This window comes from Psittacula echo, assembly GCF_963264785.1.
Source record: "Psittacula echo genome assembly, chromosome: 23".
Lineage (NCBI taxonomy): Eukaryota > Metazoa > Chordata > Aves > Psittaciformes > Psittacidae > Psittacula > Psittacula echo.
Window position 1 is genome coordinate 3571155 of NC_137748.1, and position 68144 is coordinate 3639298.

A 68144-nucleotide genomic window follows, 5' to 3' on the forward strand; every position below is an offset into this window, starting at 1 on the left:
ATATCCTACAGAGGCACTTAATGAGAGGAAAACAAATAGGTTGCGCTTTGGAGAAACAAGATATCTGAGTTGGCTGGGAGCAAAGCACCCAGAATACATATAATAAAGACATGGGGATAAATGATTCCATTTTATTGATTAGCAACTGTGCTAGGAGTGTAAATTGGTTCCTATAATATAACTATTATAGTGCATCATTTATTACAGCAGGCACGACGCTCCTGCATGGGGGAAAAGCTTGTGGAGACCCTGGCATGTTCTTGTGCTGCTAGCTAAGGGACTAAGCCACATGGTAAACAGTTCCTGTGAAAGTAGTAATTACTCCCTAATAGCCCCAAACTCCTAATCGACACTAATAATGTCCTTCTGAGCCTTCACCTTAATGCAATATAGATGCAACACTGTTTGCTGGTTGTATAACCACAGGGCAGCAAGAGCTCGCCACTGCCCACGCTGGACTGAGCCGGATGAGGCTCATTCTGCGCTCTGCAGACTCACGGTGCAGGAACCCAGGTTGAAAGCAGCCCGTGTCTGACACCGTGTCCCTGCAGAACTACTCAGAAGAGCAGAAAACCCCCACCGCTTGCAGGAAGGAAGTGCCAAATGGAGCCTTTACGTGGAGACGAGGACCTCATCGCGCTGGATTCCTGCACGTGTTCAGGACAAGATCCACCAGGGCACTGCGCCAGCACAGCGAAACCCTCTCCCACGCCGAAACCACCGACACTTCAGTTTTGCCCTGATTACTGCAATTCCATGAAGGGCTGCTTCTTGCTCAGCGCTGTCATCCCGAAATCCTGCTCTTACCCACACAAATCCCCGGGGTAGCTGAGCCAGCACAAACTGGGGAGGATGCACACACACGCATCCCTCCTACAGCCAGGTGTGGGGGGGTTCCTGCTCTGAGGAGCTCTGCTGAACTCCACAGGAGGGAAGAATATCAGGCTGGTGGACCCGACGGGAGGGTTGTAACTTGGATAACCTCCTGCAGAGTTCAGAGCGCTCCAGGGAAGTGAGCAAGGATGGGAGCGAGCTCTGCCCTCACAGCCATGGGCACTGCTGAGCTCCAGCAGTGGTGAGAGCACGGCTCAGCTTGGGGGTTAGGCAGGCACCAACATCATCCTGCTCTGCTCCTTCAGGTTGGGGCTGGGTATGATGGGAATCCTAGACCCAGTCCCTGAGCAGGATTTCCATGTTAAAATGTAATGGAACCAGTTCTGCCAGAGAGACCCCGGGGAAGCAGGGCAGGTCAGGCACCGAGGAGGTATCTTACCATGCACATAGTCACAGCGGAGCTGATGGAAGGGGATTTACCCCTTGTACTTTGATGGCACAGTTAACATCTGCAGAACATCTGCTTTCCTGGATCCAGCTGTGCAAGGGTAGGGTGAGGTGGTGGCCTCACTGACCCACGTCCCCAGCAGCTGCAGAGCTGTAGGGAAACACTCCATCACTCACTCAGGACAGGAGAAGCCCCAGTGGGTGCTCAGGTCCAGCTGCTGCCCTTCACCCCACACAGGCTGCTGCTGTGCCACCACCCTCCTGCCTCCCTGTTTCCTACTGGTTTCCTGTCTGCCACTCTCCATTCCCAGTTTTCCCCTCTCGGAGCACATGTTTTGGGGGACAGATGCTGTTTTCAGTGTTTGGGGGGTTGTATGAGGGGCTGCTCAGGATGCTCAGACTCGATGGTGACAAATATAACCATGATGGGAGCTATCGAGTTTAGCAAAGTTATTCCTCCTCTAAGGGAAAGGAGGAGCAGGTTGGAACTCTCTAACAGAGCACTTACACTGGCAAAGGAAAAAGTAGAACTTAAGGAGGTTTTTGCCATGGAAAGGGGATGCTATATGGAATTAAGGTTCAGACTAATGCCACATGTATTACACCCAATCCATATTTGCTCTCGATTTTGTGATATAGTAATGTTTAATTGCCATTAATGTCAACATATTTTAAAAGGTTATTTTCCTGCTCTGTAGGTCAATAGACTTAATGAAGCAGCTCTAAATGGGCTTGAATTACATTGATTAGGTGCTTGATTTCCTGTTTACCTCATGCAAGTGGGTTTGGTCCTGCACAGCGAACGTATATAAAAGCTCTGAAGGGTCTCCTCAGCACCAGAACCAGCTGAGATCCTCCGGGCAGCTTCAGAGACGGAGCAAGGTAAGAAGCTCGGTGTCGGTCTCTCTTCTGAATGTGTTTTCTTTCCTAAGGTAGCTGTGGGAGTGAACAGTGTTTGAGCGTGTCAGGCAGCAGCAGGGCAGGAGCAGCTTGTACCTTTGGTTCTGCAGCAATGGATGTGTTGGGTTGCAAAGGGAAATGCTGTTATTTCAGAGGAATAGTCAGTCCATGGCAAGCAGCAGGCTGGGATCTGCACCTACACAGGGAAATAAGGAGAAATTGGTTCTTAGTTGCTGTTTGGGACCTCCCAGCTATGGATAAATAGGGACAACGCTTCCTTCAATGCAGACAGGATTGCATAGGGGATAGGAAGACCTTTGTGTTGTAAAGATCCCACCAGTTGTGAAGAAGGCAAATTATAGGATCAAAGCAGCATAAGTATCGCAGCAAACTCCATGCTCCAGATCAGTGCCACCCAGGCAAAGGGGTCCTCTATTAATCCCAAAACGGTTTGTCAATACTCTTTGCAAATGCATTCTGCTTTTCCTCCCTTTTGGGGTCAATTCTGCTGTCCCAGCATCACCAATAATCACCTTCCAGCACCACAGTATTTTTGCACAACTTCCCTATTTTCAGATGCATCTTTATACCCACGGTTCCACCACCAAGAGAAGAAATAAAAAGCAAGTAAGAAGGGAAAACCTCAGTTATTGAATCATCCCTTTTTTCCCCTTCTCATTTAAAATACTCCTCAGCTTTTTGTCTAATGGGATTTACTCTGCTGTTAACACACTCTGCAATGATTTGTCTTTTATGGCTTTAAGAGACTTTGCCAGTGTTCAGTCTTACACCTTTGCTTTTAAGAGCACTCCTCAGAACTTGCTGTAGCTGAGAGAATGGAGCACAGTGAGAGGTTTTCTCTCTTTATAGGAAGGGCTGAAAACATGAGTAAAAGATGTCACAGTTTCCCAGAAGGAAAAGAATGCCACAATTCCAAACAACATCCAAACTTGCACATTCTGTCCAAAACAAGAATTGCGCTGGTTTAAGAGCATAAATAACAGCTTAGAGGAATAAAGTTCTATCAACGTATGAATACATTTCTGAAGGATGGATACCTGAGTCCTGATACAGACCTTCTCTTTTTGTTGCTGAACTATTCCTGTTAACGGCAGCTCTCCCTTGCAATGCTGTTTCCAGAAAGAGCTATCACAAAGAGTGAGGTGAGGAACAACAAAACGTATCTGTGAGCCAAGATCAAAACCATTTCTGTACGGAGTTTGCAGGGCTGGAATAGTAATTAAAAGAGCTCAAATGTCCAAGGGCTACGGAGCTGAACTGTGGATGTGAGGATCAGGAACAGCTTGAAACTAATAAATCTTGGAATCCAATCCTGATGCTGTCCATGGGATATTTTTCTTATCTGATACTCACCGACTCTGGCTCCAGCCCCTACCTAAAGCTTTATCCATCCCAGCAGAAACCCTCCTAGGCATTAGATCAGGCTCCTAAATCCGGCAGAACCGCAGTGTGGGATAAGCAGGATGCCATGGCTGCTGAATTGCCTGATCCAATATACGTTCCCGTTCACATACTCAAGCTTGAATCGACCCTTAAAGCACAATGAGGTACCCACAGGGTCAGCTTGTAAACACGGAGGAAGACAAAGCCCTTGACTCCAGGAATGTGCAACCCACAATGAATTTGATGGTTACAATAAAAGTATAGGGGACCAACATTAAAAGACACCACGGTGGGAAAGAGCATTGGCATTGAAAAAGTAATTTTACGGGGGACGACAGAAGAGGGCTTTGTAGGATGGAGAAGGCTGCTTGAAGCACAGGGACTGAGGAGACACATTTACAAGCAGAGGCACGTGCCCAGCACCACCCGTCCCTCCGGGTTCAGCATCCTGTCACTTATCCCCTGTGTCCCCTCTGCTTTTGAACAGAGAAACCAGCAGAGAAAATGATGTCTTTCAAGGTTCTCTCCCTGCTCCTCGCTTCGCTGGGCTTTGTTTTGATGGAAGAGACCGTCTCGGGGTAAGTGTTTTGGAAAGCTCACGGTGTCTTTGAGCCTTTTCCAGCTCCTCACTGGAGGCAAATGGACTCTTTCCATTGGCATCCTGATAAGTAGGTGAGAACATGAGTCCTGAGGTAGATGTCAGATAATAGAGACAGCCAAGCATACAGAGATAAGCAAATGATAAGAGAGATATCAAAATAAAGGCCTGAACCTTTGAGCCAGAGCCAGGAACTCCAAAGTTTTCCCTATAAATTTCATGGCTCTAGGTTAGGAGGAACAAGCTGGAAGTAAACCAGGAAGAGAAGAAGGTTGGCTGAGAACTAGAAACAAGATGTAATCATCTTACATGAGTGAGGCTTGGGGCAGCCAGTATTTGGAAGCTTCTGAAAATATGACCAGTTTCATACAGCAGGGATATAAGAGAGACTTTCCCTGATTCCTGCTATGGAATTTCCAACTACCACCCCAGGCGATCCAAAAGAATCCTTGTTAGAGCAGCAGGAGTTGCAGCAATCCCACATAGTAGTCCTATGTCAACCCTTGCCAGGTCTGTGCTGGTCTCAAGGTCAGCTCTTGTCTCCTGCCATCCACACCTGAACCTCTTGAGGACACAGGAACAGGCTTCCTTGGTCCTCAGTGTGCAGGTCCCTGAAGGAAGGAGCCTGAGCCCACTTGGTGCCTTAGCACAGAGCCAAATTCCCTGTGAATCATACAGCAGGGCAAACCACGCTGACTCCAGGCGATCAGCAAATACCTAGAGCTCATCTCCTCCCAAGCTGCCAAACCTGAGCTGCCACTGCAGGAGCAGCCAGCAGAATGGATGAGGAGGATGCTAGCCCCTTCCCAGGGCAGGAATAGGCACTGTGCCAAGAGAGATGAACAGGGATCACCAACCCTTGCTGATGTAGGGACCGCGTGGCCACCGCACGTAGCCCGAGCAGAGCTCCCGTAGTGGGTGCTCCCTGTCGGTGCCTAACTCACTGCCTCTGTGCTCTCACCCCAGCGTAAGTATAGGGACTCCCAACACCAGACCACTGCAGAGACGCTACTCCGAGGCCACCCTGGCAAGTGACTACAGCCGCACGATGGATAACATGCTGAAGAAGAACTTTGTGGAGTGGTTGCTAGCCAGACGGGAGAAGAAAAGCGAGTAAGTGCAGACTTCCAATGCTCCTACGATCTAAACTCGCAGCCGCCGTCAGCCAACTGACGGCTCCAGAAGAGTGCAGAGCCGAGGCTATATTTCGTAGGCTGCAGCAATGATTCTATAGGGACTTGGGTTTCTTCTTGCTTTCATTTTTCCAAGCCCTAAAGATGGTTCTGGTCTGTGGGCACACAGCACAACCACCCCTCTCCCTGTCCGAGACCGCCGCTGGTAGATGGAGTGGGAGGGAGCTGGGAGTTGTGGAAAAGCAGTATTTGGGCCCCCTCTTGTGGCATCTCCGGTTGATCTCCTCCCGTTTCGCCTTTCCAGCAACATGATCGAGTCGTACAAGAGGGCAGCTGAGCCCCAAGGAGACGCTGCGAGTGGCCAAAGGTTGGAGCTGGGCACGCAGGAAGCCAAAGATTTCTTCTCCTGGCTCCTGAAAGGCAATAAAAGCCCGAGGTGAGGCGGGAGGCTGGGAAGAGAACGCCTGTGCTCGGGGGGGGGGTGAGGGGTCCCAGTGAGTAACTTCTGAAGGGATGCTCTGGGGCAGGTATCAATGGTAATGGTGTTGCCGGGGCACACAAAAGGACTTTGATGTCAAAAGGAAATGTCAGGGGTTTGTAATTCCTCCTCCCAAAAAGCACAAAGACCAAACCCTCCACATTTGTCCCAAATCACAGATTTAAGATCGGGGACTTTTTGTGGCTGTTGTTTTGCAAATGTCAGCAACAGCCTCACCAAAGCCCAGCACTTTGGTAAGGTCAAAGCCTGGCTTTTTGGCAGGGCTGAAGTGCACCAGCTCCTCGAACAGCACCAGAACAGAGAAGCCAGAACCAAGCTCTTTGGTGTAACCCAAACCAAGCTCTTTGGTGTAACCCTAATCGAGCTCTTTGGTATAACCCAAACCAAGCTCTTTGGTGTAACCCTAACCGAGCTCTTTGGTATAACCCAAACTAAGCTCTTTCCAAGGATGTTCTCCATGAAAATGAGACTTGAGTGATACATTTCTGCAGAACATTTTGATTTAGATCAATCAACCCAAGAGAGAGGGGGGGAACAACTAAGGCCAGGTTGGATGGGGCTTGGAGCAAGCTGCTCTAGTGGAAGGTGTCCCTGTCCAGGGGTTGGAACTGGATGAGCTTTCAGGTCCCTTCAACCCAAACCAGGCTGGGCTCCTATGGAAACTCATTCACACACTCAGTGTGTTGAGCAGTTTGTCTCTTCAAAAGGAAACAAACCAGTTCTTCCCCCAGATCACCACTACAAGGTTACTGTCACAATAACGATGGCGATAGGAGCTTGCTCAGAATAGGTTCTTCTGCGCAAGGGAACCCAGTCCATACGGAGCTCTGTGCTGCTGCAGCTCGTGCCTTCATCTCCTAAGCCATCTGGCTGAGAGCACGCTTGTGCATCTCGGCTTTGTGCTGTGTCAGCACATCCGCAGCCTGTCAAGAGCCGCTTTCACCTCCCCCAGCCTCAGCTCATGGCACAAATGTTCAAACAGCAAATTAGACACGAGCCCAAAGGCAAAGCTGCTCTCAGGCACTTGGTGTGCTTAAAGAGAGCCCCCAGCAAGGGAAGGAGGGACACATTTCTCCTTGCACGTGGAGGGTGCTCTGCAAAACCTAACAGGTTGCTGTTGCTTAAGCCTAAAATGGTGGCAAGAAGGGAAATGCAAAGCCCTCACCGCACGCAGTCTGCATCCTTGAGGCACAATCCTGGCGTCCTCTGGCAAAACCCATGGAATCTGTAACTGCAGGGAGTCACGGGGCAGGCCCCCAGGACAGGAATCCGGGGAGGATTTGTTGCCTTTAACAGCTTGTTGCATGGAAAATGCTTTAGGGAGCAGGGTGCGGGGGATGACCCAGGGCAGGGAAACGCGCACCCATCTGGTTCACAGAGGTGGCCCAAGCCAGGCCCTGAGGAGATCAGCCCGCGAGCATTGCTCCTCATCCTGCAAGCACACAAAGAAACGAGGGCTCTGAGGGATCTCGGGAGGTCACCGAGCCTGACCCCTGCTCCAAAGCAGGATCCGCGCGCCCCAAACTGCTCCTGACAGATGTTTGTCTAACCTGTTCTGGGCGGGGGAAGGGAACGCTTTGATGCTCGGGATTAATCAGCTTGATTAGCTTCATTAAACCAAAAACGGCTTCCTAGTGTCTCCCTTAATCTGCTTAATTGCAAATAAACCCCACGACTTGGAGAGGAAAGTGCTGCTTGGAAACAAAGCCTTCCCTTTGTGAGTTTGGAGCAGAGACGCTGCTTCCCCCACGCTCTGCCTTTGTTTTGCTGCCTGCTGGCTCCAGGAGGAGGTGGGGTGCAGGGGGGGCACTGGGCTGCTCCTCCTCGCCTCCCTTGGCAGCCCAAACGTGCCAAGAGCAAGGAAGGCAGTGTCAAGTGCAAGGAGCTCACCGGGGCAAAAGGAGGTTAAAGCCCTGTGAGGGTTTATCTGAGGCAAAGACATTGGAAGACAAGGAAAACATCCCTGTGAGAGGCTCTTACACGGTGTCTGAATCCCTGCCTCTCCTCTGTCTGGCCTGGCTCATTTCTTGCAGTTCTCTGGAAGGTTCAGAAGGTTTGAAGGATGCTCTGAATCAGGACTTCCTGACATGGCTGATGTCCACTGATCTCTGCAGGGCAATGTGAGTGGCTGCTCTACCTACTCCTATTGTTACAAGCATCCCTACGGGTCCTGTTCCAGCCCTTGTCCCCAGAGGTGCTGGTTGCACTGCTCAGTCAGTGGGTTAAGGATTGCCTTAGATGGCCACTGGGTGCTCACAAGAACAAACAGGGATGAACCAGTCATGAATACAAGAAATAAGAGGCAGCTCTTACTTGTCTTACTATTAGAGACTGACTTTGATACACACCTTGCTGTCCAAATGGCTTTTCAAGGGAGCAGAGGGAGGCGGCTGGTAGAGAAAGCAGTAACTTGTGCCTTGTTTCCTATAGGAACCAAATGGGTTCAGTGCAATCCCATAGGAACTCATGTGGTTCCCTCTCCCTTCTGCTTTGTTAGGACCGGGTAATCCCGAGGAGCGCTCTCCATCCCCTCATGGCACGTGAGGAGGAAGAACCCTTACATTCACTCTCTTCTGTTGCATCTTGTCTGTTGTGCTCATGCAAGCAATAAAGAGTCTCCTTTGAAGCTGAAATAACACTTGCGTGAGCCCTGGTTTGGGGATGGGTACAAAACACTGTTAAATGGCTACAGAAATAAGCGTCCTTCCAAGCCAGGCTCCCAAGAGCCACAACGCACCTTGTGGGGTGGTGAACAGGCCTACGGCTGCCTCACCTGGAGCACCGGGACAGCCTGCCCATGGGATTGCAGGCGCTTGGAACACGCGGCTGGGCCATGGATCAAACACTGACGTTGGCATCGCTGGGCTGTGGAATTCAGCCTGGCCTGTGCGGAACCAAGCCCTGGCCTCCCAGGGCCTGCAGCCCCCTCCCACCTCCTCACCCGTACAGAGGGGACCCTCCCAGAGGGGTCCCAGCCCCACAGACAGGGACCTGGGTCCCTTTGGGGGTGACCCTTATGCAAGATGGGGCTCCTCAACGCCGGGGGGGTCTGAAACCCCCTCAGTGAGGGCCATACCCCTGTGGGGCGGCTGAATCCCCTCCAGTGAGGGCTGTGCCGCTCGGGGCACCCTCACCACAAAGGGACCCCCCCAAACAAGCCCTCTCCCCCCACTCCCCACGGCCCCTTCACCCTAACCCCACCACCCCCCTCCGCCCGAGCCCCTCAGTGCCCCCGGGGCAGGGATACCGGGTGGGGGGGGTCCCCGTTACACGATGGGAGCACCCATGGGTGCCCAGGACGAGGAAGGCGGGGGGGAGGGGGGGCGCTGCCGTTCGTCGGCACCGCCCGTCGCGAGGAGATGACGTCAGACGCGGCGCGACGGGCAGCGGGAGCGGGATGCACCGGCGGGGGGTGGGCGCGGGCGCCATCGCCAAGAAGAAGCTCGCGGAGGTGAGGGGCGGCGGGGCCGTGGGTAACGGGTCCGGATCAGGCCTGTTTGGGGGGCCGGGGCCCACCGGACACCCCCGGTCTGGGGTCGGGGGGAGATGCCGAGCTCCGCAGGTACCGTGTGAGGGGACCAGGCCCCTCCGGCCCTGTGGCGGGGCGCTCCCCGCTCCATATCCGCTCTCCCGGCCGCTGGCAGCGCCCAGCCGGGCCGTCCAAGTCCCTGTGTCCAACCCGGCCTTGAGCGCTGCCAGGGATGGGGCACTTACAGCTTCCTTGGGTTACCTGCTGCGGGCTTGGGCCCTGGGTCCTTCAGCACCGGCTCCATCCTCCCGTTTTCCTCCTGCAGGCGAAGTACAAGGAGCGAGGGACGGTCCTGGCCGAAGACCAACTGGCCCAGGTGAGGATCCCCTTGCCCTGGCAGCGAGAGCTTCATTCCCCCCCTGCTTTGGCACCCGGAGCGTTATCCATGAGCAGCATGGGCAACGATGGGACTTGTAGGGCTGTTTCTCGCCCTCTTCTGAGTCAAGCTCCTGCTTCAGCAGAGCCCTTTGTCTTGTCTCCACTGTGCTCTGGCGTTGGTTTGTGTTCAGTGTTAAAAGCGTGCATGTGGAGAGCTCTGGTTCCATCAAGTGACTTTTATCTTGGTTCCTTCCTCTGAGGCCATCAGCACCGGGTAGGGAGCACATCAGGGACCTGTTTCTTGAGGCCTCCCTTAGTGCCTGGTGGGGGCTGATGGAAGAACTGCGTTAAATGAGCGTTAAGACAGAAACACTTCCCTGCGGTTCCCTTTCAGATGTCGAAGCAGCTGGACATGTTCAAGACCAACCTCGAGGAGTTTGCCAGCAAACACAAGCAAGAGATCCGGAAAAACCCCGAGTTCCGGGTGCAGTTCCAGGATATGTGTGCAACCATTGGAGTGGATCCTTTGGCATGTGAGGAGCAGGCACCGGGGTTAACACTCGCAGATGTGCCTCGTTGTTCTCATGCTGTAAAGAGCTCACAGTGAAGCTGGGGGAAGGTGGCCCTGAGGAAGGTGTTTTGATTCCTGGGGCTTGTGATTTGATGGGATGCACCTTTGGGAGCTGTTTACTTAAAGGGGTGGGGGAAAACACATGGAGATAACCAAAACAGAGGCTCTTCACTAATAGGCCTGAGTCCTCGCAGTAGGGTTTGTGAGCAGCCTGCTTCACACCACTAAGGAAGGATGGTTTTCCCCCTTTTCTTGCCTCACAGCTGGTAAAGGATTCTGGTCCGAGATGCTGGGAGTTGGAGACTTTTACTATGAGCTGGGCGTGCAGATCATTGAAGTTTGCTTGGCTCTGAAGCACAGGAATGGAGGTGAGGACCTCGCTCTTGGAGATCCTGAGATGGCAATTTTGCCTTTGTTGGCCCCAGAAAGCCTTGTTACAGCTACAGCCATCAGCCAGCTTTATTGGTTCCTACAGCAATCAAGCAGCTCTGCCCTGTTTAGGTACCAAACCATAACTCACAGTATTTTGGGTAAGAAGCAGGAGTCAGTGACAGGCTTGAAGGAGTACGAAGCTGGTGAGTTACTGCTTTGAGCCTGGCATTAAGATTCCCTCTTAAGGATCACAGCAGTGTCCAGAAGAGTTGGAATACCAGGCATAAGTGCCTAAATAAAAGATAGTAGATGTTCTTCACTCCAAAAGGGCAGTTGGAGACCAGGAATGGGCTACAGCAAAGGCAGCTGAAACTTGAGTCTGATACATCTGTGAGAGAAGGCAACAGCAACTGCTGCATGTTAGTTCTGGGAACAGAAGTGACTCAAGGCTTATCTCACCCAGCACTTGATGCTGGGGACAATGAACAGCCCCATGGAGAATGGAAAGCAGGGGTGAGCCGGTGGCAAGCACACAAAGGACCCTTGACTGCTCTTGCTGGAGGGGTTGTGTTGCTGTGCACTAACCCTTTCCTGTCCCTTTCTGTTGACTCCTAGGTCTGATAACACTGGAAGAACTTCATCAGCAAGTGCTGAAGGGAAGGGGGAAGTTTGCTCAGGATGTCAGCCAGTGAGTGTGTATTGCAGGGAAGGGGAATCGGGTGGCATTTGGGATGAAAAGGGGGTGACTGATTCCAGCAGCACTCAAAGGTGCTGCTGTTAATTGGAGTCTAAACCTGACTTCGAGCAATGGAGCCACTTTGAATAACTTAACCATTGCAGAAAGCAGCAGCGGGTTTCCTCTGGGAGCCCTAAGGCGCAGAGGACTCTTGTCTTGAGCTGGGGACAGTTGGTTCACTGCAAACCCAGCTCTTGCTGCCAGTCTGTAAGGAAGGGACTGACACCCATCATTACAGGAGCAGACAGGACACAGCTCGCCGTGATCACTGAGGCTGAAGTTTAGCACTTGCAGCTTGGGTGCTACGAGTGTGTCTCTGAAGGGAGGCGCTGATACACAAACTTCATTGTAAATGGCTTTATGGAAATTACCTGAAACTGCAGCAAGTTCCAGGGAGCTCAGAGCTTCTGCACGTCAGGTCTTCCTCATTCACAGAACAGTGTGTGTATTTGAGAGAGGCTCTTGCTTTAAAGCCTTGCACTGACCTCTGCTTCTCAGGGATGATCTCCTCCGTGCAATCAAGAAACTGAAGGTCTTGGGGAATGGCTTTGGGGTTATCCCTGTTGGTGGAACGTATCTGGTCCAGTCGGTGCCAGCTGAATTGAACATGGATCACACAGTCGTCCTGCAGCTGGCAGAGGTACTGAACCAGGAGGCTTTAAAATACAACCTCCTTGAAAAAACGTTATTGCTTCCATGCCAGCCCTGTAGAGCAGGCTTGTAGGCAAAAGAGCCCCCACTCTTCTGAACCACAGACTTGTCTTGACTATAAACACACGGTGTTTTCCCCTCTCATTTCAGAAAAAGGGCTACGTAACAGTCAGTGAGATCAGGTCCAGCCTGAAGTGGGAGATGGAACGTGCAAAGCAAGTGCTGGTAGGTATGGGCTTGTGCACTGTGGAGCTCAGTGTCAGGGTGGAGGGACTGCTCCCACAGCAGACACAGCCTGGGGCTGTCTTACCATGGAATGCACAGGGGGTCCAAAGCTGGGTGGTGGAGCCAAGGCAGACTACACCCAGCATAAACATACACTGAGGAGAGCAGAGCCTCAGAAGCTGCAGAGATTCCTGTGGCTTCACTCATCTCCATTAAACCGTGGCCCATTAGCTCAGGTCCTGCACAGTGGACATGGCTGGATGTCTGAACTGCCTACTGGAGCCCAAATCCTACACCCTCCTTTACCCTAGAAGTAAACGTGGGGTCAGGCCTCCATTGTGAATAGCTTTTCAGCCATTTGGTTGAGTTTCACTCACGGTTTCTGCTCTCTCTGTTTAGGAACACTTGCTGAAGGAAGGAATGGCCTGGCTGGACACGCAGGCAGCAGGAGAACCTCAGTACTGGCTGCCTGCTCTCTTTACAGAGCTGTACTCTCAGGAAATCACTCCAGAGGAAGCCAAGGAGGCAATACCTTGACTGCTCTGTGTTCCATGCCTGGCTATAGTTCTTGTGAGGTTATTTGCATATCACCTGCAACACAGGGACAGTGGACTTGAAATAAAGGTGTCTGACTTGAAAAGCTTAATAGGATGCATTCACACTTGCTTACCTCTGCGTTTCCTCCTCATTGTGGGTGGAAAGGCACTTACCATCACAGACAACCGACTGCCACAGCAAGAGGGAGGTTTTCTAAGCTGCTACTGGCAACTGCAGTCTGGGAGAATACAAATGGGACCCTGGGTAAAGACTCCTGAGAGCCAGCAGTGATGCTGAGAAGCTGCTCTGTAGTCCTCTCTCTCAAGGAGCTGTTCCACTAAGGAATACCACAGTCTAGATTCTGCCAAAACAAACTTTATTGCACCAAAAAAAAAAAGATCTTATGTACAATAGTATATAAACAGGTCTCTTAGAGTGACTCTTGTGCATATATTTTCAACTCAATTAGGTCTAAAAATCTGTTGCTAAAACATCTCTGCCTAAAGCAGTCAGTTGAGGATTGTCACTTTGAAATGGAAACATTCAGAAATGGGAGGACAGACAACATTAGAGCTATAAAACTAATACTTCTCTTTTACAGCCACATGCTAGGTATGTGAATAGTGTCCACGATAAGGCATTTTCTTGTCTTGTTGTATCGGTGGATGGTAACGCCACATGCATCACAAACAGATTTCAGGACCAGCTCTGCCTTGGGAAGGCAGCAGAGCCGCAGCTCTACCCACAATGCTACTGAATGGTGAAAAACAACGTGGCATTTACAATGGCATTAGAGAGGCAGTGAAGTAGCACACGGCTCTCAGGAGACCCCGCTGCCTCCCTGGGCCCTCGTTTCGAGGTGCACGCCGCTTTATGGACTCTCATCTGGTGGATGGGTTGAGTGAGTCCTGTGGAAGTTCAGCTTTCCCTCAGCGGAAGACAGGGTTTCAGTCTAAATCAAGCCAATGACCCAGGGGAGTTCACTTGCGAAAGGGAAATAAAGATTCCCAAGTTGTTAAGCGGCACCTGAGGGATCCGGGAATGTTGTCACCTCTCAGAGCTGCGGAAGCAGCAGTGTGCAGGCTTCCGAGTTCTGCAAGGGTTATAGAAACCAGAGACCGAGAAGTCAGTGGCACACGGGGCATTGCCTCTCTGTACAGAACACAACAGGGGTCTTTGGGACCCTCTTTCTGCGCTGCTTTTAGACCAAAGATGACCACTGGAGGTTCTCCCACCACCATCAGGAGTCTGGAACAGGGCCCAGCTGGTGGGAAGGTGTTTTAAGGAGAGCGGGAGAGGGCCATGTGCAACCTTGTGCTTAGCTTTCTATCAAAGCTCCCATCAAATGAACCATTAACAACCAAATGAGAAGTAGATGGAGCTCCAATCCATGGTCACCAGGCTCCTTTACCTGGAGCAGTGGATATTTCACCTCCATGCAGGGAATACATCTTTGATGTAATGGCACTTGCAGCCAGCAGACCCCCTCCAAGAGGGTGGCCTTCACTCACGGTAAAAAGCTGCTCTTTAAAATGGTCAAATACACTGAAGTGCTCAACTTCACACACTCGGCTGGCTTGTGCTCGGCCAGGTTTGGCAAAGGGATTTGTCAGTAACAAGGCGCAGGCCTCTGACAAAGCAGCTTCTTCGGCTGGAATTGCCCCTTACCCTAGCATGGATCAAAGTAGCAGCAGGGCAGTGGTGGCAGGAGGAAGAAGGGAGGAAGAAAAACCATGACACTGACTAGAGGTGGGAGGCAGAGTACTCCAGTGAAGGACACAGCATCTCTAGAGAGCTAAATGCAAATCAACACCTTAGAAAGCAACAGACAAACTGGACTTCTTCTTAAGTGCTCCTCCCATCTCTGAGCAATGATTTCCTCACCCTCCCTTCCCCAAAACACCAGGATGAACACACATGCACTCAACAGATGGATCCTTGCAGTTTCCACTTTCCATCGGCCCCTCTGCACCTGAAGTCTCAGTGGATGAAGTCACCCGGGGCTTGAGTAAAGCTTTCAGAAAGGTGCCCAGATTCCACCACTGCTCTTTATCTTTGGTCTGTCTACAACAGTGTCTAGAAGAAAGACATCAGGTGGCTGGGGCTCCACGGAGCAGAGAGGCTCCCAACCTGCACAACAGGGTTTTGCCTGCGCACAAGGCGCACAGGCCCTGGCATACTCTGGACTCATCAAAGCACTCCCACAGCTCCCGCTCCACGGTCAGCACGGCCCCAGGGCAGGGCTCACTGTCTAGGAACAGAAAAGCTGTGAAGAGGATTTGCAGTCTGGATCTCATTCTTTAATCAAATGGAGAGCAAAAAAAACTAAGAAGAAGAAGAAGAATTAAACAACCAGTGGAGGTGTTTCCAAAAAAGAACCTGATGCCACATGCTCTGGCTTCCTAGCATAGTAAGTACCTTTACAAGTAGCCTGTCACAAGCTTGGCTTTGTCTAGCGTGAAGTCTTCTCATTCAGCGTTCTCCACCAGAGCAGTAAAAGGAGACTGAAGATACCCCACAGTTTTCTCCGCTCTGGCCTTGGTTTGGTTGTCAAGTCTGTCAGGGGTACTCTCGAGTGTGAAGACAGAACATCCCCATGGCTTGGCCTCTCCACCGTTACCGCAGCTCTAAGCTTTAGGGCAGCCCTGAGTGTCCGTCTCTGTCTCGGAGGAGCTGCTCTCAGAGTCTATTTCTGTGTTCTCCTGCTGGTGTTTCTCGTGCACCTTCTGCCGAATTCCTTGCAAACGCACCAATAGGGACTGATAGTCAAAGTGGCCTCGTTTCTCACCAAAAGGGTCCTGGAAGAAAAGCAGAGAGAAGCCCGTTAACGTGGAGCAGCATCCTTCCTGCAAGAGGCAGAAAGGAGAAATCCCTCACCACCTCTGGGAGCTGAGCACGACGCCATCATCTTCATAAACCCCGGAGAAAGCAACTGAGCCCCAGCTCCATGAAGAAGAAACAAGAGTGGGCCACACCTGACGACCCTCTCATGTCACCAAACTTCACTGCGTGGCGTTTAGATCAGTCCCGTAAGCAGCTGTACGGCAGGCACACACCTTCCTTATGGAAACTTCTCACTCCAGACATGAACTCTCCTGCTTTGGGAGCGCTTTCCATTTCTGAATTACAGCCAGTGATGGCACTGACAGGAAAAAAGGGCTCCGAGACACGAGAGCATTAAATCAACCACCTCCATCCTTTCTTGCAAGTGGATTTTCTCAATGAGTCAGACAAGAGGTGGCGGATGAGGGAGGGAGACACGTCTGTTCACATGCAAATAGCTGGGCAATCTATAAAGTCTACTTTCCTGCAGCAGCAAGCTCCTGTATTCAACCTGTCTACATGTGTCTGCCGTGCTGTCATTATTCCTCCACCTCTTTCCTCCTCTAGTAGCTTTAGCTCAGTCAGCCACTTGCAATGGTACCTGACAGAACAAGAGGCATCAGAGAAATGTTCCTATCTGCTGCATGGGCAAAGAAACCTCAGAAGATGAGAAACTACCAGTTAGCAAGAGGGAAGTACCGCAGTGGAGTTCAGGAGCCACCAGCACTGGATAACCTACACGTGTCCTCACTGCTTAACACCAAATCCACATGAAAGCAAACTGCACGTACTGGTTCCACTGCTGAAAGAAGAACCTGCCTGCCTGGAGAGGCTCTGAGGTCCAGCACTCAGCCTTGGGAACCCTGAACGTGTACTCTGAGTCTGGGGATGCCCACAGGAACGCCTCGGGTCTCAGGTTCATGGCTGGTTCAAAGTTGGAACAGGCATTTCACAGAGCAGACCCAGGTACTCGAGGTGCTACACATTGTTCTTTGCCTCTAAGTACGCAGCCTTACCTAAGGCAGTGTGTTATCAACAAGAAAATCATCTGCCACTCACCTGCATTGTCTGTCCTTGCAGATAAAGTCTCTCTTTACACACCCCTTCATAGAAGTCGTAGTATTCCATGAAGGATTTCTCCATCACACCCCTGAATGCAAGGAGAGAGCAAACACCACAAAATGACAGGGTTCCAACAGTCACATCATCCAGGGCCACCCCACCCCACTGAACTCCACTCTGTGCAGTCAGCACGGACACCCGCACAGGGTGTCCCAGGCAACTGCCAGGGTACAGCGAGGCAGGACACAGGGTGAAATGAACCACAGCATCACTGCCGCTGAAGAGAGGCTGCACGTGCTCCCCCAGCAGCTGTGCTCCCCTCCCTCTGAGGGGGTTTTTCCCCCTCCGTAAGACAAGGCACATTTATTCCCCAACACAAGTGTGAGGATGCAGCCATTGTCCCCAGTGACACGGCCTTTGTCAGTGCTCAGCCCCTGGGTACCACGTAGATGCAGCCATGACTCTGCTGGAGCGGGCAGAGTTAAAGACTTGCTCTCCTCAGAAGCAACTCTCAGGATCCCAGGAATCCCAGAGAAGTTTATCCTGCTTCCCACACCCACTGTCTTAGGCTCCCTCCATGCCTCTCTTCCATACCGTAGCGGCTCAGGACAGGGACACTTTCCCTCCAGCATGTCACACACTGCTACTCGGATGGTCTCGTGCCGAATGCACTCGTTGTAGTTCTTGCTGTCCCCAGGGTGTCTCTCCTGGAAACAGAGTTTGGGCCACTGAATCCACACAATGGCAATGGCTCCTTCATCCCCCCACCGATGAGTCTCCCCAGTGCATGAACCCACAATGGTTCTGTCTGCTCTTTGTGTGCTGAGCTCATTTACACCGCAAGTGAAAAGCTGGCAAGATTTTACACGTCTCCAGAGATCAACTGATGGAGGCAGCCCAGAAACCTGCCTGTGTCCAAGATGCTGGAGAGCATGGAAAGCTGAGCAGTGTAGTGCCTGCCTGACAGCCCATGGAAGCCATTTCAGGAGTCATGTAGCAGAGAAATGAAGAGCCCTCCCATCTCCCCGGCAACTTCTCGGATGCCTCATGTTCTTCAGTTACCTTACACACAGGAGAGCCAAGCAGCCTCTGCTTCAGAGCTGCCTTCCAACTCCCCCTCAAGCTCTGACTGGAGGCAGAGCAAGCTGGAGAAGAGCCAAGCAACATAACCTATTTTTGTCCCCATTCCCAGACTGGGATTTGCCACCCCCCCCCCCCCCCCCCAGGCAAGGTGTAGGGGGGAAGAGCCCAGGAGCTGCAAAGCCAGGGCTGAGCCACCTCCCACTCTCACCTGCTCAAAGCCGGGCTCGTTGTGATAAGGGTTCTCAGTCATCAGAGACTGGATGGAGATGAGGACTGAGGAGATGCACTGCGCTGGGCTCCAGGCAGGCCCGGTCCAAGTGCTGGGCATCAAAACAGAAAAGTAGCATTAAGGAGGCAGGACTGGCTCCATAAGCACCATCCCTCCAAGTACCACAGAGCAGAAAGCTTGGGAAACCAGGGCTGTCCCTCACAGGAATGCGACAGGAAGAGGAAGAGCTGCTGCAGATACAGAAAGCACTGGGCATGGAGGAAGGTTTCAGGGTCCAAGTGATTTATTCTCTCAACTAAAGGAGTACTTTAGCCTGAGTGAGGCAGGAGGGGCTGGTGAACCTCACTGCACTGCATCACACATGAGGAAAAGCAGTATTTGCAAGCATTCCACAGGGAACGTGTGGCTATCGTCTGACCCAGCAGCCTGGAGCAACACTCCCAGGAGTCAAACCCACCAACTTTCCAGCACTGAAATCTCATTCTCAGACTCAAAGAAGACACCCACTTGTGGAGCCTGCACCAAACAGCACAAGGACACCCATCAAAAGCACTCATGGATGCTCCGCTATGGGAATAAGGTGCCCGCTTCATACACACGGGGCAGCAAAACTCCTTTGCACAGAACAGCGTAAGCAGAAAAAGCTGCTCTGCTGCTTGCCCTTAATATCCTAGTTCCAAATACAGACCTGTCTCCCTGTGAGCTGACCAAGGATGTGCTGACCCACATAGGATCCTCCTAAATCCTTTCATTTGCAGTTCCCTCTGTGCTTCCCATTCCTGCTAAGGCTGAGGCTTTTTGTTCACTCTTCAATAAGTTTGAACTTATTCCTTCAGCTTCCACGCTGGGGGGGCTACAACTGCACGAGCAAGAAGGCAGCTTGTGTGGGAGCATTCAGACCCCCAAGATACACGTGTGCCCTCCACATCTCAGTGCCCTGCAGGCACTGGCATCCAGCTCATTGCATCAGGGAGCCTCCTCTACTGAGGAAGATGTTTCCCAGCACCACGCAGCCCTCAACCAGCATCTATCACCTGAAGATATCAGCTACTCAGGCTCTGGTGTAAGTGGTACCTGCCCGGCCCTGCTGAAACCATCCCACCTTAGAGAAGGTGAAGCCATCACTGCCCCTTCCTCACCTGGCTGCTGTTCCTACCTCTCTGCAGCAGAAGGAACCAGGCACAGCCCAGCTGCACCAGTCCAGAGGCTCAGCAAAAGCCTTTCTTTCCTGGCTGGGGTTGGGAATTCCCCACCACAGCCAGGGATCCTCTGCCAGAGCTGCAAGAGCCATTTGGTCTGTGTTTGAAACTCAAGCAGGTGAATAACCAGCACTGGCAGCAGTGGAGCCTGTTTGAACAGGCAGCACGGGAGCCGTGCTTGTAAATCATTACACCCACTGCTCAGCCCCACATACTACGTGTAGGTGGAAGCCCAGAGCAGTCAAATGGCTCTCAAGGAAGTTCTTGGCTTTTAATTCTATTTATTTCTTTCTTTGAAACCCACACAGAGAGAGGAAATTAAACCCACAAACCCCTTCATTCAACCAGCATTAAAGACCAGGCTGCAAAGCGCAAAAGCAGGGCTTGGTCCGAGGCTTTGCAAGGGGAAGCAGGAGGAAAACAGCAGCATCCCCGGAGCTTTGTGCTTCCCCTGCTCCCTTCTCAAGTGCTTTTAAAGACAAGTTAAGACTCAGTAGAGGGACTGGTGCTGCTTCACAGCTCCGATTCCGCACACAACTCCACAGAAGCAGAAAGGTGCATCCAAGCACGCATCTGGGGCGAGACAAGGGCACAACGCGCTGAGAAGGATGCGCGAGGCAGAGCAGAGCCCACAGCCACCTCCTGCCTTCCCATCAAAACAGCCGAAGGCTCCTCTTACCCTAGAATACTCAGGCAGACTTTCCCATTGCGGTAGAAGTTGGGGTTAAACCTCACTGTGTTATTTCCCGTTGTCATCAGTTTGACCCTTGGTGGGTGGATGGGATAATCTGGAGGACAGCGAAACAGGAACAAGAAGAAACCCCCTTCATAAGGCGTGTCAAATGGGCCTGTGATCAATGCATGAATCTGGAAAACAAAAGCCCGTCTTGCGCACCACTTCGACACTGAGCAGCACCATCCAATCCTCCACAAAGGCAACCAAAGGCGAGAAACCTCCACCCCGGCAGCAGCACGCAGGGAGGCAGCATCTTCCACAAGCACAGGCCATGTGCAGGCCACGCTTCCCCCTCCCTCCTTCCCTCTGCTTCCCTTCTCCTCCCGGCTGCTGCGCGCTTCCCTCCCCTCTGCCGCGCTCCATGTGCAAAGCAGGTTTCCAATGGGGAGGCTTGGCCAGAGGCCACAAGAGCTGCTTCCCAGCCACCTCCAGGCTGTCCAAACCAGGCTGAATCCCAGTCCAGGTGCTTCCAGATTGCAAATATGCAGGAAAAGGAATTTCACTCGGTTTAGAACAGAGGTAGAACCACCCCCCCCACCACCAGAATTCCTGCCAAAACGACAGCATTCCTCAATTTGATGCTCTCATGCTCATTTGGTCTTCTTAAAGCCAATCAGTGCATTTCCTCTGCCAGGATCCAAAATTAAGACCCTATTCTCTCCATGCTAATTACCCGCAGAGATCCCAATAGCACAGCAGGAACTCTCTACTCCCTTCAGGCTATTAAGGAAGCTTCTTCCCCAAGTGATCCAAGCAGCCTCCTTCCATGATGCTCCCACCTCGCCAGGGTTTCAGCTGGAAGCCCCAGGGCTGGTGTCCTACAAACCCACACCTCTGCTGAAGGCCGTTTGGGCACATCCTGCTGCACACTGGGAGCGAAGGCAGCGTAAGGAGGAGCTGGCTCTGCACAGACACTCCCTTGGTGCTGCCTCCAAACCCAAAGGGCCCCAAGTCAGGCGGATGCTTCCATGGGAGGAATTTGGGGGAACCCCTTTGTGTGCAGCAGAGGAAAAGCAAAGCCACCCCCCCCACATGCACACAACCAGCACAGCCAGAGCAGGCGACACTGCCTGGAGAAGGGGCAGCACCAGCCAAGAGATACACGGGATCAGGAACCCCGTTTGAGCAACCTCTGCCTCCCCACTCACTGCTGGAATCACTGGGAACTGACACTCCTGGAAAAGGCCAGAGCCAGGATGGGAAGAACCAGGGCAGGAGAGGCCGTAGCCGTGCCTGTACCCCTGGAGAGCAGCTCTGCTGCAGGGAGATGCGATGGGAGAGGCTGCACAGGGCAGAGCTGGTACCCGTGGGACCCCAGCAGGACAGGGCCCAGGGACACATCGCTGCCAGCTCGCACACTTCAACATCTCCACAGGCGGGTCAGGGATGCTTCAGCACTGCCTGGTGCTGGGGGATGTTTCTCATTCCCAGCTTCTCTGAGAAGCCCTCCATGGCCAAGAGCCTTCCACGGAGCTCCCTCTTCCTTCAGCTGCTCTATTGACTGTTTTATAGCATCAATAGGATGAAATGAGCTGGAGCAGCACCCCACTGGTTCACAGGGCCACTAAAGCAGAGCTGGCTCTATCCGTGGAAGCTCCTCAGGTCCCTCTGATGGGATCTCTCCACAGTTTCCTTGAGAGCCTCCTCCCATTTTAAATCCAGCCCACCTCAATGTCACCAGGAAGACTGAAGCCTCATTATGCTCCTGTGAGACTCACCCTGACTCCTCTCAATATATTAAGGGAACGCTCCATGCGGGCAACCCCTTAGAGCAGGCATCGACAGCAGCGTACAGAGAAGGGCAAAGCTGAACCAGCTCCAAATCTTCTCTTACCTTGGTCATGTCCTGGGGATCAGGCACAACAAACATTCCCGGGGGCGGCTCCTTGTAAATGGACATGATATCCCTGAGGAAAGGAAACAGGAATTAGGCAAGATCTCCCTTGGCTTTCATCAGCCCTCGAGGCCCTGAACGCTCTGGATGACAGGGATGCAAAGGGATGCACTTTGAAGATGGAAACCTGCAGAGAGGCAGGAATTGCTCTTTGGCCCCTGCCTGGTTTCTGGCTGAGCTTCTTCAGGTCGGCCCTCGAACCGAGCTGAGGAATGTCCCGAGCACAAGCAGCATTCCAATGGGGCAACGTGGAAGGCACCAGACCAAGCGCACCCTGACTAACGGCTGCCTCCTGTTCAGCTCAGCACCCACCACCTCACCCGTAACCTCCCCTAAAGCAGTGCTCCAAGGGGAGGTTTGTTGGTTAAAGGAAGACTTTTCCCCCCCTTTGCTTTCCCTCTATTTACAGGATCCCTTTCCTACCCCCTGTCATTTGGTGTCCCCAAACACGCCATGATTCAACAGCCTTTGAGAAACAGGGGTTTCATGTGACAGTGGGCTCAGGAGCAGTTTGGATGCACATGCACACACACAGAGCTTCATCCCCATGGCTTTGTCCCTCTAGGAGCTCAGACCAAGCGACGTGAAGAACAATGAATCCCCTACAGCTCTGCTCCGTTCACAATCACCCATCACCTTCATCACCCCCATCATCCCCCCAGAATCAGAGCTCTACCGAGCTCCGGAGCAAGCTCCCACTCGACCTTCCCATTGGGGAAGCAACCAGAGCTTGGAAAGGTTTCCAGGTGAGAACAAGGGAGAGCAAGGGGGGAGCCTCCCCTTCCTGCCACCGTTACAGGGTATTTGCATTGGAAACCGCCCCACTGTCCGCTGCTGCCTTTGGAAGGCATTATAGGAGCTCCAGAACAAGGATGAGCAAGAGCCTGGAGGCAGGGATCCTTGCTCCAAAGGAAGAGGAAGGACTCGTTGAACCAGCGCCAGCACTCCAACAATCCCTGGCCGTGCTCAAGGCCAGGATGAGCACAGCCTTGGGTGACCTGGTTTAGTGGGAGGCGTCCCTGCCCATGGCAGGGGATGGAACTGGAGGCTCTTCAGGTCCTTTCCAGCCCTAACTGTTCTATGGTTCTATGCTGCTTGTTCTAGCGGCGGCTCTCGACGCACCGGGTTTAACTACGCCAAGCAAAGAGGCAGGGCAGCCAAACGGGTGGGCCCGGCAGGCAGGAGCACTGCTAAGGGCAGGTTTAGCACAAACACCTTGTGTTGATAGGGACTGGGGAGCTCTCCTCCCCGCTAACAGCACCTCCGAGCCGATCCCGGAGGCGGGACTGGAGCCATGCACTGAGCTCTGCCGCCCAGCGGCCCTCAGCAGCGGGCAGGGAAGGAGAAGGAGCCCCCGGATGCGCGGTCTGGGCAGGGCGAGGTGGGAGGCTCCATCCTCACCCAGCTACCGGGACAAGGAGCATCCTGGGGCTCGATGGAACGGGGGCTGCCCCAGAGAGCCGCGGGATAACGGCAGAGACCGGGGCCTGCTCCCAGCTCCCCAAGGCCGCCGGTGCGGGGCCGGTGAGGCCCAGTGGGCAGTTACCGCCGGGAGGGTTCCGGGGATGACCCCACTGTGTCCCTCCCCGACACACCGGGGGTCGCGGCCCTCCCCGGCCCTACCAGGAGCCCCGGGGCCCGGAGGCTCTCACCGTTTGATCCGCAGCAGGCAGGCCGCGCTGGGCCGCTCGCTGTCCCAGTCGCCGCTAACCGTAGGGTCCCAGAAGGCGGAGTGCGTGAGAAGCGCGGCCCCCGCGGCCGCCGCCGCGATGGGGGCCCCGCCGCTCCCCGGGGCGGCGACAGGGCCCGTTGTGGCAGCGCCGAACCCCGCCGCCGCCCACAGCTCGGCGGGGATGAAGACACCGGGGCCGCCCGCGCCGCCGGCCGAGGCCCCGCCGCTGCCCGCCGCCGCCGGCAGCACCGCGGCCGGGGCCGGGGCCGCCTCCTCGGCCGCCGGACTCTCCGCCATTCCGCGCCCGGCCTCGGCGAACGCCGCTTCCGGGACTCCGCACCACCGAGTCCGCCGGCCAGAGCGGCGCCCGCCGCGCGCCTCCACCACCGACCGCCGGCCAGAGCGGCGCCACCCCCCTCACACCCCGCCCCTCGCCATCATAGAGCCGTCCTCCGGTGCCAGAGCGCCTCTACCATAGACGGTAGAGCTTTCCGCAAGGAGTAGCGCGCCCTCTGCTGCGGCGGGGGTCTCCCGGCGGGGAGGCAGCGGAAGCACGAGTTTGGGGCTTTTTGGGGTGGAAAACGGCCTTTTTGGGAGCGGCTGTGGGGGACCCGGTACAGCACGGGTTAACCTGCGGGGATGCAGCGGTTCGGCACGGCCACAGACAGAGGGATCTCTGTTTCAACCCTTAAGTTGTCCTCGAGTTCCTTCTGCTCTCCCCAAGAGGGCTCAAGGAGGCTCCAGGTCAGGCCCCTTCCCCGCACTGTTCCCATTGAGCATCCCCATGGAGATCCCAGCTCCAGAGGCTCGGAGCACGCAGAGCACCTGCAGTAACTCAGGTAAGGACCCAGGCTCCCCCAGTGCTCAGTACAAAGCCCGGGGGGGGTGTTCAGGTTCCCCCTCCCCTGTGCTGCAGGGGAACCACCCAGCAGGGTCCTGGGTGTAAAGCGGTGCCTTGAGGAGGGCCATGACCTTGACGCCAGCTCTCCTGTGTGCCAGGAGGGGATGTGGCAGTGCAGCCCCGCATAGACACTGCTAACACAGCCCTGCAAACACCAGCACCGCTCCCGCGCACCCTTCACCTCTCCGTGTTCTGTCTTTCGTGACACAGGACATTTCGAAGAGCACATGGAACCCCCCTTGGTCAGCTCACCCACAAGCATTGGCTTTGCAAGGGCAATGCTCATTGGGGTTGTGAGGTACTGGGGTAGTGGAAGGTGTCCCTGCAGGGGGGTTGGAACTGGATGAGCTTTAACATCCCTCCCAACCCAAACCAGGCATGGTCCTAGGATGTGTGAATGGCTCTGAGCTGTGCAAGGACATCTGCTCTCACCCAGGTTACTTCACATCAGCGTTCCTCCCCTCTCAGTATCATTCCATGTTCCCTTCCTGCTTTACCAGTGGGCGACTCCACAGCTGGGATATTGCCCTCTCCAAGCAATTCATCAACTCAGCCAAGGACTTCCCCATGGCTGGAAAGGATCATAAGGAAAAATCAAACACAGGCACCAGTTTATTTAGAGAAATCTTTTCTTTACTCGTCAGTCTGGAGCGCTGGGATGGAAGCAGGCTCGAACCGCAGAGTGATGGAAGCCACAGCCAGGACCACAAGTTGTCACATAGCGAAGAGGATCAGGAATGCCACCATCAAACAGAAGAGCCCCATGGCCTCGGACAGGGCAAAGCCCAGGATGGCGTAGGAGAAAAGCTGCTGCTTGAGGGATGGGTTCCTGAGCATCAGTACCAAGGGGAACAAAGCAGAGAGAGAAGGGAAACAAAAAGGGATCCACAATGAGGAAAACAAGCCCAAATCAGAGCCTGTGTCACAGAAAACCAGGATTGTATCACATAAGCAACAGATTCTGGAGCACAAACCACCTTATGGCAGAGTGGCTGGAACAAGAAAGCCGTGGTTTCCCCCTAGCTTCAGTGGTACAGGCATGCTGAAGGCCAAAGGCCAGGGCCACCCACCCTGGTGGTACCATGCAACAGCTCCGAGTGCTGTGCTTCCTCTGGAGGCAGGCAGAGCTCCACAGAGCAGCTGCACCATTTATAAGGAATTATGAGGTGGATTCAAACAACTCAGGTGCTTTCTTTCTCTTATTTTAATAGCACAATGGATGATAATGACCATTTTCTATTCCAAGAACTGCTTCAGTTAACCTGCTTAAACACACGCAGAGCTGGATACGTATTCCAGAGAAAGCTGGAATAGCTTTGGATTTAGTGCTGGAAGAAGGGGTTCACTTCAAGCCAGCCTGGTTCTCCTTCTCACCTGGCATAGCCAATGATCAAGCTGCCAAACACCGTCCCAATCCCTGCTCCTGAACCAGCCACCCCGACCGTGGCAGCCCCGGCACCGATGAACTTGGCGGCAGTGTCGATATCCCGGGAAGCAGCGCTGGTCTGGAAGTCACGGCGGGCAAGCGGCGGGGGACACACACCGGGTGGCTGCGGGAGGCAGGAGAACACACACACTCATGACACTTCTCATCGCATGGAAAGGTTCATTCAAACATGATCGCTCTTGAAGGCAGAGCAAAAGCAGCCACGCTTGCAAAGCCATCCCCAATCCGGGCTAGGAGCTACATCCCCTTATTGGCCACTCTCCGGATGCACAAACTGACTCCTTCACTGCAGGAGGAGCCATGGAGTACCACAGGCCTCCAGGACCTGATTTACCCACTGAGAGACTCACCTGTAGAGTCTGAAGCTCAGGCCTGCTGAAAACAGACACAGAAACTGGTCTGGCCAGAGCCCTGGAACAGCACCGGAACTGCAGCGAAACACAGACAAGGAGCTCCCATCACTGGATGTGTCCACACCACCCCTCAGGAAAGAGCAGCTATGTCATGAAGAACAGTCTTAGATGGTCTCAAACCATCCCACAAGACTAAAAAGCAAAGGGAAATGGAAACATTGGGCATTCCTCTTAACCAGCTGGAACAAGTCCATGAGCAGAACTACCCCAGACACACGCTGCAGCAGGGCAAGTGTCATCTGCCACAGCCCTTCGGTTGGTACTGCAGCTGCACGTGTTGACTTCCCAGCTCACACCTCAGAAGAAAGAGGTGGTTGAGCAGCTCTGCTCCTTCTCCCTGGGAAGCCCCTGGGCTACAGCTCACTGCGTGTCCACCAGGATGGATGGCATCACCCTCCGGTCACCAGAGGTCACCTTGTTTCCCTCCTTGTTAAACCCACGGGTCCCCCCTCGGCTGAGGGCAGCCGGGGCACTGCTCTCCACGGGACATCGCACAGGAACGCTCACACCCGCGCATCCCCTCTAAATGGAACACCCCCCTGCAGAAAGGCCACTTACCACCGCCGGGGAGCCGAGGAGAGCCAGAGGAGCCTGCATTTTGCTTAACCTAATACAAGTAAAGAAGAACGGGAACTAAGAGGAACCAGGAACGCTGCTCCCGGCCACCCCCCCTTCCCCCGGGGCTGCCACACAGCACATCCGCTGAGCACCTGAAGCTGGCCCTACGGACACCCCCGCCCGCTAACCCCCGCCTGGGCCCCCCTAGGGCAGAGCCGGCGCTTCACGGCTCCGCTGCCCCCGACGCAGCCGAAGCCCCCTCCCAACTCCGGCTAAACCCGCCCGAGCCGCAGGGACAGCGCAGACCCCGCCGCTCTCCGCCCCGCACCGAAGGCCCCAGCACGGCCGGTGCTGGCCCAGCGGGTGCGGGAGCCCCAGGCCCCGGCCCCGAGCCGGCCCGACCTGCACGGGCGCACCCGGGGCTGCGGCGGCGGCTGCTCACCTTGCCGTGTCCCTCCCGCGTCCTCCGCGCTCATTGGCTGCCGCCGCGCACGGCGCGCAGCATGCTGGGACAACATCCGCGCTCCTCATTGGCTGTGACCGCGAAAGCACCGCCCACTATGCATCCGGGACAGCGGGATAGGGCCGGAGGGCAGTGCCGCTATGCGGGCTTCTATTGGCTGGTTATTTTCACTGTGTGCGTGCTGATTGGCTGGAGGCCCGGAGGTGTTCTAAAGGGCCGTGAGCCCTAGAGGGTACCACAGAACCGGCTCCGGCTTCTTACCGGTACCCTCAGGCGCCAGGGACCGGCTCCGGTGTCGCGGCCCCGGGGTGGGTCTGTCCCGCATCGAACCCCAAGTCCCGGCAGCGCGGGCGGGGCGGGGAGCGCTCCGCCTTCCCCTTGTGTTCCGCTCGCTCGCAGCCCTCAAATACCGGTCTCCAGCCGCGCCTCCCGGTGAGTGAGGCGGGGGACGGGCCCTCGAACACCTCTCTCGGAGGCTGCCGCCCCACCGGGGCCGTGCGGAGGGGCGGGGCGGGGACGCTTTCACTTTCGTTTCTCGGCCGAAAGGAACGGGAGCTGCCCGGGGATGGGGACGTTGCCGGTGAAGGGGCTTCCTGGCGCAGCCGGTGTCCAAGCGCGGCTTGAGGCTGGTCTGGTTTCTCTTCAAGAGCACGAGTGTTTGCACCATGCCAACAGTTATGACTGCTCTCAGCAGCAGAATCCATCAGGTTGCTGCATCCAGCTCTTAGTGTTCTTCGCAGGTTATCTTTAACCCTTGGGGCACCCTGTGTCCTGTCCCACAGCGATGCAATAACACCATTAAAGTGCTGTCCTTACCTCTGTTTTCTTCTCCATCTCGTGGCTCTCAAGAGCAACCTGGTATTTGGGAGCACAAGGCACAGCAGGGTAGGGAAGATTGGTATCAGCCAGATAAAGACAGAGGCTTGGGTGAACTGCACACTGGTTCCTGTGCTTTACTGAGACCTAGAAGTGCTGCTGCAGCCCGGGATGGCCTGGAGGATTGTGCCACATCCATTGCGATGCTCTGCCCTACCCCCCGTAGGGTAGTCAGTGGGGCTGGTGCATGGAGGCCCATGCAGGAGAGGGGCTGCTGTGCCATGCTGGCAGCCTCAGCACCAGGCACTGTGGCTGGGAAGCCGTGGAGCCTTACATGTGCCTGCTAAAGAGGATCTGCAAGCTGCTGTGGACGTCAGGAGCAGCCTGGCCACAATGGCCGGGACACCATGGTGTGGGTATAGAGCAATCTGGACCTCATTCCCAAGCCAAACCTCTTCCTACATGTCATGGACACAATTATGTCTGCAGCATCCAAAGATGAGATAATCCCTTTCTCCCTTCCTCTAGTAGGCATCCACGATGGAGATCTCTGAGGAGCCTCCCACTTCTGCTGTGTTTATAGACAACTGCCACTTCTCCCAGGTCATCTTTATCAACATGGAGAAGTTTTATGTTCCTGGAGGAGACATAACCTGTTATTATACCCTCACAGAGAACATCATTCCTCGTGGGAAGGACTGGGTAGGCATCTTCCGGGTAAGTGAATCCTGTGAAACCAGATGTGCCAAGGATGGGAAAGCAGCAGGAGGCAGAAACAAACAGCTCAGGCTTTGATGGAACAGGGTTGGGGGATTTTTTCTCACTAGTAACCTTGTGTAATGCAACACCTGTATTGTGCCTAGGGACAAAGGGCCAGACCTGCTGTGACCTGAATAGCTTCAAGGCGAGATGATCTTTAAGGTCCCTTCCAATCCTAACCATTCCATGATTCTGTAATTATCCTTTCATCCATAGACCACAACTCTTAGAAGTCAGAATATCAACGCGAAAGTCCTCCAGTAACTGATCTATGTGGCAATACAGTCCCATGACCACAGGAGAAACATGAACTGTGTGCTGCCATATAACAATGTTGCTGTTGCAGGTGGGATGGAAAACAACCCGGGAATATTACACATTCATGTGGGCTCCTCTGCCCAGTGACAGTCACAGAGACACCACCGTGCAGCAACAGATCCGGTTCAAAGGTGAGGTGGCTGTGTGGGTCACTCGGGGAAGGTGAGTGCTCATGCACATGGACTCCCACTTTGCTGCCTGTGTTTGGAATTAGAGCCTCTCTGTAGGACCATGCTTTGGGAGGCTTATTTCAAATCCCATCATAAATCACAGCATTTTAAATCTGCTACATTCTGCTGTCCGGACTGAGTGATAGTTGTGTTCTTAGCACTGGCACAAGCAGTTACTGATAGTGCTCAAACAATGCTGAACACTGGTGCTACACTACCAGCAATACTGAACTGAGGTGGCTCAGTCTTCTGAGGGTCCCACTTTCTCTGCTATATAGTTAAGAGACTTGAATAGTGAGAAGCTGCATATGACAGTGTGCTTGTGTTTGCCTGAAGGTTGCTACCTACCACAAGATGATGAATACTATCAGTTCTGCTACGTCGACCAGGACGGCATGATCCGGGGAGCCAGCGTGCCTTTCCAGTTCAGAGTAGAGACTGAGGATGACATCCTGGTGGTTACCCCCCAGGTCTGTATCACCTCTTCCCCTGCTTTTTACTGCCTCTGCTTTTCTTGGCATATGCTCCTTGCTAACACAGGGTGATCTGCTGACTCAGCAGCCAAGCTGGAGCTCAGCAGACTTGGATTCTGTTCTTGGCTTTGCTACTGATCTGTCACACTGATGTGGGCAGCCTTTGTTTCTCTGTCTGCCATTCATCAGTTACATTGTGAGCATTTTTGTAACAGGGAGTGACATAATATGTAGTGTTTCAGGGCATTTTGAATGATTTTTAAAGGCAAATGTAATTTTCATGGAAACAGCCTGCCATTAGGTGGGAGTAAAAGCATGCACATGGACAGTGACTGAAGTGCTGTGTAGCCAAGCACTCTGATTTTGCAGTCCTGTGTGCAGCACTGTTAATGACTACACTGCACATGTGGTGCTAATCTAACAAACTGCAAAAAAGCCCCAAAGCTCTGCCTTTGCTGGCTGCTGCAGGCACAGAAGACATTGAGCATCTCCAGAGATCAGGGGTAGAATGTGCTTAGTATTCAAAAATGAGGTTGATGGTAGCTTTGGACAGACTGGGGAGAGTGAAGCAGCCATCTGGTCTGCACTGGTACTGAAAGGAGAAGGAGGCACAGACTATTCCCTTTTGCAGAGCTCATCTTTCTGTGCTCTTTGCTTCTCTGATGACCCAACAACTCTTTTGCTTGCCAGGGACAACTGGAAGAGATTGAACTCCAAAACCAAACCCTGCGTAAGGAAAATGAGAAGCTGAAAGCAAACTGTGCGAGTCTGCAGAAACAGAACAGCCATCTGCAGGAAGAGCTCCAGAAGACACAGGTAACTGAAATGTAAATGCAATAAGTCAGAAGCTTTAAGTCTGAAAGATGAAGAGGGATTGAATCAGGTCTTATTCCCCCATATGCTTCCAGGAGAGGTTTCTCCCATGTTTTCTGTTCAATCCTTTTCCACTCCACTGTGATAAGACAATAATGATGAACAAGAGACATCTTCAGACACAGGAGGCAAGAACACATGGGAAGGGGGGTGTTGAGAACTGATTTGTAGGCTGTCCTGAAATCACATCATCATTATCTTTTCCCCGTTCACTTTTGCTCAGGGCTTAATATAAATCAAACAGGGGCTGAAAGAGCAGTCAGAATGCAAAGGGGAGATTTTCCTCCCTCAGACAGGCTGCCTGGCAGTGTTGCATTGGAGGGGTTTTGCAGTTCCAGTGCAGAGCAGGACTATTGCCCATATACCTCCTGTTGACCTCACTGTGATTATTCAGGAGCTGCAGAATACTTTAGAGTCTCTAAGGAGCAACACAGAGAAACTGGAGCTGGAGCTGAATTCCCTGAGAAAGAAAAATACACATCTAAAGAGGCTGGATGATGGCAGAGGGGCAGAACTGCACCAGTAAGCGCATTTACAGCATATCTCAAAACAGGGCATCACGTAAGCACCTTGCCTTTATGGCTCAGGTTCCCATAGGTGAAATGATGGTGTGTTTTGATTTGTTCTGATTAGACTCAAAGAGCAAATTCAGAGTGTGACCTCTGACAAGGAATGCCTGGAAACCAGACTGAAAACAGCCCTGGATCACCTGGACCAGCTGCAGGTAACAAACCCAGAATTGCCTTCCTTTGCTTTGGTGAACTGTCTCTGATTGAACCAGTTTCCCTCTGAAGGAGAACTGAGCAATCCTGAGTGAGCATTGGTGTATGAGTTTCTCTTTTGGTGACATGGGTTCTTTAGGAAAAGGTCAACCTTTGGTGTGATTTGACCTCCAGGAAAGCTCAAGAAAGCTGTGTTCTGGAAGGGAAGGGTGGAGGGGCCTTCTTTCAGTTTGCAGAACCATCACAGTTTCCTTGTGATGCTGCAGATGACTTTATGTATAACAAATCCAAGTTTATGGACAAAAGGCTTGCTTCTCTTAGGGAACCTCTGCAGACCTTTTAGAAGTAATCCACAAACCTCAGCACTGAAGCAATGAGAAGGATATAAAAGGGCAGCATGCTGTGGCATTTATTTCTACTGAAGAAACCATCATTAGCAATGCCTGAGGCTACATTATCACATTATCACATTATCACATCATCTTTAGCCCGTTGTCCTGAGTGACCTTCCAAAGGTGCTTCTCTCTGTGTATGTGGTACTCAGGAAGCTTTTGGAAGCTCTGCTCTCACTTTGGCATTGAAAATTACATGCCTGAAATAGATGCTGTGATTACCTCCACTGTGAGGCCAAATGTTCAGGTTTCTTAGAGTGATTCTTTGTGAATGACTGCAGAATCTCAAAGTACTCCAGCTGCTCTGGTGTAGTGATTTAATTCAAGAGTCAGCTACAAGATTCATTCTCAAGGATGTATTAGCTATTCACTGTCTGGGCAAGTCTCACAGCACCAGGAAACCTGCCATGGTGGATGTTCCAGCTCTATGCGTGCTTTTTCTTCTTCAACCCCCCTCTTTATTTGAGTTGTCATATATCCCCTTCAGAGGTCATTTCACATGTTGTAATGAACATTCAGAGCATGAGTGGTGCCATGGAGATATCCTGGGACACAAGCTAGGAAATGGTGAGACTCCCATTGGAAGTGAAGTGCTGTTTGTTGGTAATAAAGGCAGCATGAGGCAGGTAGTATATGGCAGCCCCAGTGCTGGGAGCTGTCACCATTTCAGTTGCCAGTTTCCCATGATTTACCAAATAACACTTTTCTTTCATAGCAACAAAACGAGAACTTTAGGAAACAACTGGAGGAGCAGAAGTGTTTGTTTCAGATTCTGCAGCAAAAAATGAAGGAAGCTGATGAGGAAAATCGGGTGAGAATTTAGCACTTTTCTCCTGTATTGAGTGTGACAGTAACCTCTCAGTCCAGTGTTCAGTTCCTTTAACCCTTCTACCAAACAGATCACTAACTGTGCCTGCACGTGGGCCGTCACCTCCAGCCAGGCTGTTGGGCACTCTGCAGGCACGTACAACTGACTGAGTAGACTGGTTTCCTCAGCATAGCATGGGGATTCCAAAACCTCCTCATGTTAGCTTAATGCTGACACCACTGAAAAAATGGACTTAATCATAGAATCCCAGAGTGATTTGGGTTGGGACCTTAAAGCTCATCCAGTTCTAACCCCCTGCCATGGGCAGGGGCACCTTCCACTAGAGCAGGTTGCTTCAAGCCCCTGTGTCCAACCTGGCCTTGAACACTGCCAGGGATGGGGCAGCCACAGCTTCTTTGGGCATCCTGTGCCAGCGCCTCAGCACCCTCATCCAGTCTAAGCAGTGACTGCTCAGTTGTGTTGCTTTCTCTGCATGTTTTCAGGATCGTCTTCTGTCCTCTAAAGTTCTTACTCTGTTGGGATCATCTTATCTGCCTTTCCAAGCAGGCCACAGGATAGATCTTTGCCCTTTCTTACCTCACTTGCCCATTTGGTCAAGCAGGACTAATGCTGAGCTGTCTAAAAGAAGTTCAGAGCAATTTTGATTCTGATATAGGGCATCTGTATTAGTGCAAGGTGTGATGAAGTGGTGTCCGAGCTTCTGGAAGCTCATTCTGTCCTTCTGTCCCTTTGCAGCAACTAAGGGAAAACAATGGCAGACTCCTGAGGCATCTCTCACAGGCAAGAGAGGCTTCTTCCTCCTCTGTTGCTTCCCAAGCTCCAGTTCAAGCTCCTGAAGTAGGAGGCCTTCTGTTTGGAAATCCATATTGTGGTGAGATTACTTGGCATTCTATCTGGAACCGCAAATATGCAGCACTTAAAGCCTCAAGCCAATTATCCTCCCTCTCCAATTGAATGCTGTAGAAAAGCCATTATTAGCAGCACCTCTGTGCAGCTTTGTGTGTGTGCAGATGACTTGGCAGCTGCAGAATGCTGCCAGGTGTTAAGAGCTGACTGAAGTGATCATCTGTCTGTTCATTTGCTGCCAAGAGAGACAACTATTAGGTAGTTTATTCAGCTGTGAGACAGCTAGTTCTGTGGCTGATGTCCAGCTTCCATAGTCCTAAATAGGGTTAGATCCAGAGCCACATCCTCATGTTTCAAGAATTCCTAGTTACCAGCACATTACATTGTTCATCATTTTGCTGTGCCTAAATGGTCTTCTTTTTCCAGCCTCAGGAGCAAACCTGGGGGCAGGAGCTGCAGACATAGTAAGTAAAGTGGACGTGAACTCGTGGTTTATGGGCACAAAGTAATGGTTTGAAATAACAACCTCTAAGTTCAGCTCTGTAGTCAATTGTCTACTTACTGCTTTAGTCCTGGTAAGATAGCAGACAACCAAATGGAGCTACATGTGCTTAACATGTACAATCAATAACACAGAATTACATGTGTTAAGGAAGAGAAGGGAAGCTGTTGACCTTAATCTTTCAGGATCAGCTCTGGCAGTATCTGGTGTCAGAATGAGCAGCGGGCAGCTGCTGGATACCTTATTTCCTATTGGAAAAACTGATTTTATTTGCATTTCCTTTGTACTTCAGGCTTCTATAAAGACATGCTACATGGTCAATGAAGTATGTCCTGAAGATACCTTAACAAGTCAGTACAAGGCCCAGGTGCAGAGCCGCCTTCTGAAGTGCCCATTCTGCAGTGAGACCTTTGAGAAGTCCAGTGACAAGGTGTTGTTTGCCCATATGCTTTGTCATGTCCTGGAATAATTGTGGATTTTTATCTGCTCTGTGATATAGGACAAAATCACTGGATAGCTTAGTTCATGCTAAGATCACCCAGACAAGAATGAGAATGCCACTAGTGCTGGAATTCTGAGCTTTTTGCTCCATGCAGCATGGGACAAACACAAATTGGGTGAGACATCCACATCCTGAAACTGAATCACCATCCTCAAACTCAAGTCTCCTGCCTTGGACAGACAAAGTTAAACAACTTGCAAATCCTATCATTAGTAGTTTCTGTCCCAGTTCTGTAGGACAGGATTTGTCACCTAACAGTTTATTCAGGTTGGAATCTGAGTGATGTGATGTAGTACAGCAGTTTTCTGTTCTTAGCTGATACATCTCTACTATAATGAGTTTAATATAGCAGTGTGATTGCTAACCAAAGATCAGAAACATTTCATCATCTTTTAGGAGCACACCATCAGTCCTGCTCAGCTTCTGGAATGCAGACTTAATAAGAAAGAAAGTCTGAATAAAAACACATCTCTTCTTTCCCTGTCCTCACTGAAAGGAAATCATGAATACAGATTACTTTTGTCTTTCTAAACCACCTTGACTGAACAAGAAGAGTCTGTTCCCAAAACAAGACATTGTGATTCACAGCTAAGTGCCTTGGGATGCTACAGTGCTTTGCACACAGGTTTTCCAGTTCATATTTGTGTTTGTGCTTCAGGATTTTCAGTTCATGATTAACAGCTCTTTTTTCCATGCAAGCACAAATGGGTCAAGGTTTATTTTCCAGCTGTATCACACTGTTTTCTGCTGAGTATCTGAAGCAATAGAAACTCCTAAGAAATTTATGTGGAGTTAGAGTAACAAAGACTTCAAAACGTGTTACTGTCTTCATTCTACACAACCTTTTCTTATCAATTTAGATTTGAACAGAGTATTTCTGCCTTGAGATGTACTATACTGGCAAGCATTACCCACAAACAAGAATAAAAGCTATACAAAGAGAATCTTTGAAAAGGATGTGTATGTGTGTTCCTTCTTAAAGAAATACATTGGAGGAGGTGATGGGGTCTGAAGGGAGCTATTTGCAGCATTTCAATTGCTTGGTGAAGCTTCTGTATAACAAAGTACTTGAGCACCTCTTGAATAACTTTTAGTGCACAAGTGATGTCCCTTCGGGTAGTGAGACCGTTTCTGTTTAACAGAAAACACCTCTTTTTTTAACTGCTTGATCCTCCGTGGCTTTCCACAGCATGGGAATATATCATGAAGGCCAAAGGATAGCAATGGATAATGAGAACAAATCAGGAAACTGAAATGAGCTGTATGGGATCTATTTGTTTCTATCTGCTCCCAGTAGTGCTGATCTAAACACCTAGAGCTGAATTTCATCTCTGCCATAGGAACGTCCAAGTATTGACCCCTTTTTCCCTAAGCTGGCAGAACAAGCTGACAACCTCCTCACTCAGGATGAGAAGTACTTAGCCTTGTACATGTTTTGCCAATATTGATTACAGGAGGATATCTCCACATTCCTGCCATAAGCTTTACTCCAATTGTGACATTCCATCCAAATGAGGCTCATTTTTAACGAAATACATGTTTCCTCAGGAGAAGCCCTATTGTTTCTCAAGAAAAAGCTTTCCCCCTCCCCACCTTTTCCCATACATCCTCATTCTAAATGACATGTTATTTCTTTTACTGCTTTGCATCTTGAGAGAAGCAGCTCAAACATGGAGAGACACAAAAGTGAGTTTTACTAAAACACCCAAATGCCTGCTCCCAAACCTCTTCCTCTCTACCCTCTCGCTACTACTGGCTTTAGCAGCTCATGTCCTAAACCCAAATCCAGTCACCCATCACCCAGCTACGTGGTGATGCCACCCATGGCCTTCATCCACTGATGCCAAGCATCGATGCCTCCGAATTGCCTCTCCATCCCTTTTACACTGCATTTCCCACTTGCCTGCTCCTGTAATGCCTACAAATCCCGGTGCTTACACTGAGGTGCTGGCGCTGGGACACAGGCAGCACCCGGGTGACCGGCAGAGGGGGTCAGACTGCAATAAATCTCAGGAGGATGGTGGCTTTTGGAGGTAGTTTAAGGTATGTCTTTTATTTCCCTGTACTAACACCACAGATTCAGACTCCTAGCCACACACTTCAGCCCGATGCAGGTCGTACCTTCCCTACCCTGGGCAGCCAGGGACCAATCCACCCCTAAGCACAAATTACAACATACATTTTCAGACCATGTTTTCATTTTGTTTGTAATTTACACCATTATTTAAGTTACTGCTGCATTTAGCCTTTGGAATCAGAAAAGGTTTCAATGCTATCTCCATTTTATGGTTTAATAGAGAAATAGCTCAAATGGCTGATGATATAGTTATGCTTTGGATGAGATCCAATATTACATTGATATGTATTGGGTAAGGACCTTAGAATACATTTTCAAAAGGGACAGGAGGGGTTTGGCACAATTTATACCTGAATTCATGGAGCATCTGAATGGGCATTCATTAGAAATGTATCTCAATGGAAAAAGTCATACATATCTTTGCAAATACTGGTATTCTTAAACCTTTACAGGGCTCATCAGTCTGGTCCAGCTTAGGAACTGGCCCAGGCTGCTTTCCACCAGCAGCCACTGCTCCAGTGCAGTGTAACTCAGCCTCAGAAAGCTCTGCTCCCTTTCTTTGGTCCTTTTGTTTCTCCCTCATTTTTGTCAGCCCCTTTGCCTTCCTTTCCCAAGAAGTTGGTTCTTCTCTTGGGCTTTCCCTCACATTCACACAGTGTATTTTGAACATACCTGTCCCTGCCCATGGCACATCATTTTCCAATTAGCAGGAATGTTTTCTGTACATGTAAAATGCAAATCAGATGGTAACTTCTCTCAGCTGCCAACTGTGGTCCCAGAGGGCATCACATACTGCCTGATGTCAGTTCGTTTCATAGGAAAGGCCATTGTTTTGCCTGGGAAAAGTCCTTTTTGCTGCAGAAAAAAGAGCCTGGCCACAAAGGAGATGGTTACAGATCCCAGATTCCCAACCTAGCTCAGCCCTGAAAGTCAGAACATCTGAATGGAGGCTGACATAAATGACCAGGGGCTCTGCTTCTTCTAGGAAGCGATTCCCGATCATACAGCCACAGTCCCCTTCCTCACTTGAACAGCCTCTCTCCTCCACCCATGCTCCTCCTGGCTCCTCTTTGTCTATCCATGACTTCTTTCCTCTTTCTGCAGAACAATTTGGACCTTCAGCATTGTCAGTCTCCTCTAGAAGCACCATGCTGAGGCTTGGCTGTGGGCCTGGAGGAGACAGAGCCATGGAGCATGGCCCATCTCCCACAGAACACGGTCTGGGAGAGTTGCTGCTGCTCTTCACCATAATGGGGAAGCCAAAAGGAAACAGAAAGATTCCCAGCAAAGGAATGCAAATAGACAAGGTGCAGGTGAACAAAGGAGGGAAAGGGAAGCCATGTACAAGCCAGCAACTGAGTGGTTCTACTCAGTAATCAACTTGTCAGTTTGATTTTCAGACACAGCAGAAGAGATCGATAATTCTTTCCAGCAGCATAAGGCACATGGAGGGCTTGGAGTGTTTTGATCATCGAAGTCCTTATTACAGGGATCAGTCCAGTGCTTACTCAGCAAGTGGAGGTGCTTCTGCATCTGGCACGTCAGAGATGGGAAGGGAAAGAGAGCAGAGCAGTGAAAGGTGGAAAAATGTGTCCTAAAATGACACTTGGACAGACTGCTCAGAAAGATGTGGGGAAGCGAATGCTCACAGACAAACCCCTGTGGGACTGAAAACTGACAACAGGACCCGTAAGCAGAGAGGAGTTTTGTCGATGCTCTTATTTCCCAAGACGGCATTGTTCATCTTTGTTCTGCTGTGGAGATCCAGACTGAGTGATTCCTGCTCGCACAGGAGTCAATGAGTCCCTTTATCTCTAGTGCACTTGGGCAAATAGAGAGTGCTTAGTGGGTATATAACAGCACAAAATCCAAACGCTGCCATTTATCACCTGCTTTGTACTGAATTAAATCACTACATGAAATGCACTGAAGAATCGAACCCTTATTGTTTTGGTGGTGAAAGGATTGGGTCCCAGAATTACATCAGTTGTTTTCTCTAAACAGCTATTAGCCTCCTCCATTATACCAACAGAACTGGTTTCCATCCTCTGGCTCATTTATTCCAAACCAGCATTATTGAAGTGAATGGGGTCTAGGCCCTGGATATTAGAAGAGCTGTTGGTCTACTCATAAATTACAAGTTGTCAAGGATTTTAATGGAAACCCTCAGAGTGCTGTAAATCTGTGCAGTTCTGCCTGCATCCCCTCCCTCATTTCCATCACAATATCACTCCGGTGGGACTGCAGCGTGCAGCATGTGCCAGGCAGCCTAGATTGGTGGGACACAGGGGAAGGAGGGGGGGAATAAAGCTGGAGGTGGGCTGGAGGGTTCAGAACAGTTGGCACTGCGGAAGCATCTGCTGGGTGGCCGGGTTTGGAGTCACCTGGCTTATTCAGCGTGGCGAGGGGAAAGGGTTATTCATCTGAGGGGGCTGGAGAGGGGAGTAACAGAGTCAGGGATGCTTGTGGAATAAAGACGGATGTATTGCAGTTTGCATGTCGCTCCGTTGGTCTGTGTAGCAGTAAATCTCAGCAAGTAGAGGGTTTTGTTAGGTTTTGATCACATTCTAAGTTCTGCATAGACCATCTCTTGCTGTTAGGCAAAGATTTTCCTTTTTAACCCTCCTAGCCGGTCCATACTACCTTCAGAGAACATTGGACACCATGTCCTGATCCAAACAGCAATGTTTCTGTAGCTCACTGGATCTGGCCAGAAACTGGGTTACTACAGATATGCCCCTTGACTTAGTTGCCTCCCAACTCATAGCACAGCACCGTGCTGCATGCAACACTAAAGCCTTTTAGGAGCTCACTCATCCATCCTCTGCTGGCTGTATGATATTACGGAATATATTGTGATCAGAACAGCCACACTTGTGCTATCGACCAGGAAGCAGGCAGGACTGCACAGGGGTCTGTTTAAGAGCCCGTGTGGACTCTGCCTTCTGAGGCACCAGAGCTCATTAAAACTTGGGTGCAAGATCAATTTAGGCTTAAATGGAGGCTTGCACCCTGCTTTGGCATGGAATAGAAGTAAAAGATTACATTGGTGATAGAGCTTCTACCAGCTTCAGAGCACTCAGGGCTTGTAGTCTTATATAAATACTAATCTGGCACCGAGAGTCTCAAATACAGCAAAGCCATCAGCAACACAGATGCTAAATTAATGTTGTTAAACATAGTCCCTTTCACATTACAACCTCATGTGACAAGCTCTGAAGAATGAGGCCTTACAAGACTTATGTTCTAATTAAATATCACCCCTGTGTTAGAGACAGGGAAACAGTTATGCAGCCATGAAGGAATTTGGCCAAAGTCACTCCGAAAAATCTGTGGTATAATCCCCCTTTCCCTCACCACATTTAACATTCATTTTGAGAAAGGCTGAACAGCAGAAATGAGCCAGGACGGAGGAAAAATGGACGGCTGCCAAAAGGGATTGATGTCCGTCAGGCTCCAGGGAGTTTTTAACCCTTCCCAATGGTGTTCCCGGCCTGTGAAACCTGGTGGGGTTCATCAGGCTGTACTTCTCCTCTACTGATCCATAAGAGATTCGCCAGTGGGAGCAGCTGCTTCAAGAGCGAGCTGATAACTCGAGCCCTGAGGCACTTACATCTGGATGTCTCATCCCCTGCCTGCTTCCCTTCCCCACACGGAGGATGAGCCTCGAATATTGCCTGTGCTTTCATAACGTGTATTCCTCTGGGGCCTTGGTCCTGATTACAGCATCTAAATGCAAGCAGAAACAAACAGTGACAATGAGAAGGACAAACAAAGGTGGTCAGCCTGCAGGTTCCGACCGTTTTGTACATTGAATTTGGTTCTGTTTCATAAGAAGCTGCAGTTTCAGGAGCCACAGAGTGCGCTTAATTCCTTTTTTAATAACAGATATAACATTTTTGAGAGCAGCTGCTCCACATGTTATGTAGCGCAGCCGAGAGCCATATGGATTTTTAATTCCCAAGAGTTATTACGTAGTTGTAGCAGCATAGAGAAACCCACGCTTGCCTTAATGGAGTCATTAGACTTGACAATCCTTCCTTAAAAAGGGCTATTGTTTGGCTAGATCAGATCCAAAACATAGGAAAGGCTGGGAAGATGGGCTCTTCATTATATAAAACAGAGAACATCAGGGGGGTTTATGCAGCTCAGGGGTTTCTATGCCTTCAGGAAGTTGCTTCTCTATTAGTATAAGATGATTTTAGTGACCTCTGTTCTGTCCTTTCTGAAGTACACCTCCAAAATGTGCCTGGAGATGTTGGTGCTGCTTTATACTGGTGGGGGTTTAACGAATGGGGACACTCAGCCTTTCTTGCAATGCTGTGAAAGGCACAAATCCTCCACAAACACTCGAGTTACAGCCCTCAAACCCATCTTGGAAGAGACATTCACTTGGAAAGAGCTATTAAATCATATTTCTTAGGGAACTCTTATAAGATAACCATGAGATTCTTGCACTTGAGCCTAAAACACGTGGTCCAACAAGAAACAGGATAAAGCAGATGCAGGATTCTGAGTGCAAACGTCTTTAATCCCAGTAAAACACTAAACCACCCGAACAATCCTTGTGTTTAGAAGCAGCAGAAGAGAAAAATAAGCCGCTTTAATGCCGAAGCTGTATCTCCCTGTACATCACTTGAATGCATTGCAATAAGTACACTACAGATTGCTCAAATAAATCTGAGGCTCTCCCTGGATCTTTAATTCTATGGAAAACGTTGGCAACCCCTTAACCTTCTGGCACGGATCGGGATTGTGAAATGGAAAATGAATGCTAGTAAATCTGCTGCTGGCTGCCATGGGAATGGAGCAGGTTACTTTAAAGGACCCACCATCACAAAAAGCAAAGGGGATCCAAGCTTTTGTGTGTGTGTTGAACAATTAGCTTCCACCAACCTGCTCCATTGCTCGCCGCCGCGGTCTGTTTCCATGGCAGCAGGAACTGAATCCCTACAACTGTTGCGGACCCTGGATGTAAATGGCACTGCCCATTGTGTGAGCAGCACCCGAAGACCTGGGAGGCTCATTTCAGCTTCCCAGAGCTGGTCATTTCCTTGTGTTATTATTCAGGTTGGATTAGTGTTGTGATGTTGTACAGGTTTAAGACAAGGTTGTGCTAGGATCTGTGCATTGCTGTTAGCCCAGAGCTCGGGTCATAGAGCCCTGGACTGGTTTGGGATGAAGAGATCTTAAAGCTCCTCCAGTTCCAACCCCTGCCGCGGCCTGGGACCCCTTCCACTGGAGCAGCTTGCTCCAAGCCCCTGTGTCCAACCTGGCCTTGAACACTGCCAGGGATGGGGCAGCCACAGCTTCTCTGGGCACGCTGGGCCAGCGCCTCAGCACCCTCATAGGGAAGAGCTTCTGCCTAAGAGCTCATCTCAGTCTCCCCTCTGGCAGGTTAAAGCCATTCCCCTTGGCCTGTCCCTACAGGCCCTTGTCCAAAGCCCCCTCCAGGTTTCCTGAAGCCCCTTCAGGCACTGGAGCTGCTCTAAGACCTCATTGATCTAACAAGCGCTGCTGCCTCAGATGGAATCCTGATGGGGAGCTCCCATCGCTGTTGCGGGATCACATTTGGCCCTACCAAGAACTCTGCTCTGGGTCTCACACCCTTTTTCCTGCTGCCCCCAAACCCCAATTTGGTGCTGCCCGGCTCCACACGGGACCGCTGCGGATAGGGAGTGCGAGCTTTCCGCTGGGGCGGGGGCTGCAGCACCAAACCCCGCCTCACCTCAGAGCGCCCCAAAGTCGCCTCCCAGGCGCCCTCGCGCAGCCCTCATGAATATGCAAATCACCCAGTCCTCGCAGCTGTGATTGGCTGGGGCTGTTCAAAACAGGCCACGCCCCCATTGCCGGGGCGCGGCCGTTAGCAGACCGTTAATTTGGGGGCGGGAGAGGAGGCGCGGAAGCGCGGGAATGCTCATGCGCAACTGCGGCGCACGCGCGTGGCACTAACGCGTCTTCTTGTTGCCGTAGCAATAACTCCCCCCTCCTTTGCTGTTGTTACCCAATCAGAGACTCTTCAGGCCTCTTGGCCCAATGGAGCGGCAAGATCTTAATAGAGGGGCGGGGCCTAAGCGGTCGCTTTGCCCAATCAGAGGGCGGGGTTGGATGGGGTCTGCTCTCGTTAGCCGCTTGGTCGCAGGGCGCTATGCTTTGGGCGCCGCCTCAGCGGCTGTTGGGACCGGGTAGGGATGGTGCCGCGTCTCGGTGTCCGTCCCTGCGGATGCCTCCGCCTTGTGTGGGTGCACCCCAGCCCTGCCGGGTGCGAGCTCCCGTTGTTGCAGGTCTGTGGTTGTGGGAGGGGATGGCGGCTCCAGCCTGGCGAGTCTCCTGCCACGTCCTGTGTGAGAAGCGCAGGGTGAAACCTTGGGAAAGTGCCTCAAAAGTGGCGCTGCAGCCGCAGGTGGGTCCGTCAGGTTGTGTGGAGTCTGCTCCCGGCACAGAACGGGGTGTTCCTGGTGTCCCTTGGATGGCGAAGCCAAAGGAATTAAGGTGGAGCTGATGCCTAAATGACTAATAAATATATATTTGTGCAGCATCACTTCAGCTATCACTTGAGTTGTTTGAAATCAAAAGGTTTAGTGTCCACGCATTGTGTTTTGCTCACATTTGGCTGCCCGGCCTGGAATTCCCCCGCTGATGCAGAGTATGCAACCAGCCCTTAGCCAGAGCACTGCTTTATTGGCCCTGGAGTGTCCCCATTGTTGTAACACTTGCTCTTTGCAAGCGTGTGCTAGGCCTGATGTTTAATCTTTGTGAAGCAGTAGCTTGTGATCATCAGACATATTTCTCTCATAATGACTGAAGTTAGGCAAGAAGTCAAAACTTAATATGCCTGTGAGCTCTTGCCAGTGTTTTCTGGATTCATGCCTTGAGAGAGGAACACGAAGCAAAATCCAAGTGGCTCCAGTCCAAATAAAGCATTATTCAGAGCTGCACTCCAGGAATCGTTGTTTTCCACCACTCCTCAGAGCTATCAATGGGACTGTTTGTTCTTGCAGTTATTTCTGGCTGCTGTGAAGCTTCTGAAACAGTAAGCACTCCTGGGTTTATGTGGTGGTCTGTTATGACTAATTGTCCAGATTATCATCTACAGCAGGCCATTTGTAAATAATCCATCCAGGGAGCAATTGATGGCCAAGGCCTAATGGAATGGCGATTCCACGTCTCCCTCTGAGCCCAGAGACGTGGAAATTACAAAGCTTCATTCTCTTGAGCTGCTGTTGCCCTGTGATGCAGTACATGGAGCTGTGAGCTTCTGAGGAGCAAGAGACAGGAGTGAACAGAGTGAGTACAGCATCAACAGATCGGTTATTGGCAATGGGAAATAATCAAGTGCTTATGAGTGGGCTGTATGGGTGTGATGATCCCTTTATTGTTCTTTTGGAATCAAAAAGGTGCAAGCAAATATTTGTTTATGGTGCTTTTATTTTTCTCCCTGGACTTCTTTTCCTGGAAAATCAGACACTTCCCTGGAAGCAGTGAGACCTATAGGAAGTATTTGCTGGCTAGAAACAGAAGCAGAGTGATAGAGCTCTTCCCAGAAGAATCGAACTTCTTTCTTGGTGTCTTGCTGCAGACTAAGCCCTTCCTTTAAAGCCTGACTTTCTTCTTGGCACGATTATTTTTTGCCTGTTAGATTCAAATTGTATGATTTGCATGCCCAAAGGGGCCAACTTTCAGCATCTTAAAAGCCTCTTCTGAATTCTAGGCAAAGATTAATCTGCTGGGCTAGAGGAAAGCAAATAGTTTTCTCTGGTTGAAGTTAGTGCTGGAAAAGAAATCGGAGAAAAAAAAGCAATTATCATTTAAAGCTTTTCTAAGTACAGAGGACTGAAGGAAATTAATCTTACAATATTCTGTTTGCTGTCCCAGTTACACTTTTGCACGGTTGTTGAAGTAGTTTGGAAACCTACGCCTAGGAAATCTACACTAGAAAGCAATTTTAATGCAATTCTTTCATAACTATTGTAGTGTCCCTCTGTGCCATTTCCCTCCTCATCATTAGGACAGTTTGTAGCCCAGTAACTGATCAAGGAAACACAAGACTTGCCTCTGTAAACTGGCCTCTGGCTGTCAGGGCACAGGCATCTTCACCACCCAAGCTGGGAAGGACATGAAGCCTGGGCAGGATGGGATGTGCCAGCTCTACATCTCAAGGGTAATCCCCCCATTCCTCGTTTCAAGATCGCTGCTTTGTCACTGAGCTGGTGCTTTAATATCCAGTTTAGCCTTGCCCTGATGTGGTCACTCAGCCAGAAATAGCATTCACTGGTCATTTGCTTCAGATTCTTCGCTGTCAAAAGAATTAATTGCTGACAAAAGAAAAATGTCTACTTTACATGTTATTCTGTAAACTCGTGTTCAGAAATGACTTGTAATATTTTGAGACAGAATCACCTTGACAAGAATTCAGGGCATTCAGGATGAATGAACGGAAGAAGGAAAACTTTATTGCTCCTCAATGAACAAGCACATTAAAAGATACTCATTTTTCATGAGTCCCATTAAGCCCTATTGTCCTATTCCAAACAAGAGTCTCACCAAAGTGGCTTTGATTGACACTTTGAAGTAACATCCCTGATGAAGTCTAATATAAAAACTTCAATAAGCTTCCAGTTGCTTGGACTTCCAATAATTTGAGGAGCAAAACCATGATTTACTTTGGTTTATTGTTGACCTTTGGACACACTATATTTTATGGGCTAAATTTGTTTGACTTTCCTTTTGTCCTCTTTGTTATTTTTTAGGGAATGTTCCAAGGAAAGAATGAAAGTCTATGAATAACTGAAAAAAATATAAGAGGTGGAAGGGAGCCTCTGGCTTGGAGAAAAGAAAGGTAGGAAATGAGCTCCTCTTCAGTGGGATATTGGGCGAACTGACCCACAGGCTCCTTTTCTGTTGTTAATGTTTCATTTCTTCAAACATTTACACTTGAAGTTCACTTCAAACACTCACTGGGCTGTACAGAGACCAGCTACAGCTGTAAATGAAGTGGAGAACCTGTCACTACTTGGTGTAGTGCAGACCCAGGCTATAGTTTGATCAGTGTTAGGAACACACACCCCAGAATGAGACATTTACAGTATCTTTCCCAGCTCAGCCCCAGATAAGACTGTGGCAGAAGTAGATCTATCATAGAAAGGAGTTCAGCAGGGACCTCAGCTAGGCTTGTCACCTTTGCTATAGCTATTAATGAGTTACCGGTGTTGTTCACGTGTTTCAAGCAAGTTTAGAAGCAAACTGGCTTCATGTTCTCTTTTCCAGCCTTTTATTCTTGGTAGATGTAAGTTTGATCTGGGGATTTATGTGCTGGTGACATCCCGTGACCCTCCAAGGATGTTTGTCTATGCTGAGGGCTACTGAGGACCTTCCACATTTTGCTACTTCAGCATCCTCTGACCTTTTGCACAATAGCTTGGTAAGTAAACACGCCTATTAGCAGAAGTTAATGACAGTTCAATACACAGCAACCAGAGATAGAGAGAAATCCTAATGGTTCCACTGTCCAAAGCATCTTTCTCTCGAGAATCCCTAAGCACTTCATAAATACCAGTCATTCATCTTCCTAGTATCTGAGTGCCATAAATACAATTATGCGTGAAATATTTGAGCAGATTCTCTAGTAGAATGCACCATGTGTTATATTATCCAGATCAGTGCTGCATGCAAGTTTTGGCACAGTTAGTGCTTCTATAAATACATACCTAATTAACTTTATGTATTACTCTGGTACTGTTTTTCATGAAGCTTTATTGTGGCAAAAAGATTGTTATAAGAAAGAGGAATCTTGGAAGGGGAAAAGGCCTAAGTGCTAAGATATTTTGGTTTACTTCTTTCTGAAAAGAAGTGGTGGCTTAGCTGGTGGCTGGCAAAGGTTCTGGTATGCAGTTCTGAATCATTTCAACACAGAATTAGCTCTCCTAATAAGTGGTTGTAGAATGGGGCCTGACTGGGAAAGAGGGTTATCTTCCATTGAAACTGCTGATTTCTCAGAAGTGATGGAATTGGAATGCTGATGAGATTGCAGTGAAGTGAAATTGAAACTGTTGAGCCTCATTTATTGGGTTCTTTAAAGTAATGGGATCAGTATAGGGCTGATCATATTTAGTGCCATTAAATCTTCTGTGCTTAATTAAGATGCTTTGTACATTAGGCAGTGTGACCAGGATCATGTAGAGAAGAAGGGAGGAGGCTAATACCTTTCTCACCCTGCATCTTGTTCATTCATTTACAGGGTAATGTATGCATGCATCTGACAAATTATTCCATTAACAAGAACAGAGTTAATTCTGCCAGAGAAAAAGACATTGGAAGTAAGAGGTAAAAGGAGAGAACATTTCTGAGCTACTCCCAGAGGGGATGGTATTTACCTTTCCTTGTGCATCTTCATGGGTTCGATGTATTTCAAAGCATTTCTTTGTGTTTCCCCAAAGCGCTGCCTGTCTTGTTGTTGAATAAATCAACTGAAGAAACTCAGATGAGAAACAAAGCTGGACACCAAAACTGGGAAGAAAACTCCACAGAAGGAAGTTTGTGCTCCAGCTCAGCAGCATGCATTTCAGTTTTTGTCTTGAGATGAAATGCTTGCCTGCTTTTCCTAAGGGCACTGATTTGTCTAACAAGATGTTACCACTCTCCAAACTTTGCCTGTAATCTTAGCTCATCATGCTGTAACAACCCAACATCCTCACTGTATTTGTTATCTTTGTCAGCCCTGATAGGCAGTTTTACGGTAGTTTACTTAGACACATATTTTCCCATGGCAAGCATTTCTCTTGCAGTATTTCTTATATCTTATTTTCTTGTAAATAAACCAGTTGTAGTGCTGTAATTGTGCAAGGCAACAACTCTTATGAGATGATCCATGAGTCAAGCGCAGGAAAAGGCTGCCCAGAGCAGAAATGGAGTCACCATCCCTGAAGGGCTTGGGAACATGGGTTAGTGGTGGCCTTGGCAGTGCTGGGTTAACAGTTGGGCTTGATCTTAAATGGCCTTTTTTTCTTTACACTTTGCTTCCTAAATCCTTTCTCATGCTATGAAATGGGATTGCTCTAATGCAGTAATTGAGCAATAGAAGTTTCCAGGCACAAACACAGTTATAATGATATAAAGAAGCTGTAGGCAGATTGACCAGTTGTAATATTAGGGTAGAAATACACCAGTTCGGTTAGATTTGTTATCAAAGGTTCCAGTATTCCTCCCGTTCCAGGACACCCTGAACCCTGAACCAGCTGTGAGCAGAGATGTGGCTGTGATACCAGCCAGATGTGGCTGCTTATAGCAGATGTTATTATCAAATTGGGGATAACAGCACATGCTATTATGAAACATAACAATCACATCTGCTCCCCCATTACACCAGGGTAATGCTCACTTTGAAATATGCAGGTTTGATGTTATCCTGAATCACAAATCCAAGCCCCAGTTGCTTGAGGACCCTGATAAATCTCTCCTCGATCCTGCAGCATGATCATGGATAAACTGGTCTGTTGAGGGGGGTTTTCAGCCTGTGGGTTGCTATCATCAGGCTCTTTTTTACCACCACTTTTGTGTTCTGGTTCTCGACAGGGCTCCCGGAGCTGGGCGGCTGATGGGTGGCCGGCAGAGGGGGACAGACTACACTGAATCGGTGAGAAACGGTGATCGTGCTGCCGGACACAGGCGGGGAGCGCTGCCTGCAGGAGTCCTCGCTTTGGCAGCCACCTCACTCCAGTTCCGTGCACCCAGAAGCATTTTGGAGTTATCCATCACCCTCGGTGGGAGTTACTTGGTAACGGAAGGGGCAGACTGTATTTCTCAGAGCACAGCGAGTTAATCCCAGTTCCTCCTCTACTACTCCCAGCACATACAAGCTTGGTATCAATTCTGCATTCAACCTGAGGCTATAATTTCAACCTGTGTTACTTGTTTCCCTCTTCGCAGTATATACAAAAAGCACTGGCACAACTCTAACAAGAACAAGCAGAGAAAAAGGCCATTTTTCCAGCTTAAGTGACTTGTTTTTAACACAAATTGTGTTAAAACCAGAAGCAAAACTCAGGATTTCCTGTGTTACCTCCGACCTTAGATACTGGGATCAAACCTAGTGCATCCCCTGACCTTGCTTCACACATCTCTGTAAGGTTTATTTAACTTCCTAATACACCATCCAGACTGTGTTCAATACATCCAGTTGTGTGGCAATTCAGTTTATATGCACTTTGAGGCAGATAGGTGAGGGATCTTCGAGGAAGGTCTCTCAGTTGTTTCTTAGCAGCCCTAGTAATAAAGGCAGCGGGGCCAGACACAGAGCCCCATTAGTGGGCTCTGCTTTCTGCAAAAGATCCCATGCAAAGGGATAAACTGCGCTCACAGTTCCTCCTGTAGCATTTCCTGGAGCCACACAATACAAACACAGTTCAACTCTCAGCAAGTTTGGGTGCTTGAAATTACCCAAGAGATCATGCAGTATGTGGTCATCACCCTGCAACAGATAAGAGTCAGATTAGCAAGTAGAAAACACTCAAGGGACTAGATTCACAGTATTTTTCCTGTTTTTCAATTCCAGCCCTCTAAACACTTGCTCTCCTTATGAAAATATTAAATAGCTTATGGCAGCAGCATACTAGTTAACTTGATGAAAAGAAACATAATGTGTCCTAAGTTATAAACACTGGAAGATACAAATAAATGCGAAGACAAAGAAAGAGGAGGAAGCAGGTGGTAATATCTGTCTGTCCAAGACCTCTCACCTTCCAGAAGTATTCTACAAATAGTAGCTGCTAACCAGCCAGGAGTAAGTCACATTTAGTGAAAAATGGGGCCTTTCAGTGGGCTCCATCACCTGAGAGATTTGACTTCCCCCTGTCCTAAGGAGAGATGTGAGTTAGTCACCAGGTGATTTTTTTTCTTCCTCTGACTCAGCATTTTATCCTCAGTATCCCATTTATAGATGTAAAGGCAAAGCATTGAAAGAGCAAAAGATTCCTAATTTGAATTTTAAAGTGATTTAAGAATGAAGGATTGAGCACTGCAAAGAGGGGGATCGATTGGCTTTGTGTGCTAGATGATTAATCAGCAATATTCAGCTTATGATAACTGTCTCAGAAATGATACATTGACTTGATAGAAGGGAAAACCTTGACAAGGAAGGTCCTAGCTTATGCTTTGGCCATCGTGTTGTTACTGGAGACAATCCAGGATAAATCTACTGCCAGGCAGAGGGTTTTCAGGATCTGTTTGCCAAGTTGTTCTGCAGTCCCAAGCCCAGGTTTAACAGTATTTGTGGGAGGAGCATCACAAGCTGGTGAGGAAGGGTGGGCTTTCTTCCCTTGGAAGGTTTCAGTGTGCTTCCAAAGCAGGTAACTGTTCTGCTACCTTACAGTGGGCAAAAGTTCTCCGTACTGAACCTCAGCTGACCAGCTGAGTGCTGGCACCACATCTTGAACATTTTCTCTTCACAGGGCAAGATATATGTGAAACAAACCTGTACATTTATGACTCTCCATAAGACTGTAAAGAGCAGAAATAGAAATCTATTACTGTGGTATAGCAAAGTCTGGCTTCTCAGGCTCTTGAAGAGTAAAGGACTGAAAGGAAGAGGCTAAAAAGAGGAACACCAACTGTGATCTTGTAAGTCTGGGGGTTTGGCAGGGCTCCTTGTTTATATTCCTCCATCGAGAGTCATTAATTTTGCACTTAACCCTGTTAAAAGAACTCTCAGCTCTGCACAGATATGCCCTTCCTTGGCTTAGTTTTCATCTGATTAGAGGCAAAAAGACTCTATGTGTCTGACAAATTGCTTCATTGAATGAGGTGGTTTCCTTTCCAAGCTCCATTTCAGAAAATGCACATTTATATACTATGCATTAACAAAATTGTAGTTAAGGAGGCACTATACCCCTCCAGTAGGGACTCGGAGCATCTACCTCAAAAACTGCAGTATTTGAGGCTGTTGCTTCAGGTTTTCTCTACCAGCAATAGTACAAAAACAGTTCAGTTCCTCATTCTGCCTGATCTGCATCCTTGTGTCCAGACCGTACCACTTAACTGTGCTGGTTCAGTGTTCAGCACTCATAGTTTGGACTTCACCTGTGGAATTACGTTAGGAAAATGCTGCTGTTTTGTTTTTTTAACCAAAGCACTTTCCAGATGTGCTACAGCCACTACTCCATCATTGAAGGGCAGAGGGGGCAGTCACTGTGGGAAGGTGGGCAATGGGCAGCGAGGAAGGGATGAAAAGCTCTGTCCCAGCAGAACAACAATATGAAACAAAATTAAAAGGTAACCAGTGTCTCATCCTCACTGAGTCTAGCTCATTTTTAACAGTAGCCAGTTTTGTTACAGACTAAGCTGATGCTCTTTGTTTCACCTACCTCAGCATGTTGCACCAAGGATGAATTTAGTCCATGCCATCAATCTGATTTTGAATCAGCTCCTGATACAAGCTATTTCCCCTTCTGAGACAGATGTGTCTGTGTTAAAGAAGGTAACTCCAATGCGGAACATCAATAAAACATTAATCTTTTCATAGATTTTAATAGAAGTTTTGGTAGAAACTAAGCTTCGTGCTCCAAAACTCTTCCTATGTAAAAATACAGTACAGTGTGCATCACTGGAAACTAACCCGACATGCAGTTAATCAGGCCACAGCGAGAGAATGATTTGAGTCTGGGAAGGGGTCAGGAATTGCCTCCTTGCTCTTTTTCCAGGGTCTGGGTTCTCAGTGCAGAGACTCGCTACTGCAGGATACCCACAGAGTGAAAGGCAGAAGGATCTCTGAGCTGAAAGGAGATCTGCTTGCAGGTGGAGGGAGAAATTCCAGGTTTTCCAGAGACCTAAATACTGGAAGAATAATTGAGGAGAAAGGAGAAGCACCCATTCAGCACAATAATGAAAGGTTGAGGGGCAGCAGTCAAGGCAGGTAGTACCTCTTTCTTTTATCCTTCATCCCTCATTTCTGGAACCAAACATACATAGAGAAATGAAACGTGGCATGTTAGAAACACTGTACAAAACATCACTATGGACTGGGAGAATATGGTTATAGCAGCAGTATTGTGGATAGGGAAACTGAGGTGCCAAGCTTGTTGCTAGTCAGCACAGATGATAATCTGTGTCACTGGACCTCTCTGGAACTTCCTCTATAACCCACAGACCAAGGAACAGAATCAAATCTTCTTCTCTCCAACATGGAGTAAGTCATTTCGGCAGCTTGGTTTTGGCTCCTGCTCCAGCTGTTCGTGGCACAGGCTTGGAACCAACATCAAAGCCAACCTTTAGGGCCTTCAGGTCTTCAGGATAAAGCGTAAGACCCCATATCATCCCTTTCTGCAGCCTTGTTCTGACCACCTCCCAGTGGACAGTGAACCTCCATGCTGCTGTCAGATATATTCAAGCCATCCATCACCTCTTGCCTTTTAATTCTGAAAAGTGGATTTCATTGCGCTATTATTTTTCTACATCATCTATTTCAATAGCAGAATTGCAATAAAAGAGGATCTATGTCTCCGAAAGGAAGCTGCTGAGCTGTACAGTTCTTCATTGTCCTGTGGCAATGTGGAAAAAGAAAAGGATACAGAACTAATTCTTTCCTTTTGGGGTTTTAATTGTGATATAGTTTAGGTATTAAAATAGCTGGATTTGTACCTGTAGTCATGAAACAGCAAAGCAATAAATTTCAGGTTTTGGAAGTTCTTCAATGCTCTGTGTGTGGCCCTAACGAGGGAGTTAGGACAGGATGGGATATCCATGGGAGCAACTGCACTGAGAATGCACTTTCTATTTAATAGCTTAAATGGAAGCAGGTTAATTCTGGCTTCTGCATCATTGCCAAATACTTAAAAATCTGTCCCAAACTGTTAACAGAGGTTTAGGGCTTTGAAAGCCCCTAAAACCTAATCCCACAGACTGTTAATCCTGCTGAAAAATCAGATTAGTCCAACTAAATTGCCAAATGAAAATGAGACTCCTTTAAAAATCTGATCCAAAGTGACTACAGCAACTGCACCCTTTTATTTCAGTTGAGGAAAACCAACCAAGCTCTCATTACCAAAAACCAATATAAGGCACTGTCCGCTTGGTCTGGCTGCAAAGCACATTTTCAATCAGTTTATGCTCTAACAAGCTGTATCAGTTTCATCTCAGTAGATCTGGTGGTTATCGAGCAGTGCTCAATGTTCTGGAGGGTGCCAGGCACATAATTGTTTTTATAACGCTGTAAAATGAATCAGACTGAAATTAGTGTCATTCAGCAGAATCACTTTCCTTCCCTTTAAATTACTTAATCTGAGGGTTAATCAAAAAGAAAATGAAGGGTTGACACTGCCCTTCAGCTAAGGGCAAGTACAGGTTCAGCCATCCTCACTTCATTTGGCTGGGAGGAAGTGTTTTACAGTACCTGCACTTGTACCTGTGACAATTCCCTACTGCTCATCCAGGGGAAGAGCAGGACAGTGCAGGCTTCTCACACTTCCCACTTGGAAGTCAGGTTGGCAGAAGAAGGAACCTGATGCCATTTTGTCATTTTAACTCCTGTGAAATGGGAGCTTGCCGAGAGAAATTACAGGAAAGCCAGGAAAAGGGTGTTTCTGTGGGGATGGTCTTTTCAAGAACAGGCTGGTGGCTTCATCTGTTATAAAGCACAGAGATGTTCTCACCCCTCCTCTGGTGCCACTTGAGCTGGGGAGGCATGAACAGCAAATACGGCCAAGATACACTATTGTGTAAGAATATCAACCACCATGTCCTTGATTTCCCTGGTATAAATTGGCTCCTTGCTGGAATAACCCAAACCTCCTTTGTTCTGCCTCCTTGGAACTGTGTCATTTTGGAAGCAATTGCAGTAAATGTCTCTGCCTCAGAGGCTTTCAGATCTCGCTCTCTGTGACTGTTGCTTTGTTCTGCTCATTCACTGTAGCGGGTTTATTATTTTTCACTCTGTCATATTTTGTATGCACGCAGGTTCCAGTGGCATTTATTAGTAGTATGTTTTTAGAACAACGTCTGGCTGATGAGTTGTATCAATAACAGCTGGGCAAAGTAAGATGATCACGAGCTATAATTATTACATACAGCAATACTGTCAGCTAAAGGCTCTGAGAAATGATGGAGGCGTGAGGATATCTGTACTTTCAATAGTGTATAATCCCTTTGCAACAATACAATTATGCAAAATTAGATTAAAGGGTTTATCTGCATGTGAAAATTGCATCGGTTTCTGTTCAGATTGCTTTTTAGATGATGTAGATATTTGTCCTCTGATAGCTCCATCTGAAGAGCTAGTGGCACAAGCCTCAGCTTCCATGTTTCCTGCTTTCCCAAAAGAAATGGTGCTTTGGGGGTGCTTGGGTCCTTTTGGGTTAAGCTCCAAGAGCCCCTTTCTTGGAGAACAGTTCTGCCCAAGATAAACTGATGACTTTACTCCTCCTCTACCCCACAGGTGAACATCAGCTTTATTGTAGCCAGAAGCTTGTAGTCCAAGTGCTGTGGACAACCTGCTGCAGGATTAGGGCAGGGCTCCCAGGATATATCCCCATGTAGCCAACAGAAATGTGAGTACAGCAGCAGGATATACAGATCCCAGCTTCACTACAAGTAACAACAGGAGCAAAAACAGAATAACAGAGGCTTAACTCAGGTCAGGAGCCAAAACACATGCTCAGTATCTCTCAGTGGCCTCAAATTACAGCTACCAGTGCCAGTGTAGGAAGGTGCAAGTTTCTGCTGGTGTGCATGGAGGAGCTGCACTGCTCCCAAGGCACATCCCCTCTGTTGGGAACATGTGATTGGGATCTAATTAGTTCCAGTGCATAAGGGGTGACTTCTTTCATTACAACATATATCTGAAGATTTATATTCCAGCAGAGACAAGGAGGGACATAGCTTGTTGAGTGCTCTGACTCCTTCCTGTTCAAACTCTTCAAGATTTCCTTCCATGCAGCAGAGCCCAAAGAGGTTATTATCCCCAGGAAGTGTAGGGATGAGGGGGATCCAATGCAGTTTTCTTACAATATCCGTGATAAACCCCCTCTACCTTTAGAAAGGATCCCAGCCCTTTTGGTCTGCAGAAAATGTCTTCTCTACCAGCAGTGTAAAAGGGGAAGCTCAAGAGAAGGGATGATTACAGCCATGAGAGAACAATAGTTACTTCTTAATCTCTTAAGCAACAACCAATAGTTTCTGACGTGTCGAGTAATGAATGGAAAATATGAAGCCATTGATGGCTATGTCACACCCTCTGCTTCTAACCAGTGGGGCTTGGGCACAGAAATAAAGGATCCCATTGAGTCACCTGGGTGGTAACATTGCTCACAGCCACCGAGGACCAGCCAGCAGCATTTATTGGTCCTGGCATTCATCAAAACGATCTGGCACTGCCTGATGTCTTACAGAATGTGACAAGTCAGCGGGAGAAGTTGTACATAACGACAGTGGAAAGGCAACATTAACTGTGAAGCATCTGTCAGACGGGTGCTTGGGAAGTGCTGCGATGTGGTGTACATGCTGTGCAAGGAGGGAGAACCCAGATCTGCCTCTCCACGTGAATGTGGGCACAGGTAGTGAAAAGTCAAGATTATCTTGGGAATGGGAAGAGAATGAGTGGCCAGGTACAGGCTCCTGCTGTGTGGGTGTGCATGTGTGCACACGTCTGCCTCTTGTGCTACCGGGAAACTGGTCTGGACAGTGTGGAAAGCATGTTTGTCAAAGGGAATGACTAAAAGTGCTTTCTGAAGGACTTTCTAGTGCAGCAGGGAGTACCCCTGCCACTGTGAAGCTTTTTTCCCTTTTGGAAATGTGAGTTATTCCTCAACTACATTGATCAGCAGCAAGGAACCGTGATCTGTAGAGAACTGCAAACAGCGCATAAGTCTTCACCGGAAGAGACAAGAGAAGTGTCTCTGGGTAAGAGCAATGTTAGTGGGAATAACTTACGTAACTCAGGTGCAGATAGAAGGAAACGGTAGAAACAATGTCTGGTTTGCATAAGACTTTCCTAACATCGTGACCATTTTATTTTGTAATTGATGTTTGTGCTCTTATCTCCTTAATTTTTTACATCCTGATTGATATTTAAGAAGGAAAATTGATTCTCCCTGATGGAGGACAAGAAGCTCTGGAGATTGCCTGGAAATTAGGATGTGAAAAGGTATAAATCGGGCTGGGAAAGGTTGCTGAAAGAGGCAATATTCCATTTCCCCATGAATGCTTTATCAGGACAGGAATGATTCAAAGGGGAAAGACTGGAGTTTTTCCAAGCGGCCCCGAGGATCTGGCCCCTGTTTGACGGGAAGAAGAAAAAGAGAAGAAAATGAAACCGAGGTAACCCAAGATTCAACCGTGGATGTGGTCCTGGCCAAGCCATTCCCAAAGCAAACTCGTGTTAATGGCTGCATGGGCACCTTCTGAGGCACCCTGAGGACACCGGCAGCTTGGGCTCATCTTTAGTAACCTGGATAATTCATGTGGAGCAAAGCAGTTGCCTTCGCCGGTGGGAGCTCGATCCTTTTGTCCCCCAACGAGGAGAGAGGTGGCAGCCCCTGCTGCGCACCCCCAAAGCCTGGGGGAGGAAAAACCATCACGGGACAGCTAAAAACCCAGGGAACGCTGGAATATTACAGAGAGGAAGGAAGAGAAAACCTCCCCTTCCCCCCCCAAACTCGCCTTGTGAATTGGGTAATTTGGTAAAAAAGAAACATTAAGCTTAAAAAAGTCTTCACCAATTTTAGGATTACTTCTCCTTCCACGGCGTTATTTCAGCACTCAGGTTTTGAGTTCTGCTTGTTTGAGTTTGACCGTCGCAATAAACTACGGGAAGGAACAGAAAGAAGCTTTTCCCGTTTGCCGTCTGAACCCCAACAGGGAAAATGTGCATTTGGGACTTGAGTAAAACGTGGGGCTGCCCCGGCTGCGTCTCCCCACATGCTCCTGTGTATCTATATATTAGTATGAGGGTGAAGGAACGGGATAAAAAGATCGTTGGGGGGATGTTTTGTTATCGAGTATTATTATACATAGAAGGCATTCATATTATAATATGTATAACTCATTAATAGCACGATTCTTATCAATATACTTGTTACTGTATCAATATTAACGATACTACATTATTTATGTTCGCATTTATTCAGACACTTCTTAATATAACGTTGATAAATGCACTTCAGTTGAGGGAAGCTCTCAAATGGGTGTCGGGTCTTGAGTACAATTGGATCTTCATTAGTATAATTATGTATCATGTATTAATTATTATGGACGAGGGGTTTAATTACTGTATCTCTGTGTGCTGTGGGTTCCCCTGCGGGAAGCTCCGTGTTCCGAGCACCGGGAAAACCAGCAAGTACCGGGGGAGGATTCTTGGGGAGGGGGGGAACGTCTCAGGACCGGGATGAGCTGATCCAGCACCGAGTTAAGAAGGGGTTTGGTGCAAAAGAAGTTAAAATAAAAGCCTACAAAGACCTGGCCGCGGCACCAGCCCCGATGGGTTCGCAGCGCAGCTCGCCTGAACCGCAGCGGTGAGCAGAAAATACAAGGAACTCCCTAGGGTTTTAGGGAAAACGAGTGGAAAAGGCTCAGGGCTGGTGTCGGCAGGAGCTGAGTTCGCAGCGTCCTGACCAGACGTGTAGGCAGGGACAGTTTCACTGTCCTTTAACTGCCATTGCCGCCAACTTCGCCGCTGTGATTCCTTCACCTCCTAACGCGCTTCTCGGCATCGCCACCCCGAGCCGAGCTCTGGTCCGGCTTCCCCGGGTATAAACAGCCCGAAGTGCCCGAGAACCCCCAAAACCGGGGGGCAGGAGTCCCAAACCCCCCCCTTCGGAAGGAATCGGGGGGAGGAAAAGCCATCACGAACGTCGGACCAGGGTGATGGGCTCTTCCCTGTGCTCTGCCCTTGGGAAAAGGGCGGAATTTTGTCTCTACAAAGCATTCGAGCCCTGTTGTGAAGCAACGATCGCGCCACGGTATTCACGCGTGGGACTTGATGTAGTCTGGCACTGCTTGAAAGCAAACAATTCACTCACCCATCCACTAATACTTGGCGCTATTGTCTCCACCATTCTGGCAAGTAACGTTTGGGCTTTCAATTGAGTCCCAGCAACACATTTATTCCCAAACCAAATTAACTCGGCATCAGTCCTGGCCGCCGGGAACGTGGCGCTGGGGAAGCTGCGGATTTAGCCTTGGAAATGCCAGGAAATAGCTGGATTTGGAGGACTTCGGTTTCCATTTAAGAGTAAAAAGCTGCTCAGGTCCCCGGAGCCCCCCGAGCCCCGCTTGCAGCCCGGGAAGGGAGGCGGGAGGCGGCTGCGTGCCCCCCCCCCAAGGCCTCCTCCTTTCCTCCCGCCTTCCTCCCCACCCGCCTCGGCCTCGGGCGGCCCCGGCCGCCGCCCCTGCAATAAGGAAAGGGGTGGAGGGGGGAGAAAGAGCGACCTTTGGACCCCTCATCCCTGCTGCCCCCCCGGCACCCGCTGGTCTCAGTCCTTCCCCATCGCTATTCCCACCTTATGCTGGGATCTCAGACTTGGGGGGGACACTGGGAGAAGACCCCACTCTCATCCCTTGAACTATGGAAGAAGCAGCAATGTGTAAAATCCCATTAAACTCCACCAGGATGGGGATGTCTCTCCCTATCCCCCACGACGCTGCAGCCCAGGGCACAGCGGAGCTCTGGGCTGGGCTGGGTGTGATGCTCGATGCCTTCCCACGCTGCATCCTCCTGTCCTCGCTGGGAATCATCCTCAGCCACAACGCAGTGGGCAGAGGGGGGCAGGAGAGACCTCCCCAGGCACTGGCAATGGCAGCAGCAGCAGCGGCGAGGGCAATGCACGGATCCTCTCGCAGTGGCTGTAGTACGGTCCAGGCAATGTGTTCATCCCAAAGTGTCCCAACAAACTTGCTGTGGTCTCTGCTCTGCCTGGATAATGCAAAGCTCAGCCTGCGCCATCAGGTAACCCTTTTTAGGCATTATGGGTCCACCACCAGGCTCAGGAGGTAGAAGGTGGGAGAACCCTGAATCCATGAATCATAGAATCCCAGAATCATAGAATCCCAGCCTGGAAGGGACCTTAAAACTCATCCAGCTCCAACCCCTGCCACGGGCAGGGACACCTTCCACTACAGCAGCTTGCTCCAAGCCCCTGTGTCCAACCTGGCCTTGAACACTGCCAGGGATGGGGCAGACACAGCCTCTCTGGGCACCATGAATGAAGCACTTGGCCAGCTTTTAGATGCACACAGATCTCTCCCTGTAGTGCAGGTGGGAAACACACAGGATTCAGCCAGAAAAGCAGCGCTGCTGCACCCCAAGCACCTCCATGGGGCACTTCCCCAATTCCTCCTCTGTGTGGCTGCCCCGAGCAGGTTCAGATCCCCAGTGTTTTACATGCTCTGAAACCTCTGATCCCCAAGGGCCTGGGGAGGTTTTGCCATGAGCAGCACGAGGCATAATTCCATATTGCAGTGGTCCCCACTGGCCTGTGGACCTCAGTATCATCCTGCTGGCTTGAGCACCTCCATGCCCAGCCTGGAACTAGGAGCAGCCATCTCTTGTCTTGCTATGATTTGTGACCCGAGGCTTCCCTGAGCACAGGGCGTGAGTTGTGCCAGGTGACAGGTCCTGATCCTCGATGGTGATCACCCCTTCAGTGGCTGAGTCCAAAACATGAAGTCCTTGTGTTTGAATTCCTGCCCTGGGGCTGATCTACCAGAGATCAGAAAAGAGCAAAAACCCCTGGAGAGCAGCAGAGCTGTGCTGGAGTAGGGGCTCACCTATAACTTTATACTATGAAGGAAGTTGACTTTTCTGGTTCCCACCTCCAAGCTTTCCCAGGTACCACCAGATTCACCTTCTGCAGAGTGCACTTTTGAGTACAGGCCTCAAATCCTCCTGATTTCACCCAAAATGTGGCCCCTCCATGTATGTGGCTAAGATATTCCCCCTCTCACTGCCTGCATGACCCGCACCCGGCTTCAGGCTTCCATGAGTGGAGGAAGGAACAACAGGGAAGAGCAAAGGATCCCAATGTCTCTCTCCTAAGGAATTAAACATCAGAACCAGGGCTTAAAAGCCAAGCACAAAGCAACTCCCCTTTTCTCCCACAGCAGCTGAAATAAATTGCTTTGGCTGAGCAGGAACTTGGGGAACACAGGGGCAGATCCTGGTGCGTGCAGTGATGGGTGCACACTGCTGGGCTCGGCGCCTATAAGCAGACATGCTCAGGCAAAAGGGCTGCTCCCCCTGGGTGGGATGGATGGGATGAACAGGCACAGTGCACGGTGCATATAGAGTGAAATGACACGTTTCAGCCTCCCTAACCAGGCGCTCGGGCTGGAGGAGGCTGGGGCTGGAGGGGACGATGCAGGAGGAGGTGGGAAGGGGGCTCATGGAGGGGATTTGGGGCTGGGAGCAGAGGGCACCAGCGGCTGCAGCCTTTGGGGAGCTGCCGTGGCTCCGAAATGTCGTTTTCCATTTTGGTGAACAGAAGGTAGAGACCCAGCCGGGGGGTTCCACGTTGGACAGCCCGGGAGCAGCACAGCAGCCACCCGCGGTGGAGCTCGGCCCTCCCGGCTGCTCAGAAAGGAAATGAAAGGCGAGGAAGGAGCCTCCAGCCAAGCCTGGGGAAGAGAGAGGAAACCTGGAAGGTGCAGGGTGGGCGAGAACCGGGTCAAACAAAACACCCCGGGTTTGAAATCACCGCACGTTTCACCCCCCAAAAAGCGAGGGGGCATCAGAAGTGCACTACAGTGATTGCGGCGCCAGGGCTTCAGCACAGAGCGGGGATAAAAAGAGCAAAGAGAAGTCAGGCCACGCTCTCTGTTCCCATGCCAGCTGATCTGTTCAAAGGATCCACGAGAAACGCACTGTAAAAGTTCAGATTCTGGCCCTCCAGGCATCAGGGAGAGAAATATTCGCACCTTCATCTTCCGGGGATGCCGGTGGGGTGGGAAAGGAGGGGCCGGCGGTGAAGGGAATAGAAAAGCAAAGAAAGAAAAGATCAAAATGTTGGCCTTTATTTGATTTTTTCTTCCCAGAAATATTGCCACAATCAGCAACCAAAGCGCTGGGCTCCCGTCCAGACCCAGAATTCAATTTTCCAACAATTGATTATTTCCAAACGTTAAGTCTTTAAGTAGTTCCAATTCTTTCTTTTCCCCCCTCTTCAAACTGCTTCGGGGTTTGGGTCGGGTTTTGAGGGTGGCTTTTTTTTTCTCCTTGTATTTTGTAACCTCAGCCTCGAATTCAATTGCTTAAAAAAATCACAGGCGAAGAAGTGAAGAAGTTTTTCCGCAGCTTTTTTCCATTCCAGATGGGATAAATGTTAAATGGGTCCTATAGAGAATATAATAAAAGAATCGTTGCGAACTGATAAGAGCATTTGATCATTTTAAGCCCCAACATCGAAAGAGGAATTGGTAAAAGAAAACAGGTTTTACCCTTTTAAAATAACCCAGTTCCTCTCCCTTTATTGTGACCTGAAGTATTACCCTAAAATATTCCCTGTTAAAGTGTCAGAGAACGGAAATCCTGATATCAGCTTGGAAATCGCACTTTAAACGATTTCCACAGCAAAAAGAAAAAGCCTGCTCGAAATTTCGTGCATCAAGAAGCTGAACTGAAGGGAAGCGCGGTCTGAAAAGCACGAGGTACGCTGGAATCTCGGAATTCGGGAATGCCTCTGAATAAACCAGCCCAAGCGCAGAGCGGGTTTTGATTTTGTGGGATGAAAAAGGTGAATTATGTCCCCCCAGTCCCCAACGCTGCTCCTGCGGGGCCCGATTCCGGCGGCTGCCTTCGGGCGAAACGGAATAAACCCGTGTTTCCATAAATCGGTTGTTCCGTCCTCTGTTTTGTCGGGGTGTTCGTGAGCGCCGGTGGATACCGCTCCTCCTCTTGCTTTTCTCCCCGTTTGGATAAATATATATATACATTTATAGATGAATAAAAGGAAATGAAGTGACATAAACTACCGGGAATGTCAGCAGCAAGTCTCTCTGTCCGCGGATCCCGTTCAGCTCCATCCGGGAGCTTCTCTGTGAAGCCCGAGCTCTCCCCGCGGCTGCGGGGGCTCTGTGAGGCCGGAGCTGCCCCGACGGTCACAGCGAAGCCCCGAAGTCAACAGGCTCTTAACTTTCAACTTGGCCTTGACCTCCGGATCGAGCCCGACCTTTCCGTGGGGGAAGCGGGGTGAGATGCAGGGGAGCGGCGGCCCCGTCGGCAAACAAGGGCCGCCCGTCGCGGCCGCCGAGCCCCAGCGCTCGAAGTAGCAAATGGGAAGAGGGCAGGAGAATCAAAAGGGCATCAAAGAGGGAGTGCAGTCGTTAAACTGCGGGAAGGGAAGCAAGAAGCCTTGAAATCGGAAAGGTGAAGACTGAAAACACAGGGATTTAAAACATTGAATTATTTGGGGTTTTCTTCTTTTCCTCCAGAAAATAAATAATCATCTAGTTCGGTGGCACCGAGATTTTTAGCTGATGAGAAGGGCCGAGGAGAGAAGATGCAGCTTCGTGATGTGATTTATTCCTTTATTCCTTTCCCTGGGAGAGAGCTCGGGGCTGATCTCGCCGACGCAGCCCAAAGCAGAGCCCCGGGGGCTGAAAGGAGCTGAAGAGGGGGTTTTGGGGCCAGCTCCTCCCGCAGCGAAACGGAGTTTTTCCCCTCCTGGGCGAGCTCCGCTTATCATCACTTCCAACCCCTCTTTTCTATGGGGATTTCTGTCCCCGAGTGTCACCCCTGTCGCGGCTCCTCGGGGCGGATAGGTCTTCGCGTTGGTGCCCGAAAGACATAGCAGAAGGAGAATTGTTATTGCGGTTTGATAATCAGAAGGTAGAAATCTCCGCACTTCTTTGCACGAAGGAAGCAAAGCACGACCCCAGGCTGCCTTCGGAGGCAAAGCGTTCCCTTGGACAAGGACGTTGGGGGAAAAACAGAGAGAAAAGGGGGCGAAAAACACGACTCTGTTTGTACCATATGTATACACGATTGAAAACCCGCGTACCTGAATAATCCCTTAGCATGCCCACAGCACAGGCCTCAGTGCATTTGTCCCAAACAGCCTCTCACCGCCTCGTCTGTCCGTCCCCTCTGCCTGTGCCTCCACCTGCCCGGTGTTCCTGGATCCCAAAGGTGGTGTATTATTTTCCCACCTCCCTTTCCCAACCTCTTTCCCTTTGGGATGCTGCTTAGCAAGGATACACACACTGACCTGAACACACGGCCCACGGCCATGCCAGCGCCGTACATGGCAATAGCTGTGCACAAACAGCTTGAGTGTGTGTCCCCCTTTTGCAGTTATGTTTTCGGGGTGCCGATCACCCCCTTTCCCCTCTCTCCTTGGTTTAGGACCCTGCCCTGTCCCTCTCCCCAAGGATGCAGGTTTCAGCTGCAAGTGGGGCTGCGCGACGATGAGTGTGGGATAAAGCCCCCGAGCAGCAGCAGAGAGTGAGGCCGGGGCGAAAGAAAGGCAGGGAGGGGGGGGGTGTCCAAGGGCTTGACCGGGCTTTTTCCAAGGGCGGAAGCCCCCGGACCAGTGTGAGAAGATGGGGCCACACTGGATAGAAAAGAATGCAAGAAAGCAAAGAAAGGGGGGTTTAATCTGAGCCCGGATTCTTTCGCTGGGGACTGCTCCTCCGCCCCGTTCGTAATCCTCTGTCTCTTTTCCCTCCTTCCCCTCGCACCCCCCCCCATCTCTGCCCCTTTTTGGGGGGGGTGCAAGATGTCGTTCACGCCATCAGATGCAGCTCAAGGGCCGCCTCCCGTGTTCCCGCCTGTCACGTGCGGGGGGGGGGGGAGCTCTTCTCCTCCTCCCATTGCAATAAAAGTATTTTCGCAATTTCTGCAGCCGGGGTTTATTGGGGCTGAAGGGGTTTGGGGGGGGGTTGGGTTTTCTTCCCTCCTTCCCCGTCCTTTTCCCCCCGCGCGGCAGCCAATGAGGCAGCCCTGCACCGTTGCGTCAGGCCAGCCCGGCGGGGAAAGGCAGCTCTCGGCAGCTCGCAGCCTTTTAAAAAGATCCGGGGACCCCCCTCGGGCAGTGCCCGGGTGCTGCCGAACCGGCTCTCCCCATGCCCCGGCCCCCGCGCCGCCCCCAATGCAGCCCCCGGAGCCCCGCGACCCCCCGGGCCTCGAGGGGCTCCTGGCAGCCGGCGGCTTCGCAGGCGGCCAGGGCAGGGGGTTGCTGCCACCTTCCGCCCCGGCCCTCGGTGGCCCCTCGCCCCCCACCGGGATGAACCCTGGGTACCCGGCGGAGGGCCCGGCCGAGCCGCCCAAGCCGTGCCCCGCCGCCGCCCCGCCGCCGCCCGCCCCGCCGGGCCCTGCCGCCGCCGCTCCGCTGCCCTACGGATACTTCGGCAGCGGGTATTACTCCTGCCGCGTCGCCCGCAGCGCGCTCAAGGCCGGCCCGGCCCAGGCCCCTTTCCCCGGTGATAAATACCTGGAAACCCCCGCAGGCGGCGAGGACTTCCAGAGCCGCCCCGCTGAGTTCGCCTTCTACCCCGGCTACGGGGCCCCGTACCAGCCCGTCGCCGGTTACCTGGACGTCTCGGTGGTTCCGGGTTTGGGCGGCCCGGGGGAGGCCCGGCATGAGACTCTGCTGCCTGTGGACGGTTACCATCAGCCGTGGGCTCTGGGAGGCGGCTGGAGCAGCCAAATGTACTGCCCCAAAGAGCAGGGGCAGGCCGGGTACCTCCTGAAATCAGCCTTTGCAGGTAACGACCCTGTGCGAGGGGTGGGAGGGGGGTGCGGAACCATCGTGGGGGGGGATATTGGGACCAAGGCTTTAAATAACCTTCTGGAGAGCTGCTCTTGCCGCCTGGTAACGCTTAGGAAGGAGCCCAAAATAGGGTTCACAAAATAACCATTTAGATTAACACTGCCCTTTGCAGCTCCTCATCTTCCGAGCAGGGAGGCAGATGGTGATACTATCCGGGTTCAGATGGTGATACTATCCGGGTTGAGATAGTGATACTATCCGGGTGCAGATGGTGATTCTATCCGGCTCCAGACACGATCCCAGCCGCTGCGGGCCAGGGCAGACCTCGGAATGGGCCTGCTTTAGAGGGGGTAAGGGGTGTGCATAGCTCGTACCGTGCAGGGCCACGATCGGGGGGACCACCACCACGGCTCTGCTGGGCTGGAACCGCGGGTGTTACTCGGGTCTCGCCCACGTCGGTATTTTGCCAATACCTGGAGTTTTCCGCGAAAAGAAAAACAAAGTTATAAATAAATTTCGGGAAGAAAAGCAATCTTTAAATACCAATAGGGATAATTTAACTTAACTATAACCCCTGTCAGGAGGCTGAAGGGAGGAAATGGGGCAGGGAGAGGGGGTGCTGCTTGCAGGGAAAAGCGGTGGGAGGTGGGTGGGTGCAGGATGGGTGCGGGGTGCGCGGGCCCCCCTACCTTCTCAGCCCCATCTCTCCCCACGCTTAGACTCCGCCGGGCAGTTGCCCCCAGACGGCTGCTCCTTCCGCCGGGGCCGCAAGAAGAGGGTCCCGTACAGCAAAGGGCAGCTGCGGGAGCTGGAGAAGGAGTACGCGAGCAGCAAGTTCATCACCCGCGACAAGAGGAGGAAGATCTCGGCCGCCACCAACCTCTCGGAGCGGCAGATCACCATCTGGTTCCAGAACAGGCGGGTGAAAGAGAAAAAAGTCGTCGCCAAAGTCAAAAGCAGCAGCAGCAGCAGCACCCCGTGAGGACGCGGACACCGCAAGCGACGAAGGGGTCCCCGTCTGCCCCCCAACCCGCCATCCCCGCGGGGGGCTACGGCACTGTTACTGGCTGGAGCGAGGAGAGCCGGGGAGGGCTGAGCCGCCCCCACCGCCCGGGCAGCGCTGAGCGCTGGGCACCGCTTCCCCTGCTCCCGGGGGGGCTGGTGGGGACCCCCGAAAGTGGGGCGCCCGCGGAAGGCGCCCCATCCCCGCCCGCTTTGCACGCAGAGGACCCTGTACAGTTTGCTCTTGCCTTACAACGCCGCTGCCATCGTGTTCCGTCCCTCTGACACCGCTTTGGTTTGAACAGCACCCTCAGAAATCAAAAACTGAAAGAAAGAAAAGGAAAAACTGGCCTAATTGCATGAATTAACCCCAAAGCGCAACTCCCGGCTCGCCTGCGTGGGGCGGGAGCGGCGCTGTCAGGGAATGAGAACGGGGGTCACAGGGAATTTGGTCGTTAGCAATCAAAAGCCGTACTTAACGCGGAAAACGAGCTTCAAAAATCCCCTTAATCCAGGCAAAAGTATCAAAATGCGCGTCTAAAGGAGAATAAACACAGCGCGGGTGCGTATCCGAACAGAATTGGTCGCATAAACGCGGCACCACATCTGTGTACCCGCAGGGACACGTCCAGGAACGCGCGTGCTGCGGGATTGGCGCGGTTATATATAAAATATACATATAGGTATGCGCATATTTAGCAATACGCATTATTTTACCTTTTCTCATAGACGATATTTGTGTTGGTGTATTTAGATATACCCGAAGGTATGCACGTAGCCATGCGATGTAGTGCCGGATGTGCGGATATAAATATATACTCAGCTCAAGGTGTATATAAACGTGTTTCATACGTACATATGCACACTTATATGTATGTTCGTGCCTATATTTTGATACAGGTAAATGCAATCGGTATAATTCCCTACGCGCTTTCGTTTGTGCTGATATACGTGTATTTGTACACACATTTCCCTTTTCCTACTAATACGGAATTATAGCTATACGCGTCGTAGCATGTGCTGAGTAATCCCCGTGTAATACTAAATGATCTTGGTTAATATTGAGAAGCGTCGTCATCCTTTTCAACGGAATAAATAGGGTGAAAAGTTAATACACTCAAACAGTTTTTCTCTGCTCTTTCGGGTTATTTACAGCTTCGGAGAAGCGCAAATAAATCTCTTTGTTGAATATCTCTGTGTTTCAAGGCAGCGATGTGTTGGCTTGCAGAGTCCCTGCAGCAGCAGCAGCGTGGTTAAACGTGCCCATAAACCCCAAAAAGCCTCTAAAAAAGCGAACAAACTCCAAACCACCCTTTCCACAAACAAAACAAATTGCCTTTTATGTTTTTGCTGCCTTTTCTTATTTTAATCCGAAGCCTTCATCAGCAACGTGTCCCAAGTAATGAGTATTTTAAATAGTGGGTTTGTTCCAGTTTAATGATGTATTTATTGAGTATTTTAGGCTTGGGCCGGTTCTGGCTCCCACTGGGGCGAGGGGAGAAAAGCCAGGTGCTTTCTCCCCGTTTTTCCCCCCCGTTTTTTCCCGTTTTTCCCCGTCTTCCCCCGATATTTTCTCCCTGCGCTTTGTAGGAGGTGCCGATGGCACCCCAGGGTGCAGCTATTCCGAGCCCGGGAGAGCGTCCCTCCCCGCGTGACGTCACGCATGACGCCAGAAGCTCTGGGAGGGGAACAGCCAATGGCGCTTGGGCTGAGCGTTCCGAGCAGTGACGTAAGCAGGGGCAGTGAGGCAGACGCAATAAATCCAGGCCCCCCCCTTTTCCGAAGGAGTCATTGGGGCTGCTGGAAGGCAGCAAAAACTCCCCCCAAAAAGGAGGAAAATGGGGAGGAAAGGAAGAGTGCGAGCACGGAGTTGCGTTGGGAACCGCTGGCCTCTGCCCCGAACCACTCGGATTTGAAACAATCAGGGTTTATTTCCTCTATTCCCGGCCCGGAATGCCAGCGGCACCGGTGCTGGAAAGCGCTGGGGATGTTCGCCTGGTTTTCCTGAAGGAAGGGATAGATGAAAAGCTCTAAACCTGCTTGTCTTCCCCCGTGTTACCAGCAATGAACCTTCTCACCCTGATTTCTGTGTGGCTGTAGAGGCCATAGAACAGAAGCGGCTTTACCGGGCAGGAGGAAGCCCCTCGGGTGTCCCGCAAAGAAAAATAACTAGTTTAATAAAAGGAAAGAAACACGGTTGTGGTCTCCCATGGCCAGTATCAACTTCAAAATAAACCTGGCTTGTTTATGGGTTTGGAAAGGGATGCTCCTCCTGAAGCTGCCCTCTATGGCACATTAAGGGTTAATTCTTTAAGTGAGATGATGTTTCTTTTCCCCATCTTTTCATTTTCCCCCATCTGGAGCTCTTCCCCCGATGTCCCCAAACCCGCACTGGAATGGCCGGAAACCCCCAGACACCTCCAGCCCAGTTAGGATCCATGCCCAACGGGAAACCGGGCTGAAACTGGGAGACACGACACCTTCCCTGCCCCCAACCCCTCTTCCCAGCTCCAGCCCCGAATCCACAGACGAAAATGCAGATGGGAAGGGGAGGAGAGTCTCGGGGAGAGCTGTAAAACCTTTACACGGCGGCCTCAGCAAAGGGCGAGAAAGGCCCGACATCCTCGTAAAACGCCGGGAAGGAGCCTCTGCCGGGGGCCGCTGGGCCAGGTGAAGGCTCCCGCCCCCTCCCTTTGCCGTTGAACTTGAAACTCAGAAAACCTGGGGCAGAACAGCCCCAATCCTGGGGCAGAGCAGCCCCAAACTTAGGGCAGAGCAGCCTCAAACTTGGCGCGGAGAGGCTCCAAAACCTGGGGCAGAGCAGCCTCAAAGCTCGGGCAGATGGGCCCTGGGAGTTCCTGGTGATGTAAGAAAATCGAGTTTAAAACAGAGCCCCTTGGAGAGTCGCCTTCATTCGCCACCGTGCCTCGAGGTGAGGCACAA

General features: G+C 50.6%; 6 protein-coding genes across 10 annotated transcripts; 4 read left to right on the forward strand and 2 right to left on the reverse strand.

Annotated features, from left to right (window-relative positions):
- Positions 1-4089: 4089 nt before the first annotated feature.
- GIP (gastric inhibitory polypeptide) lies at positions 4090-7939 on the forward strand (the record flags this gene model as incomplete). Its single annotated transcript, XM_080633266.1, has 4 exons — positions 4090-4163; positions 5150-5296; positions 5621-5752; positions 7849-7939. 4 exons carry the CDS (start codon positions 4090-4092, stop codon positions 7937-7939), a joined length of 444 nt encoding a protein of 147 aa, XP_080489392.1.
- Positions 7940-9201: 1262 nt separating this feature from the next.
- SNF8 (SNF8 subunit of ESCRT-II) lies at positions 9202-12865 on the forward strand. Its single transcript, XM_080633607.1, has 8 exons — positions 9202-9266; positions 9610-9660; positions 10057-10195; positions 10497-10601; positions 11221-11293; positions 11840-11981; positions 12143-12217; positions 12617-12865. The coding sequence occupies exons 1-8, from the start codon at positions 9213-9215 to the stop codon at positions 12752-12754; spliced, it is 777 nt and encodes a 258-aa protein (XP_080489733.1). The 5' UTR covers positions 9202-9212; the 3' UTR covers positions 12755-12865.
- Positions 12866-13181: 316 nt separating this feature from the next.
- UBE2Z (ubiquitin conjugating enzyme E2 Z) lies at positions 13182-23839 on the reverse strand. The gene is made up of 7 exons (XM_080633602.1): positions 23433-23839; positions 21721-21793; positions 19830-20017; positions 17931-18042; positions 17234-17346; positions 16637-16727; positions 13182-15552 (listed from the first exon to the last, which is right to left on the reverse strand). Exons 1-7 carry the CDS (start codon positions 23747-23749, stop codon positions 15382-15384), a joined length of 1065 nt encoding a protein of 354 aa, XP_080489728.1. The 5' UTR covers positions 23750-23839; the 3' UTR covers positions 13182-15381.
- Positions 23840-24990: 1151 nt separating this feature from the next.
- On the reverse strand, positions 24991-27339 carry ATP5MC1 (ATP synthase membrane subunit c locus 1). 2 transcript variants are annotated; one of them, XM_080633608.1, is made up of 5 exons: positions 27214-27339; positions 26772-26820; positions 26151-26228; positions 25728-25903; positions 24991-25182 (listed from the first exon to the last, which is right to left on the reverse strand). In XM_080633608.1, the coding sequence occupies exons 1-5, from the start codon at positions 27300-27302 to the stop codon at positions 25068-25070; spliced, it is 507 nt and encodes a 168-aa protein (XP_080489734.1). In that variant the 5' UTR covers positions 27303-27339; the 3' UTR covers positions 24991-25067. The 2 variants fall into 2 exon arrangements, with proteins under 2 accessions (XP_080489734.1, XP_080489735.1); XM_080633609.1 differs by lacking the exon at positions 27214-27339 and adding an exon at positions 27174-27203.
- A 210-nt stretch (positions 27340-27549) lies between these two features.
- On the forward strand, positions 27550-35344 carry CALCOCO2 (calcium binding and coiled-coil domain 2). 4 transcript variants are annotated; one of them, XM_080633596.1, is made up of 11 exons: positions 27550-27666; positions 28582-28767; positions 29156-29258; positions 29634-29767; positions 30461-30586; positions 31038-31165; positions 31277-31367; positions 32473-32568; positions 33322-33457; positions 33859-33896; positions 34227-35344. In XM_080633596.1, exons 2-11 carry the CDS (start codon positions 28591-28593, stop codon positions 34401-34403), a joined length of 1206 nt encoding a protein of 401 aa, XP_080489722.1. In that variant the 5' UTR covers positions 27550-27666; positions 28582-28590; the 3' UTR covers positions 34404-35344. The 4 variants fall into 4 exon arrangements, with proteins under 4 accessions (XP_080489722.1, XP_080489721.1, XP_080489720.1 ...); XM_080633595.1 differs by having other exon boundaries at positions 27558-27666; positions 28579-28767; XM_080633594.1 differs by lacking the exon at positions 27550-27666 and adding an exon at positions 27846-27941.
- A 28075-nt stretch (positions 35345-63419) lies between these two features.
- Positions 63420-67209, forward strand: HOXB13 (homeobox B13; the record flags this gene model as incomplete). Its single annotated transcript, XM_080633267.1, has 4 exons — positions 63420-64194; positions 64919-65177; positions 65717-65860; positions 66792-67209. The coding sequence occupies 4 exons, from the start codon at positions 63420-63422 to the stop codon at positions 67207-67209; spliced, it is 1596 nt and encodes a 531-aa protein (XP_080489393.1).
- Positions 67210-68144: the final 935 nt, after the last annotated feature.

Coding starts and splice junctions, on each gene's coding strand:
- CALCOCO2 (XM_080633594.1), top strand. CDS start 27,900: ATGCCAACAGTTATGACTGCTCTCAGCAGCAGAATCCATCAG. Junction 31,368..32,472: donor ATCACCTGGACCAGCTGCAG/GTAACAAACCCA, acceptor TTTCTTTCATAG/CAACAAAACGAGAACTTTAG. Junction 32,569..33,321: donor AAGCTGATGAGGAAAATCGG/GTGAGAATTTAG, acceptor GTCCCTTTGCAG/CAACTAAGGGAAAACAATGG.
- ATP5MC1 (XM_080633608.1), bottom strand. CDS start 27,302: ATGAGGAGCGCGGATGTTGTCCCAGCATGCTGCGCGCCGTGCGCGGCG. Junction 26,229..26,771: donor TCCTCGGCTCCCCGGCGGTG/GTAAGTGGCCTT, acceptor GTTTCGCTGCAG/TTCCGGTGCTGTTCCAGGGC. Junction 25,183..25,727: donor TTGATCATTGGCTATGCCAG/GTGAGAAGGAGA, acceptor ACTGATGCTCAG/GAACCCATCCCTCAAGCAGC.
- UBE2Z (XM_080633602.1), bottom strand. CDS start 23,749: ATGGCGGAGAGTCCGGCGGCCGAGGAGGCGGCCCCGGCCCCGGCCGCG. Junction 21,794..23,432: donor TGCCTGCTGCGGATCAAACG/GTGAGAGCCTCC, acceptor TCCTTTCCTCAG/GGATATCATGTCCATTTACA. Junction 17,347..17,930: donor ACGAGCCCGGCTTTGAGCAG/GTGAGAGTGGGA, acceptor CTCTGTTTCCAG/GAGAGACACCCTGGGGACAG.
- SNF8 (XM_080633607.1), top strand. CDS start 9,213: ATGCACCGGCGGGGGGTGGGCGCGGGCGCCATCGCCAAGAAGAAGCTC. Junction 9,661..10,056: donor CCGAAGACCAACTGGCCCAG/GTGAGGATCCCC, acceptor GTTCCCTTTCAG/ATGTCGAAGCAGCTGGACAT. Junction 10,196..10,496: donor TGGAGTGGATCCTTTGGCAT/GTGAGGAGCAGG, acceptor CTTGCCTCACAG/CTGGTAAAGGATTCTGGTCC.